This window comes from Triticum aestivum, chromosome 5B (assembly GCF_018294505.1).
Source record: "Triticum aestivum cultivar Chinese Spring chromosome 5B, IWGSC CS RefSeq v2.1, whole genome shotgun sequence".
Lineage (NCBI taxonomy): Eukaryota > Viridiplantae > Streptophyta > Magnoliopsida > Poales > Poaceae > Triticum > Triticum aestivum.
The window spans coordinates 697,234,663-697,306,048 of record NC_057807.1 but is presented as its reverse complement, the minus strand read 5'-3'; the positions used below and the strand labels follow the sequence as shown (position 1 = coordinate 697,306,048).

Genomic DNA, 71,386 nt, shown 5'->3' with positions numbered 1-71,386 from the left:
ACCAGCATGTAGTTTTGGTGCATCGCCTGGAGTGTTTTCTATGGTGACGCCGGCGGCCGCCTCATTTGTTGCATCCGACAAGACAAAAGCTTCTACCGGCGAGCTTTTTTGCTACTACAGCGACTGACGGAAGTAGTGACTAGGAGATGGATTTGGAGCAAACGATCTGTTTTCAGCGCAAAACCAAAAAACTGTTGGCGAACGTTGCAGAAAATAAAAAATTTCCTACGGTTTCACCAAGATCCATCTATGAGTTCATCTAGCAACGAGTGATAGTAGTGCATCTACATACCTTTGTTGATCGTGAGCGGAAGCGTTCAAGAGAACGGGGTTGAGGGAGTCGTACTCGTCGTGATCCAAATCACCGATGACCAAGTGTCGAACGGACAGCACCTCCGCGTTCAACACACGTACGGAGCGGATGACGTCTCCTTCTTCTTGATCCAGCAAGGGGGGAGGAGATGTTGATGAAGATCCAGCAGCACGACGGCGTGGTGGTGGAAGCAGCGGGGTTCCGGCAGAGCTTCGCCGAGCTTCTACGAGAGGGAGAGGTACGGTGTAGCAGGGGAGAGGGAGGCGCCAAGACTTCAGGGTCCGGCTGCCCTCCCTCCCCCCTCCCTTTATATAGGCCCCCTGGGGGGGCGCCGGCCCTAGGAGATGGCATCTCCAAGGGGGGCAGCGGACAAGGGGGGTGGAGTGCCCCCCAAGGCAAGTGGAGGCGCCCCCCACCCTAGGGTTTCCAACCCTAGGCGCAGAGGGGCCCAAGGGGGGGCGCACTAGCCCACCAGGGGCTGGTCCCCTCCCCACTTCAGCCCACGGGGCCCTCCGGGATAGGTGGCCCCACCCGGTGGACCCCCGGGACCCTTCCGGTGGTCCCGGTACAATACCGGTGACCCCTGAAACTCTCCCGATGGCCGAAACTGCACTTCTTGTATATAATTCTTTACCTCCAGACTATTTCGGAACTCCTCGTGACGTCCGGGATCTCATCCGGGACTCCAAACAACTTTAGGTTTGCTGCATACTCATATTCATGCAACCTAGCGTCACCGAACCTTAAGTGTGTAGACCCTACGGATTCGGGAGACATGTAGACATGACCGAGACGGTTCTCCGGTCAGTAACCAACAGCGGGATCTGGATACCCATGTTGGCTCCCACATGCTCCTCGATGATCTCATCGGATGAACCACGATGTCGAGGATTTAAGCAACCCCGTATACAATTCCCTTTGTCAATCGGTACATTACTTGCCCGAGATTCGATCGTCGGTATCCCAATACCTTGTTCAATCTCGTTACCGGCAAGTCACTTTACTCGTACCGTAATGCGTGATCCCGTGACCAGACACTTGGTCACCTTGAGCTCATTATGATGATGCATTACCGAGTGGGCCCAGAGATACCTCTCCGTCATACGGAGTGACAAATCCCAGTCTCAATCCGTATCAACACAACAGACACTTTCGGAGATACCTGTAGTGCACCTTTATAGTCACCCAGTTACGTTGTGACGTTTGGTATACCGAAAGCACTCCTACGGTATCCGGGAGTTACACGATCTCATGGTCTAAGGAAAAGACACTTGACATTGGAAAAGCTCTAGCAAAACGAACTACACGATCTTGTGCTATGCTTAGGATTGGGTCTTGTCCATCACATCATTCTCCTAATGATGTGATCCCGTTATCAATGACATCTAATGTCCATAGTCAGGAAACCATGACTATCTGTTGATCAACGAGCTAGTCAACTAGAGGCTCACTAGGGACATATTGTGGTCTATGTATTCACACGTGTATTACGATTTCCGGATAATACAATTATAGCATGAATAAAAGACAATTATCATGAACAAGGAAATATAATAATAATCCTTTTATTATTGCCTCTAGGGCATATTTCCAACAGTCTCCCACTTGCACTAGAGTCAATAATCTAGTTACATTGTGATGAATCGAACACCCATAGAGTTCTGGTGTTGATCATGTTTTGCTCGCGGAAGAGGTTTAGTCAACGGATCTGCGACATTCAGATCCGTATGTACTTTGCAAATATCTATGTCTCCATCTTGAACATTTTCACGGATGGAGTTGAAATGACGCTTGATGTGCCTGGTATTCTTGTGAAACCTGGGCTCCTTGGAAAGGGCAATAGCTCCAGTATTGTCACAGAAGAGAGTGATTGGCCCCGACGCATTGGGTATGACTCCGAGGTCGGTGATGAACTCCTTCATCCATATTGCTTCATGTGCTGCCTTCGAGGCTGCCATGTACTCCACTTCACATGTAGATCCCGCCACGACGCTCTGCTTGCAACTGCACCAGCTTACTGCTCCATGATTCAACATATACATGTATCCGGTTTGTGACTTAGAGTCATCCAGATCTGTGTCGAAGCTAGCGTCGACGTAACCCTTTATGACGAGCTCTTCGTCACCTCCATAAACGAGAAACATGTCCTTTGTCCTTTTCAGGTACTTCAGGATATTCTTGACCGCTGTCCAGTGTTCCTTGCCGGGATTACTTTGGTACCTTCCTACCAAACTTACGGCAAGGTTTACATCAGGTCTGGTACACAGCATGGCATACATAATAGATCCTATGGCTGAGGCATAGGGAATGACACTCATCTCTTCTTTATCTTTTGCCGTGGTCTGGCATTGAGCCGAGCTCAATCTCACACCTTGCAATACAGGCAAGAACCCTTACTTGGACTGATCCATTTTGAACTTCTTCAATATCTTATCAAGGTATGTGCTTTGTGAAAGACCTATGAGGCGTCTCGATCTATCCCTATAGAATCTTGATGCCTAATATGTAAGCAGCTTCTCCAAGGTCCTTCATTGAAAAACACTTATTCAAGTAGGCCTTAATGCTGTCCAAAACTTCTATATCATTTCCCATCAAAAGTATGTCATCTACATATAATATGAGAAATGCTACAGAGCTCCCACTCACTTTCTTGTAAACGCAGGCTTCTCCGTAAGTCTGCATAAACCCAAACGCTTTGATCATCTCATTAAAGCGAATGTTCCAACTCCGAGATGCTTGCACCGGCCCATAAATGGATCCCTGGAGCTTGCACACCTTGTCAGCATTCTTAGGATCGACAAAACCCTCCGGCTGCATCATATACAGTTTTTCCTTAAGATAGCCGTTAAGGAATGCCGCTTTGACATCCATCTGACATATCTCATAATCATAGTATGCGGCAATTGCTAACATGATTCGGACGGACTTCAGCTTCGCTACGGAGAGAAAGTCTCATCGTAGTCAACCCCTTGAACTTGCCAATAATCCTTAGCGACAATTCGAGCTTTATAGATCGTAACATTACCATCCGCGTCCGTCTTCTTCTTAAAGATCCATTTGTTTTCTATCGCTCACCGATCATCGGGCAAGTCTGTCAAAGTCCATACTTTGTTTTCATGCATGGATTCTATCTCGGATTGCATTGCTTCAAGCCATTTGTTGGAATCTGGGCCCGCCATCGCTTCTTCATAGTTCGAAGGTTCACCGTTGTCTAACAACATTATTTTCAGGACAGGGTTGCCATACCACTCTGGTGTGGAACGTGTCCTTGTGGACCTACGAAGTTTAGTAGCAACTTGATCCGAAGTACCTTGATCATCATCATTAATTTCCTCTCTAGTCGGTGTAGGCACCACAGGAACATTTTCCTTAGCTGCACTACTTTCCGGTTCAAGAGGTAGTACTTCATCGAGTTCTACTTTCCTCCCACTTACTTCTTTCGAGAGAAACTCTTTTTTCAGAAAGGATCCGTTCTTGGCAACAAATATCTTGCCCTCGGATCTTAAGTAGAAGGTATACCCGATGGTTTCCTTAGGGTATCCTATGAAGATGCATTTTTCCAACTTGGTTTCGAGCTTTTCAGGTTGAAGTTTCTTGACATAAGCATCGCATCCCCAAACTTTTAGAAACGACAGCTTAGGTTTCTTCCCAAACTATAATTCATACGGTGTCGTCTCAACGGATTTAGACAGAGCCCTATTTAAAGTGAATGTAGCTGTCTCTAGAGTGTATCCCCAAAATGATAGCGGTAAATTGGTAAGAGACATCATAGATCGCACCATATCCAATAGAGTGCGATTACGATGTTCGGACACACCGTTACGCTGAGGTGTTCCAGGCAGCGTGAGTTGTGAAACGATTTCACATTTTCTTAAGTGTGTACCAAATTCGTGACTTAAATATTCTCGTCCACGATCTGATCGTAAGAATTTTATCTTTCGTTCACGTTGATTCTCTACCTCATTCTGAAATTCCTTAAACTTTTCAAAGGTCTCAGACTTGTGTTCAATCAAGTAGACATACCCATATCTACTCAAGTCATCAGTGAGAGTGAGAACATAATGATATCCTCCGCGAGCCTCAACGCTCATTGGACCGCACACATCGGTATGTATGATTTCCAATAAGTTGGTTGCTCGCTCCATTGTTCCGTAGAACGGAGTCTTGGTCATTTTGCCCATGAGGCATGGTTCGCATGTGTCAACTGATTCATAATCGAGAGACTCTAAAAGTCCATCAGCATGGAGCTTCTTAATGCGCTTGACACCAATGTGACCAAGGCGGCAGTGCCACAAGTATATGGGACTATCGTTATCAACTTTACATCTTTTAGTATTCACACTATGAATATGTGTAACATTATGTTCGAGATTCATTAAGAATAAACCATTGACCATCGGGGCATGACCATAAAACATATCTCTCATATAAATAGAACAACCATTATTCTCGGATTTAAATGAGTAGCCATCTCGCATTAAACGAGATCCAGATACAATGTTCATGCTCAAACTTGGCACTAAATAACAATTATTGAGGTTTAAAACTAATCCCGTAGGTAAATGTAGAGGTAGCGTGCCGACGGCGATCACATCGACCTTGGAACCATTCCCGACGCGCATCGTCATCTCGTCCTTCGCCAGTCTCCGCTTATTCCGCAGCTCCTGCTGTGAGTTACAAATATGAGCAACGGCACCGGTATTAAATATCCAGGAGTTACTACGAGTACTAGTAAGGTACACATCAATTATATGTATATCAAATATACCTTTAGTGTTGCCGGCCTTCTTGTCCGCTAAGTATTTGGCGCAGTTTCGCTTCCAGTGACCCTTCCCTTTGCAATAAAAGCACTCAGTCTCAGGCTTGGGTCTATTCCTTGACTTCTTCCCGGCAGCTGGCTTACCGGGCGCGGCAACATCTTTGCCGTCCTTCTTGAAGTTCTTCTTCCCCTTGCCCTTCTTGAACTTGGTGGTTTTGACCATCAACACTTGATGTTCTTTCTTGATTTCTACCTCTGCTGACTTTAGCATTGAAAATACTTCAGGAAGAGTTTTCACCATCCCCTACATATTGTAGTTCATCACAAAGCTCTTGTAGCTCGGTGGGAGCGACTGAAGGATTCTGTCAATGACCGCCTCGTCCGGGAGGTTAATGTCCAGCTGGGACATGCGGTTGTGCAACCCAGACATTTTGAGTATGTGCTCACTGACAGAACTATTTTCCTCCATCTTACAACTATAAAACTTGTCGGAGACTTCATATCTCTCGACCCGGGCATGAGCTTGGAAAACCATTTTAAGCTCCTCGAACATCTCATATGCTCCGTGTTGCTCAAAACGCTTTTGGAGCCCCGGTTCTAAGCTGTAAAGCATGCCACACTGAACGAGGGAGTAATCATCAGCATGTGACTGCCAAGCGTTCATAACGTCTTGGTTCTCTGGGATGGGTGCTTCACCTAGCGGTCCTTCTAGGACATATCCTTTCTTGACAGCTATGAGGATGATCCTCAGGTTCCGGACCCAGTCCGTATAGTTGCTGCCATCGTCTTTCAGCTTGGTTTTCTCTAGGAATGTGTTGAAGTTCATGTTGACATGAGCGTTGGCCATTTGATCTACAAGACATATTTTGCAAAGATTTTAGACTAAGTTCATGATAATTAAGTTCATCTAATCAAATTATTTAATGAACTCCCACTCAGATTAGACATCCCTCTATTCATCTAAGCGTTACATGATCCGAGTCGACTAGGCCGTGTCCGATCATCACGTGAGACGGACTAGTCATCATCAGTGAACATCTCCATGTTGATTGTATCTTCCATACGACTCATGTTCGACCTTTCGGTCTCTGTGTTCCGAGGCCATGTCTGTACATGCTAGGCTCGTCAACTTAACCTAAGTGATTTTGCATGTGTAAAACTGTCTTACACCCGTTGTATGTGAACATAAGAATCTATCACACCCGATCATCACGTGGTGCTTTGAAACGACGAACTTTAGCAACGGCGCACATTTAGGGAGAACACTTTCTTGAAATTGCTATAAGGGATCATCTTATTTACTACCGTCGTTCTAAGTAAACAAGATGCATAAACATAATAAACATCACATGCAATTATATAGTAGTGACATGATATGGTCAATATCATATAGCTCCTTTGATCTCCATCTTCAGGGCTCCATGATCATCTTCGTCACCGGCATGACACCATGATCTCCATCATCATGATCTCCATCATCGTGTCTCCATGAAGTTGCTCGCCAACTATTACTTCTACTACTATGGCTAACGGATTAGCAATAAAGTAAAATAATTACATGGCGTTAAATCATTGACACGCAGGTCATACAATAATTAAGACAACTCCTATGGCTCCTGCCGGTTGTCATACTCATCGACATGCAAGTCGTGATTCCTATTACAAGAACATGATATCATACATCACAATATATCATTCATCATTCATCACAACTTTTAGCCATATCACATCACAAAGCAATTGCTGCAAAAACAAGTTAGACGTCCTCTAATTGTTATTGCATCTTTTACGTGGCTGCAATAGGGTTCTAGCAAGAACGTTTTCTTACCTACGAAAAAGCCACAACGTGATTTGTCAACTTCTATTTACCATTCGTAAGGACCCTTTTCATCGAATCCGCTCCAACTAAAGTGGGAGAGACAGACACCCGCTAGCCACCTTATGCAACTAATGCATGTCAGTCGGTGGAACCTGTCTCACGTAAGCGTACGTGTAAGGTCGGTCCGGGCCGCTTCATCCCACAATACCGCTGAAGCAAAATAAGACTAGTAGCAGCAAGAAAGTTGACAACATCTACGCCCAGAACAAATTGTGTTCTACTCGTGCAATAGAGAACTACGCATAGACCTAGCTCATGATGCCACTGTTGGCGAACGTTGCAGAAAATAATTTTTTTCCTACGGTTTCACCAAGATCCATCTATGAGTTCATCTAGCAACGAGTGATAGTAGTGCATCTACATACCTTTGTAGATCGCGAGCGGAAGCGTTCAAGAGAACGGGGTTGAGGGAGTCGTACTCGTCGTGATCCAAATCACCGATGACCAAGTGCCGAACGGACAAAACCTCCGCGTTCAACACACGTACGGAGCGGATGACGTCTCCTCCTTCTTGATCCAGTAAGGGGGAAGGAGAGGTTGATGAAGATCCAGCAGCACGACGGCGTGGTGGTGGAAGCAGCAGGGTTTCGGCAGAGCTTCGCCGAGCTTCTTTGAGAGGGAGAGGTGTAGCAGGGGAGAGGGAGGCGCCAAGACTTCAGGGTCCGGCTGCCCTCCCTCCCCCCCCTTTATATAGGCCCCCTGGGGGGCGCCGGCCTAGGAGATGGCATCTCCAAGGGGGGGCGGCGGCCAAGGGGGGTGGAGTGCCCCCCAAGGCAAGTGGAGGCGCCCCCCACCCTAGGGTTTCCAACCCTAGGCGCAGGGGGGCCCAAGGGGGGGCGCACCAGCCCACCAGGGGCTGGTACCCTCCCAACTTTAGCCCACGGGGCCCTCCGGGATAGGTGGCCCCACCCGGTGGACCCCCGGGACCCTTCCGGTGGTCCCGGTACAATACCGGTGACCCCCGAAACTCTCCCGGTGGCCGAAACTGCACTTCCTATATATAATTCTTTACCTCCGGACTATTCCGGAACTCCTCGCGACGTCCGGGATCTCATCCGGGACATCGAACAACTTTCGGTTTGCTGCATACTCATATTCATACAACCCTAGCGTCACCGAACCTTAAGTGTGTAGACCCTATGGGTTCGGCAGACATGTAGACATGACCGAGACGGTTCTCCGGTCAATAACCAACAGCGGGATCTGGATACCCATGTTGGCTCCCACATGCTCCTCGATGATCTCATCGGATGAACCACGATGTCGAGGATTTAAGCAACCCCGTATACAATTCCCTTTGTCAATCGGTACGTTACTTGCCCGAGATTCGATCATCGGTATCCCAATACCTTGTTCAATCTCGTTACCGGCAAGTCACTTTACTCGTACCATAATGCATGATCCCGTGACCAGACACTTGGTCACCTTGAGCTCATTATGATGATGCATTACCGAGTGGGCCCAGAGATACCTCTCCGTCATACGGAGTGACAAATCCCAGTCTTGATCCGTGTCAACCCAACAGACACTTTCGGAGATACCTGTAGTGCACCTTTATAGTCACCCAGTTACGTTGTGACGTTTGGTACACCCAAAGCACTCCTACGATATCCGGGAGTTACACGATCTCATGGTCTAAGGAAAAGATACTTGACATTGGAAAAGCTCTAGCAAAACGAACTACACGATCTTGTGCTATGCTTAGGATTGGGTCTTGTCCATCACATCATTCTCCTAATGATGTGATCCCGTTATCAATGACATTTAATGTCCATAGTCAGGAAATCATGACTATCTGTTGATCAACGAGCTAGTCAACTAGAGGCTCACTAGGGACATATTGTGGTCTATGTATTCACACGTGTATTACGATTTCCAGATAATACAATTATAGCATGAATAAAATACAATTATCATGAACAAGGAAATATAATAATAATCCTTTTATTATTGCCTCTAGGGCATATTTCCAACAAAAATGATGGTAGCAAATGTAGGCGCCGGTTCTACCAAAAACCAAAAGCGATGGTAGCATTTCGGTTGCAGCAAAAAAAAAGGCATCGCCGCCGTCGGCCAACACCGCCGTGCATGCATGTAGCGAAAAAAGTCACTGGTGGTAGCAAAAATATGCTACGGTTGTAGCAAAAATGTCGTTGTTCCAGCAGGACGAACTCCGGTGGTAGCATTTTTGGGGGTGGTTCTAGCAAACCTCCCCGTCGGTTCCAGCAAACTTGGTCGCCGGTTGCAACATCCTGTGAGCCCCTGTCGCAGCTCCAGGTTGTTGCTTGCTCCATCGCAGGACGCGGCCACTGCTCTCTGGTGGCACGCCGGTGTCTTCTGGTTGAAGCTTTTGTCGTTGTTGGTTGTAGCTCTTGGGTCGCCGATTGCAGCATCGATGGAGGAGCAAAACTTTTGGGTTTGGTTTGGGAAAGGAGATGCTTGCAACGGCAGATAGGTGGCGCTCGCGAAAGCAGCAGGGGGTCGCGCCGCTGACGCCGGCGAGCTCGTACTGCGGGAGATGGGATGGGATCAGACAGAAGCGGAAGGAAGAAGAAGGAGAGAAAAAGAAAAAAAAAAGAAATAGAGAAATAAAACGTTTGGGTCCACCCAGCGTGCGTGCCAGCTTGTCTCGCGCGTGAAAAAAGGAAGGCAGCGGGACCGACCGGCCGAGTGCTTCGGCCGGCACTCCGGCCCCAAATGTTTACCTTTTTGAAATGTCATAAACATTTTTCTGAATGCTATCAACATTTTTTTAAAATCATGCTAATGAGATCTATCCACTACATTAATAATTTTCAAATTTTCAGTTTTTAATTTTTTAAGAACATATAAGTTTTGAAATTTATGCATTTTGATTTATTCTTTCTAAAATATGAGCAAAAGAAAAATAGGATTAAGAAACAAAGAAGCTAATTTGGCCGGCCAACTGGGCGCTCGTTGTAGGTCGATGCAACATTCGAACTCGTGCGAGGCGATGTATAGACGCGCCACTGTTCTCCTTCCCCAACATGACTCACCCGTTCTTCTTTCCTCCCCACGTACAAACACTAGTAGTACGCCCATGCTCTGCCACGGGCTTTAAAGAAGATTAAGATATTACTATTCAAGGAGCTAAAAAACCGAGAACAATGTCATCTCAGCTAAAACACTTTTTTTAACAATTAACTAACACACATCATTATATTAAACACAATAATATGCTACTAACAACTACTCCCTCCGTCCGGAAATACTTGTCGGAGATATGCATAGAAATGAATGTACCTAGAACTAAAATACATCTAGATACATCCATTTCTTCGACGAGTATTTCCGGACGGAGGGAGTAAAAAAAATATATTTTTTTAGCTGGAATGGGTTGTGTTTTATTCGTTGAACCCGGCACGATCCGAGTCTAACATCTCAAATACAATCTGGCAGATACCTGACCCAAGTTTTACGTAACGTATCTGCACAAACCCACCTTCGCTAGCCGATGAGCAGCTCCAATGTTGGGTGCTGCCGCCTACTTTTCCTACTCTGCTTGAGTTGTCGTCTCCGTCGTGCTATCTCACGGGGCGACACTGTATCTTGGCCCGGTCTCTCTGAGAAAAAAACAACTTACGCGACTCACAAGTCACAAATAGCAAACCCGGAAGAACAATTGTCCCATGCCTTTTATTCATGTATATATGAAGTACAAAATCATCACAGAGGGCCATAAAATAGCAATTATGATCGATGGAGTGGGGAATCAAATAGTACACACCGTACGATAATCAATACGACCACACTGACCGGGCACCTGATATCGATAGTACCGAAGTATGTACGCTCGCCCGTTTATTTGGTTATTATTAGTAAATCAAGCTGCGGTCGTTGTGTCACGTAAAGACGCTGCTCGACGATGGACGACGCGACGACGCTAGGCGGCGGTGACGGCGATCTTCATGCCGGACTGGCAGTGGCCGGGGATGCTGCAGATGAAGTAGTTTGTGCCGCGAGCGAGCGTGACGCGGTCGGAGCCGGACTTGTAGACCTTGGCGCCCTTGGCCGGCTTGGCGCAGGCCTTGTACCCCGCCGCGCTCACCGCCACCACGTCGTGCGCCGTCGCGTCGTACTTGAACACTGCACCCAAACACGCATGCATGAAAACTTGGTATCCGTTTGCACGCAGAATACATAATTTCATCGACCCATGCATGCACGACGGCCGGATGTAACGGACGTACCTAGGACGTCGCCGGCCTTGAAGCGCTTGCCGGTGGGCCAGGAGTTGGTGTTGAAGGACCAGCCGCCGCGGTCGCCGACGTTGAACACCGCCGCCTCCGCCACGAGCGTGCAGAGAAGAAGCACGCCGAGGACCACGGCCACGTTGGCACTGCCTCTTCCCTGCGCCGCCATTGCTAGCTAGGTTAGCAGCTACCGATCAAGCAGGTACGAGGAGAGGCAGGTTGAGAGGAGAAATTCAGAGAGAGAGGTGCGGTGGTGGTTGGCAATGGACTAGCCGGTGCGGTTTTATAGACCCGCCGGAGTGGAGGCGTGAGGGTAAGTAGGCCCCGTCCCACGGCCGAAAGGAGTGTGGAAAACTGGTTTTCTTGGGATGGCTCTAGTATTTTTCTTGCGATGGCATAGAGTAGAGTGGAATGGGGGTTGGCCAACGACCCACAACAATGGAGGCGCGCCATTACTTTCGTCTTTGGACCCGACCGACTGCGATAAGTCATACATGAGTAGACTTGGAAGAGAACTTCTGATGGGAGCGTGACGACGCCAACCCGGCCACTTAGCTGTAGCGTGGACCAAAATTTATTATTAAACTACGATCGAACACAGAAGTTTGGACGGAGAAAAACTAAGCAGGAAGTGGCGTCCAAGTATAATTGGACTGCGCACTACACGTTTAATCAATCGATCCATCTCTCTCGACCAACAACTTCAAATAAGCTTAACTTTTCCGCTTTTGCTTACATCAGGCGCCTGAAAAATTTCGACGCGAGAGTATGTTTTGTACCATTGTTTTTGGTTCTATAATGCGGGCCGAGAGAATGTTTCATGAAAAAAAATTGACGAGTCGGTCGATTTGTGATTTATCCCAACCGCGAGACAGGGAAGCCTTGGCTGAGTGCGAGCCGTGAATGAGCGGGAGCCGGTGAGGCCGCCCGATGACCTAGGCGATGATGGTCCATGCCAGTGCGGGGATGGCGAGATGAGCGCGGTAGTGCGAGGCAGGAGCATGTAGCTAGCCCGGCATCGACTGGCGGGCGCGGGGAGGAAGAAGATGAATCGTGCATAGTCGGTTGTGGCCGTTGGATGAAGATCTAACGCTATAGAAATTCGGCCGACGCAAAAAAAAACATAATTCAAAAATAACTAGTGTTAGTTAGTTAGTTCAGGTGCCCCCACAAAAATAACTAGTGTTGTGATATTTGGTAGAAACTATCTGAAAAGCTACATGGACTTCAAGAAGTGGTTGATAATAAGTCTTTCACCTTGGACAAAATTCCACAAGATAATCTCATAAATCACAACATTTGTATGTAAGAGGAAGAAAAACTATTGGAGCAAGAGCATGCATGAAGAGTCTAGAATAGAGGATGCTAGTAAAAGAGGCAACTACATCACACATTAGACTGGGTGCACATCAGATTTTCTATTCATTCATTGGAAACTTCTAGATAGTAGTTACACATGTCACAATCTAATGAATGAATAGGAAATCAAACGGTCAATAACGTTAGGCTTTGCTACCTCTCTATCATCGGATCTAGTTCATCCAACGATCCCTATTCAAAGTTATTCCTACACTAAATAAGAGTATAGAACGGGAGTATAGAAGTATAGATATAGAAATGGCATGTGAAACCCGCCGTGTGTATGATACCCTGACCGATTGCATGCTCTCGATGGTCTTTGATTGATAATTAATGGCTAACCCTCGCGTGACATCAAAGCAGGATGGTGAGTGGGGCTTGCCGTCCGGTGATGGAAAATGGAATGGAAGAGGACTGGAAGGTCAGGTGAGGCGCCGTCAACTAGAAACATATGCAAGTGCATAGATTTCTGGTATATTTACACTTACATCATGTTGTATGGGGGTTGTTAGCTGCGGGGTCGCTGCCTCCCAGTCTCCAACCAACACCACGCACAACCCGGCGTCTCCAATGGGCGCAGATTCTCTACCTTGCCCATGGCGTAGAGAGCTACAGTACCCTGCCTTTGCCCCACAGCCGTTGGATAGGGGGGTCCAGATTGGGGAAACACTGTAGCATGCGCATTGTTTGACAGACACTGTTTGAACTGTTCACGCTACTACAGCACAGGTACTGTTTCATTAAATCTGGTCGGTCCGTTCGTGATCCAACGGACGAAAGAGGGGAAAAGGCAGGATTACTGTACCTCTCTATCTTGCCCATCTGCAGCCGTCTCCAATAAGCTGCTTGGCCTGTCTTCGGCCGCGGTACCAAAAGGCAGCCGGTCAAAGGCAGAGCTGTTTTTTTTACTGCCTCGTGTCTCTGTCTCCTAGTCAAGGCGTAGAGCGATGGGAACACACCAGTCGAGACCTTCCTGTTCGACACCTGAAAGCCAGTGCCAATGGGCCGGGTAAATACTAGCGAGCTTCACCTGTAGGATTGTTTTAAAAGAAATTACTAGTTGTTGGCTGTTTTCTCATCATTTTTTTTCATTTCGTTTTTTACAAAACATGTTTGGTGTGTTTTTCAAAAAAGTATCATGTGCATTATAAATGTTCAGCATATATTAGAAAAAGTTCCCATAATTTAAAAACGAGTTCAGTTTGTCTATACAAATATTTCACCGCATGTTAAAAAATGTTCACTGTACATTTTTTCACATTACATAGAAAAAATGTTCAACTCACATTAAAAAATAGTTCAAAACCTGCATTAAACAAGTTTGATTTGCATTAATAAAATTTTAATTGTATAGTGAACTTTTTTTAATTGTATATAAAGATGAAAGCTAGAAGAAAAACTAACCCATCTGGGCAAGCCGGCCTCGCTCGCTTTCAGGGAAAAAATCATTTCCCCAAAAAATCATGATTTTTGTTGAAAAGTTTGAGAATTGTTTATGAGACTCATAGTAGATCATGAATTTGAAAAACTTGTCACAGATTTCAAAAATGTTCTCTAAAAAAATAGTCATGCATTTGAAAATTGTTTCCATATTTAAAAAAAATCAATTTTAAAGTTTTTTCACAAATTTTAAAAAGTATTTTCTTTTTTCGAAAAATGTTTGTGAATTTACAAATTGTTCAGCATTCCAAAAAAACAATTTGAAACCTGTTCTCTATTTCAAAAATGTTTGAAATTCAAAATAAATCTAACTTTCTGAAATATTCCAAATTTTTTTAGAAATGTTTGCAAAATGGAAATGAGAAAACATACATAGAAACAAAACAAGAAAAAATGAAAGAAAGGAAACACCGCTGGAAATGATAATGAACACTCTGAAAAGATCACCAATGCTATTTGATGTGGGGAAAAAAAATATGAAACACTTATATCAATGCCATCCACGGGGCTAATAAAAAATTGAGGTATGGTAAAGACATCTTGTACCAGTGTTATGATAGTAATGTGCCTTTGTATACATCTTTTGTCCTAATTTTATGTGCACGTAGCATGGAGATATCATAAGAGAATGAAAGCGTCGGATATATGCTCTCGTTTCCCCGTCGAAAATTCATAGCGGCACGCTGGTGCATGGACACGCACCTGCCAAGCCCTGCCCGGCCGCTCAATTGCCTCGCCGTTCACAAAATAGTTGAATCCCACATGAGAGTACAATAAGTTTTGAATATTGGCCAGCGCAGAGAGAGGCATTGCTCCCCATCAACATTGGCCGACGTGGAGTATATGAGCTCTAGCTGAGAAGGGTACTTTCATTCCGTAGGGCCTATGCAGTTGTTTTATCTTTCTCTCGAAGGGCTTTATGAAAGGTTCATGGCAAGTTTTGATGGACGACTATGGGTATGATATATGAGAGCATCTCCAGCCGTTGAGCCCCCCAGGAGGCATTTTTTTTGGCCGCATGGGGGGCTGCCGGCGATAATTTTAGCCTGGGTGTCAAAACAATTCTACTCGTTGTCCCCCTCCCCCCCCCCCCCCCCCCCCCCCCACCCCATGTCCTTCTCCCTCGCCACCAGGACGACGGCAGCAGCGGCAGCCAGCTGCGCACCTTCTCCGGCGTTGCTGGACGCGCTGCTGCAGCAGCAGGACGCCACCGCGTGGCCCTGCGCCGTCCCGCCCTCGTCGTCCCGCCCGCGGCCGTGCCCGTCCCGCCCGCCCACGACCGCGCCCATCCTGCCCGCCCACGGCCGCGCCCGTGACGCCCACGGCCGCGCTCGTGACGCCCACGACTGCGCCCGTCTCGCCCATGGCGGCGTCGCGCCGCGCCCGCCCACCCACGCGGTGGCAGCCTCCCGGTCGATGCGCACCTGGAGCACGTCCAGGAGCGCGCGCGCGGCCGCGGATGCATGCCGGTGTGCTGCACCCGGCCAAGCCCACGCCGTGCCTCGCTCCGTCCGCGCCCAGCGTCGTCCTCCTCGCGTGGGCGCCGCTCCCCCCTGCTCGCTCGCGGGGGCCTGAGGAGCTCGGGCTGCCGCTGCTGCTCACGTCCCGGTCGCCAGACCCGCACACGCTCTCAGCCGGGAGGAGCTCATGGACGGTGGCGACCCAGCCGCGCTCGACGCCGTCGCCGTAGACCATCCAAACGCCTGGGACACGACCCTCGTGGTGCCGGTGCCGGTGCCGTCCGGGAGGAGGAGGGTCGGCGCCATGCTCCGCCCACCCGGCTGCCGCGCTCTGCCCAGCTGCGGCGCTGAGAGGATGCGGGCAGGCGCGGGCGGAGGCGCGGCGAGGCGTGCCGGAGTGCAGCGGCAGCTTGGGCGGCCGGGTCGGGGCCTCGTCGGTGCGAAAGAGAGAGGCATGGGAGAGCAGAGTGCCGGCTGAGGATGGGCCAGTAGCATGCAAAAGCTAGCGCCGGTGTTCCCAGCTCGCCCCCAGCGCGCCGGGTTCCGGTTGAGAGTGCCGGCACTAACTTTGCCCAAATCCGGCGCAAATCAAGGCTATGGAAGTGTGGCTGGGAGATTTTTTTACCGCCGGCATGCAAAAAGTGGCTTGGGGGCGTCTTGGGGGCGTCTTGGGGGCTCTAGTGAAGATGCTCTGATCATCTATGAACCTGCAGTTATGTGCCGGCGAATAGATAGAGACAATGGCCACACTGGTCCACGCCTCCAGCCTCAGCTCACCCTCATCGACGACGCTGCATCTCGGCCTTGGGGCACACTCAGGCAAAATCGTGACACATTTTATAATTCAAGCAACTGACAAATAGCAAAACCAGATGTGGGACGGCGACGAGTCCTACACGAGTAGACTTGGAAGAGAACGCCACTATTAACGTGCGTGCTGGGACTTGGAAGAGAACGCCACTACGAAAAGATGTGGAAATAAAACAGCACGCGCGCCAAAGTGGCGTTCAAGTATACTTGGACACGGCACCATGTACGTATGATAATATAATCAATCTCCCAAGTCTCTCTCAACAACTTGGCATTGGAGCAGTGTAAATATATTTCAATGTTTGCCATGTGCATATGATACTCGATCCGGCGAACTACTGACCCTGGCTGGCGTGACATCAAAACAGGGTGGTGAGTAGTGCTTGCTTGCCGATGGATGAGAGTGCAAGACGACCGGCGGAAGGTCGGGTCGCAGGTGAGGTCGCAGTCGACTAGAAACACAAGTACACAGGTTTCTGGTACTTCTGCACTTCCAACGTGTTGTACGGGTTGGGACCGTTAGCTGCGGGGTCGCTGCCTCCATATCTCCAACCAACACCGAGCACTAAGGGCATGTGTGGTAGGTCGCACAGAGGCCAACCAAGGCCGCGCGGAAAGAAAATGAGCTGTTTGATTGCCTACGTTTACTATTGGATCTGCATCGCAAGAAACTTAAAGCAGCTCCTAGTTAGGCCTGCTAGGAACTATCTGCTAAGAACTGTCGAATCGGCAGTTTTCAATAGTCAGGCTAAGTTGAGCCACATCGAGCACACATGGTGGGTCTCCCTTGCATGAGAGAGTATGCCAGTGCAAAGTTAGCTCCTCTCTAATCTCCTTTCTTCCTCGTCCCTTCTAATCTATATAACGGTGATTTAATTTAAGATAAGCTCTACACGAAAAAGATGCACATCGATGTCAGTTCGTAGTTCCATCTATCCAAATGCTCAATTTTTGGTTCATGTATGGAGCTATTTTGGATGAGTTTTATCAAAACTCGTCGCGCACGGTCAACCGTTTAAATTTCCTTTGACAGTAGCTTTATCTCGCGGTTTCACATGACTTTTGGGTTGCATAATTTCTGTTTCGACGATCGTAGATGAATAGATCTACATCTTCCTCATGAACTGTATATATGCATATGTGTGATATATGTTTTAATGACACTCCTTAGGGCATCTCCAACGACCACCCTCATTTCATCCAACTATATGTCTATCTATGTACAGAAAAAATGTTGACCATGCATCAATCGAGTGACACATTTAATAATTAATGTTGTTAAATTTCAGTCGACTAAGAGTTGCTTATGTCTCGGTCAATGCTATATTCATAAGACCTTGCTTCTTGTAATTTTTTTATTTTCCTTTTTCCTTTTTTATAAGGTATATGTCACATGATTGAGACTTGGTTAACTCTCAGTCGACTGAGACCTAGCCGCATCCTTTTATAATTCAGTCAAGTGACAAATAGTTGACTCCCTTGGCGACCACCGTGGTGATCCATGGCTCCTCCTCCTCTTGATCATCTACGATGGCGTCTCCCACCTTGGATCCCTCCCCGGGGTCTGGGTTTGCAGCTCAGGTCAGAGCCCGATTCTCCACCCCTGTTGATTGCTCGGATCCTCGCCATGGTTTTCATTTAGTTATCTCTTTTAGCCACTCCACGTTCCCTCTCACGATTGTTAATGTTGGTCATGCACTTCATGCATGCCTTGGTGGATCTCCCACTGGTCTCCATGTTTCTCATCTTCCGTGGTCATGTTTTCAAATTATCGGTTATATCTAAGGCTGTAGGATTTATGATCTACAAGCTACGTTCGTTCACATGCCCTCAATTCTGATGTTTTTTCCACCTTTGGGGCTTTGGCGGCCCTGCATGGTCCCGTGAATTTTATTCTTGGCTTCATGAACTTGACGACGAATGGACCACCGTCTCTCGTACACCCTCACGGCATATCCTCTCCGGTGCTAACCTCACTCCGATCGGTCGCCGTCCAACTCCGGCAGCCCTCCATGCTAACGGCCGCCCGTCTTCCTCGGATCGGGCGCCGAACCCTCGCCAACCTCCACCTGCCATCGATAATTCAAACACGCCCATCCCCAGCCCAGCCCGTCCTGCCTCTCCTTCAGCCCACCCTGCTTCTACCTCAGCCCAGCCCATTAATCAGCTAGTTACCACCGAGCCCATTGCCCCACCTAGCCCATGTTGCGCCCCTAACACACCCCAACCCATTTCCATTGTGGCACCACCCCAGGTTGCGGCCCACCCCCTTTTTGCAGCAAATGCTTATCTATTGGACACCCCCGATCATCTTGCAAAAATCAAATCCGCTGCCGAAGTTGTTTTCGTTATGGTCATTTATCTCGTAATTTCCTCTATCTCCGGAACGAACTCCAAGTGTATCGGATTAAATCCCAACCACCTACCAAACCGCCTACAGACACCAATAGCCAGGCCGACGACTCGTCTCCCCAAAACCCCTCTGCCACCTTTCCGCCTGTCAACTCACCCTGCCATACCATCTGCTCGCCCTCATTGCCCTGTTCTGCTCCTTCCACCTTCTCGCTTGCGCCGCCCACCACCTCCACCGCCATGGCAACGTATCCGTGTGACCCGCTTCCTCTTCTCCCTCCCGGCACCGCTGTGATGGAAGCTAACAGGAATCGCCGCCGTCGTACCTACCAGTACCTTGGTGGCGATCCCCTGGTTCAATCTGGGGACTGGGCCATCATCTCCCTGGTCCCGCCACCGGACCCTGCCCAGTTCGAGATGGATGCCATGCTCATCCGCCACTTCCTCGACCACGAGCGCGGCTTCCGCATTGCGGAAATCTCTCGTTGTGGCATGGGAGCGGCCTTTGTTCGCTTCGCCCACGCCTGCGACATCGACACAGCCATCGCCAACAACCCATATTTCGTCGGCGACTCCGTTCTCCGTGTGCTTTGCCATGACAGAGGTATCAATCACCGTGACTGCACCTTTACACATGATGCCTGGATTATGATGGTTAACTTCCCCCTGGAGGCATGGCGCCCGGATAAAGTTAGAGAGTCTGTTTCGGGTTTTGGTAAATTTCTAGTATGGAACAGAGATTTGTCAAACCACGCCCGTATTCTGATCAAAGTCCGTGTGATAGACCTTCTTGAGATTCCTGTGAGCCACGTTATATGTGAGAGTATGGATGATTTTGGACACGACCAATCTTGAACATGTGCTGTTTACATCATTCAGGCTGATCTGCTTGGGGCCATGGGTGGCGATGAGGATCCCATCCCACCCGATGGTGTTCTTCATCCCATGCCTCATGCACCTTTCGGAGGTATTTGGCATGATGCTGATTTTATGGATGATCATCACCATGATGCACATGTTGCACCTGGTCCTCATCTTGCTCCTGAAGTTATGGATGAACCTATGGTTCACCCCCCCCCCCCCCCGTCGCTTAGTCCTAAGCACCATGAACCCCCCTTGCAACCGGCGATTGAGGCCTCTGATTGTTTTGTTGTACTTCATGACATGATGTCAAAAATCATGGCCTCCGCGCCGGCCATTATGGAGCAACTTGCGGACTCTTCAGTCCTAAGTACTCGATGTCAGATCATCAGTGTGGAAGAGGAACATGGCTCTGTCAAGAAGTGCTTGCTGACGGTCACAACTGAAGCTGTTCCAATTCCTGCTACTTCCACCGTTGTCATTACTGAATTTACTGATGAAGTTCTGCATGTCGTTCATGACCACATGGAGATGCCCACTATGCTGCAGCCACATGAGTATGCTCTGTCAGATACTGCTGATCCTGTCCAAGAGATCTCTGCTCCTATGCAGCACCCACAGATGGTCCCTAGAACTGATGTTCCATGCTCTGCTCTGATGGTCTCACCTGCTGTAAACAATCGTAAGAAGAAGGTTAATGCACCGCTGGACGTCCATGATCTTCGTCGCAGCCGACGACTTGCTGGTCTCAGTGCTGGTTTCAAGGATCAGGCGGCTGCAATCAAGGCCAAGAAGATGGGCAACTGCAAGAAGAACCTGTCAGCTGATTTTGAGTTTGAGCTCAGGGATCCACAGGCAGCGCCCCCACCTGAACTCCCACTTGCTACCATTCAGGCCATTGCTACTATGCAGTGCAGGATACCTCCTGAGGAGGTCTCTGGAAGCCACCTGACCTCTGCTGCAGATCATGAATAATTTAGATCTTATATGCAGATGGGCTTGTTATTTCAAGTCCAAATATGGCCCTAGGCCCCTAGCTATCCATGGCAGTTTATTTTGCTTCTGTTACTATTATGTTGAACTTTTATTTCTGGATTGTAAGGAGCTATGCTCCACAGTGTGGCACTTTGGTTTGAGGAACTTTATTTGCTTATCTGCTTTATTTATGAGGTGTCTGAATGGTTATGTTATGAATGATATCCTATCATGCATGCTGAAATGGATACATGTTGATGGAATTTGCTTAGAAAACCAGCTTCATGATCTGTCAATTTTCTCAGAGATGAGTAATTCACTCTCTGCCCATGAAATCTATTATCATCAGTTATCCCATGAATAGGCAGTGGAACATACTTAATTGGAATGTAAGAGGAATAAATTCACAAACCAGATGGGATGATCTGCGTGCAAGAATTGATGAAAGTAATTGTGGCATTATCTGTATCCAGGAAACAAAAAGAGACAATTTTGACCTGCATTATTTGAGAAATTTCTCACCAAGGAGATTTAACCAATTTGCCTACAGCCCATCTGTTGGTTCTTCTGGTGGCATCATAACTATATGGAATGGCAATCTATTCACTGGGACTGTGATTGATCAATCTAGTTTTCAAATCACTACCAACTTAACATGTAACTTGTCAGGTAATGTTTTCTATATTACAAATGTGTATGGCCCATGCAGCAATGAATACAGGGATGATTTTTTCCATTGGTTGGACTCTATTGATGCTTCCAATATGGATAACTGGATGTTAGCTGGGGACTTTAATCTTATCAGAAGCCCACTGGACAGAAACAGACCTGGTGGTGATACAAATAATATGTTAATGTTTAACAGCCTGATTCAACAGCTGGATCTTGTGGAGGTCCACTCAAAGGCAGGAACTTTACATTGTCCAATATGCAAGATACTTCCCCTTCTAGAAAAGATTGACTGGATCTTCACTTCTGCAAACTGGACTATTTCCTTTCCCAATACTTTAGCTCATCCTCTTGCCAGAGTAACATCTGATCATGTTCCTATCCATATACAAATTGGCAGTGACATCCCAAAGCATCCATTTTCAGATTGAAAATTATTGGCTTGAATTTGATGGCTTTTATGAAACTGTGGTGCAATGTTGGAACAGAAATTACCAGCTCAACAACTCTTCCAATGATGTATCTGCCAGATTTAAATGCCTCAGACTTGGTCTGAAAAAATGGAGTAGAAATCTATCCAGACTTAATTCCACCATTGCTGCATGCAACTATGTCCTTACTCTATTGGATGGTATTGAGGAGCAAAGACAGCTATCTAATATGGAGGCCAACTTTAGGAAAATACTGAGAAAACATACCAACAAATTACTTGAGGCTAAAAGAATATATTGGAAATCCAGGTTCAAGATGAGAAGTGTCAGACTTGATGATGAAAATACTGACTTCTTTCATGCCATGGCCACACAAAGTTTCAGAAAAAACTACATTACCTCCATCCTCAGTGAAGATGGAATTTATTATCAAAACCATGACCACAAGGCTGCAATTATTTGGCAATCATATAAGGACAGACTGGGTAAAACCATCAACCCTACTATGCTTTTCAATCTGGATGAATTAATACAATAACATGACTTGTCTGCACTTGATGCCCCTTTTACTGTGGATGAAATTGAAAAGGTTGCTAAAGAATTCCCCACTGACAGAGCACCTGGCCCTGATGGTTTTAATGGCATGTTCTTAAAAAAGTGCTGGAATATTATAAAACAAGATTTTTACACTATGATTTGGGATTCTTTGAAGGAAATTGTGACATCCAGAGTATCAACACTACCTACATTACCCTCATTCCAAAAGTTGCCAATCCAGAGAGCATGAATGATTTCAGACGAATCTCTCTGGTTAGTCTGCCTCTTAAATTTTTTACTAAGCTTCTGGCAAACAAGGCATAAAATATCATTACTTCTGTCATACATCAGAACCAGTATGGTTTCATCAAAGGCAGAAATATACAAGACTGTTTGGGATATGCATTTGAATACCTTCATCTCTGCCATCAATCTAAAAGGCCCATTATCATCCTCAAACTTGATTTTGAAAAGGCATTTGATAAGATTGAATATAATTCCATTATTGCTATGCTTAAGACCAAAGGCTTTGGACCAAGATGGATCAATTGGGTGTCAAATATCCTTAAATCTGCTTCAACTGTTGTACTTCTCAATGGAGTTGCAGGGAAAAAATTATGTGCAAAAGAGGTGTCAGACAAGGAGACCCATACTCTCCCCTTCTTTTTGTTTTAGCAGCTGACCTATTACATTCAGTAATTAATGCTCCTTGGGCTAATGGGGAATTATCCCTTCCTATTAATCATGCATATGGACAAGACTACCCAATCATTCAGTATGTTGATGACACTCTTATGATAATGCCTGTTGATGCTGACCAAATTATACACCTCAAATATCTGTTAAACCTCTTCAGCCTCTCAACTGGTCTTTTTGTGAACTTCAGCAAATCCTCCATGATCCCCATTAATATTGACCAGCAAACTGTATCTGAATTGGCTGACTCTTTTGGATGTAAGGTTGAAAGCTTACCATTCACATACCTTGGACTTCCCCTTGGCACCACCAAACCTTCTGTTCATGATCTTCTACCTGTTATCTCAAAAATTGACAAAAGGCTGTCTGGAGTTGCTAGATTTATGAACCACTCTGGTAGGCTCACATATGTTAACTCAGTTGTTGCATCCATGCCCATATTTGCCATGTGCTCCCTTAAAGTGCACTACACCATTCTGGATCATGTGGATAAATCTAGCCGAAATTTCCTATGGTATGGCAATGACATTAACAAAAAAGGAAAGTGCCTTGCTAGCTGGGAAATGATATGTAAACCCAAAGACCAAGGAGGATTGGGAGTACTCAATCTCAGAATCCAGAATCAGGCTCTTCTCATTAAGCACCTGCATAAGTTCTTCAATAGGGTTGATATTTCCTGGGTTAACTTGATCTGGAATGCCTACTATGATCCTAATACAGTTCCAGTCCCTGGTAACATGAAAGGATCCTTCTGGTGGAAGGACTGCCTGAAACTTCTGGATTTGTTTAAATCTATGACCACCTGTCAAGTTAAGTCTGGCAATACTGCTATGCTTTGGAATGATAACTGGGATGGCAATGTCATCAAAATTAAATTCCCTGAATTATACGCATTTACACTCCAGGAACATATTTCCATTATGGTAACCAAAGATATGGAAAACATATATGAACTATTTCAGCTTCCCCTGTCAATTATTGCACACCAACGGCTTCACAGCTTGTCAGATCAACTTATCAATATTAGGGATCACAATGGCAATGATAAGTGGATTTCCCAATGGAGCAACAATATTCATATGACCAAGAAGATTTACAACTTCCTTATGGGACATCATGACACTGCTGACCCCATCAAATGGATCTGGAAAACCTGCTGCCTCCCCAGACATAAATTTTTCTGCTGGCTGGTGCTTAATGACAGAATTAACACATGTGAGTTGCTTACCAGAAAATCATTTCATTTGGACTCCACTTCTTGTGTTCTATGTTATGATGAAGACATGGAGGACAGAACCCATCTTCTTTTCTCATGCACTTTTAGTCAAAACTTCTGGTGGAATATAGCCATTGAATGGAATACTGATCTACACATTCATGAAATGATTTCTGATGGCAAGCTAAGATACAACTTTTCATTCTTCATGGAGATTCTGACTATAGGATGCTGGAGCATATGGAATCAGAGAAATGGACTGGTATTTAAGAATATACCATGCTCCATTGCATCATGCAAGTTTAACTTCACCAGCACCTTCAAGCTCACCATGATGAGAGCCAAGCCTAGCCTTAAGGATGGCATGTCATCCTGGATAGACAATATTTGAATAATTTTGTAGCTTAATTTCTGCTTTCTTTGTAACCTTTTCCACTCTGGTTGCTCTCCCAGCAACCATTGTACTATGCATTCTTTTTCCTTTATATAATGAAAATGACACACAGTAGGGTTTTACCCTACTGTATTTTGGTCAAAAAAAAGTGACAAATAGTTAAATCAGAAGAATAATTGTCAACGCCTTTTATTCTCTCGTATATATGAGTACAAAATCAGCACACAGGGCACCATACAACAGCAAGTACGATCGGTTGAGTGCAAATCAAACGGTGCACATTGATCTAGGACTTGAAAGAACGAAGCACGTCCGGCCTTTTATTTTGGTTATTATCAGGAATTAATTTTCGCTCGTTGTGTCACGTAACATCGCGCGTACGATGGATGAGGCTAGACGGCGGTGACGGCGATCTTCATGCCGGACTGGCAGTGTCCGGGAATGCTGCAGATGAAGTAGTTTGTGCCGCGGGCGAGCGTGACGCGGTCGGAGCCGGACTTGTAGACCTTGGCGCCCTTGGCCGGCTTGGCGCAGGCCTTGTACCCCGCCGCGCTCACCGCCACCACGTCGTGCGCCGTCGCGTCGTACTTGAACACTGCAAGCAGCCAGAAAACTTCTTATTCATTTGCATGCACAACACTATCGATCCATGATTCCATGTATGCACGTATATAGGTACGTACCTAGGACGTCGCCGGCCTTGAAGCGCTTGCCGGTGGGCCAGGAGTTGGTGTTGAAGGACCAGCCGCCGCGGTCGCCGACGTTGAACACCGCCGCCTCCGCCACGAGCGTGCAGAGAAGAAGCACCCCTAGGACCAGGGCCACGTTGGCACTGCCTCTTCCCTGCGGTGCCATTGCTAGCTAGGTTAGCAGCTACCGATCAAGCCAGCAGGTACGAGGAGAGGCAGGTTGAGAGAGGAGAGATGCTGAGAGGAAGGTGCGGTGGTGGTTGGCAATGGACTAGCCGGTGCGGTTTTATAGACCCGCCGGAGTGGAGGCGTGAGGGCAAGTAGGCCCGGCCGCACGGCCGAAAGGAGAGTGGGATACTGGTTTTCTTGGGATGGCTCTAGTATTTTTCTTGCGATGGCGTAGAGTAGAGTGGAATGGGGGTTGGCCAACGACCCACAATAATGGAGGCGCGCCATTACTTTCGTCTTTGGACCCAGCCGACTGCGACAAGTCATACATGAGTAGACTTGGAAGAGAACTTCTGATGGGAGCGTGACGACGCCAACCCGGCCACTTAGCTGCAGCGTGGACCAAAATTTATTATTAAACTACGATCGAACACAGAAGTTTGGACGGAGAAAAACTAAGCAGGAAGTGGCGTCCAAGTATAATTGGACTGCGCACTACACGTTTAATCAATCGATCCATCTCTCTCGACCAACAACTTCAAATAAGAATGAAAAAAAACTTCAAATAAGCTTACAAACCAATCTGTGATTGAAGGGTTAGTGGAGAGTGGTATCACCGGCCCACCAGGGTTCAATTCCTAAACTTGATACTGTTGTTTGGATTTTTCTGAATTTATTTCAGGCCTTCTGGCGACGCATTTAGTGGAAACAGACGTTCCTGTCGACTACAAAGATGTCTGTGATGACTTCATCAATCTTAAAATAATATGTCAGCTCAGTCTCTCGAAGGTGCTCATAGAGGTAGGGAGTGTGCAGTGGCGGAGCCGGGGCAAAGTCTATACACGGTGACATTGTTCAACATTTGCCCCTCTAATTAGCAATACTAATCATGGTTTCTTTAGTACTATTTAGTGAAGAATGGTAGGAGCAGCCCGGGGTCGGGGGGGGGGGGGGGGGGGTAGCTCAGCCCTTGGGAGTGTGTGTGTGTGCGCGCGTGTTTATATGGTGAGTGTATGTGTATACGTATGATCGTTCAAAAAAACTTCAAATAAGCTTAACTTTTCCGCTTTTGCTAAACATCATGCGCCTGAAAACTTTCGACGCGAGAGCATGTTCCTTAGCATCATTTTTGACTCTATAATGTGAGGCAAGAGCCTGTTTCATCAAAAAAATTGATGCGTTGGTCCATTTCGGATTTGCCCCAAGTGTGAGACGCAGAGTCCTTGGCTGAGCGCTAGCCGATGAGGCCCACCCTATGCCGGGGGGACGGCGGTCCAGGGCAGGGCGGGGATGGCGACTTGGCGAGACGAGCAAGGTAGTGCTATGCAGAAGTAGGTGGCTAACCTGGCGCCGATTGGCGGCACCGTTGGATGAAGATCCAATGCTCTAGAAAATCAGCTGACGCGAAAAAAAAACATAATTCGGGCACGTGATTTGTAGGCGGTCCCTAACTTCCGACTGAAGTACCGAGTATACTGTATGTATATATACATAAATGGCGCGTGAAACTCATACCTAGGGTTTTGCATCCTCTCGTGGTCTTTGCTTGATAAGTAATGGCTAGCCCTGGCTTGACATCAAAGCAGGGTGGTGAGTGGGTGGGACTTGCCGGTGATGGAAAATGGAATGGAAGAGGATTGGAAGGTCAGGTGAGGTCGGTCGCCGTCGACTAGAAACACATACTTTTTGCTGGTGTATCTGCAGTTACAGCGTGTTGTACGGGGGCCGTTAGCTGCCTCCCAGTCTCCAACCAACACCACGCACCACAACCCGGCGTCTCCGATAAGCTGCTTGGCCTGGCTTCGGCCGGTCAAACCGTCAATGGCAGCCTCCGGCGCTGGATCGTCGACGCAGAGCAGTTTTTTACTGGGTTTCTGGCGAGGCCTCCTGGTTCCTTTTTTTTTTGGAGTAACGGCCTCCTGGCTCCTAGTCAAGGCGTAGAGCAGTCGGAGCACACCAGTCTCTCTCCTTTTTTTTTTTTGAGGGATCGGAGCACACCAGTCGAGTTCCTGTTCGACACCTGAAAGCCAGTGCCAATGGGCCGGCAAATACTGGCGAGCTTCACCTGTGAAATTCTTTACAAAAAACTACTAGTTGTTAGCTGTTTTCTCATCGGGTTTGTTTTCATTCTGTTTTCTACAGAACATGTTTGGTGTGTGTTTCAAAAAAGTATCAAGTGCATTATAAAATGTTCAGCATATTTAAAAAAAAAGTTCACCATAATTTTAAAAACGAGTTCAGTTTGTCTGTACAAACATTCACTGCATGTCAAAAAATGTTCACTGTGCATTTTTTCACAGTATATAGAAAAAATGTTTAGCGTACATTAAAAAAATAGTTCAACATGCATGAAAAAAGTTTGATTTGTATTAATAAAATTTTAATTGTACAGTGAACTTTTTTTAATTGTATATAAAGATGAAAGCTAGAAGAAAAACTAACCCAACTGGGCAAGCCGGCCTCGCTCGCTTTCAGGATAAAAAACATTTCCCAATAAAACCATGATTTTTTTGAAAGGTTTGAATTTTTTTAAGAGACTCATAGAAGATCATGAATTTGAAAAACTTGTCATAGATTTACAAAATTTTCTCTAAGATAAAAAAATAGTCATGCATTTGAAAATTTTAAAAATTATTTTTGTTTTTTTCATGAATTTTAAAAATGATTTGCGGTTTTCAAAAAATGTTTGTGAATTAAAAATTCTTCTGCATTCACAAAAAAAATCAATTTGAATAATGTTTATGAATTTGAGAACTGTTCTCTATTTCATAAAAATGTTTGAAATTCAAAATAAATCTAACATTCTGAAATATTCCAATTTTTTTAGAAATGTTTGCAAAATGGAAATGAGAAAACATAGATAGAAATAAAACAAGAAAAAAAAGAAAGAGAACACCGCTGGAAATGATAATGAACACTCTGAAAAAAAAATCAACAATGCTATGTGATGTCCGGAAAAAAGATACGAAACACTTATGTCAATGCCATCCACGGGGCTAATAAATACTTGAGGTATGGTAAAGAGAATGAAACGCCGGATATGCTCTTGTTTCTCCGTCGAAAGTTCGTGGTGGCACGCAACTGCGTGGACACGCGCCTGCCAAGCCCTGCCCGGCCGCTCAATTGCCCCGCGATTCACAAAAATAGTTGAATCCCACACAAGGGCACAATAAGTTTCGAATATTGGCCGGCGCGGAGAGAGGCATTGTTACCCATCAACATTGGCCGACGCTGATGGCCGTTGCTGATGGCCGTTGCTGGGGAGGATTCATGCGTGTTCGGGTGGAGATCACTGTTGATGAACCGATTGTTCGCTATGTTACGGTGACGTCTACCAAGCTCCAATCTACTAATGCTTTTGCTGTGATGTATGAGCGCCTGCCATTCCACTGCTTCTCGTGTGGGCGGCTTGGGCATTCGTCGGTCCTCTGTCCTTCCCCAGGGACTTGAGATGAGCTGGGTGACCTCCCATATGCCGCTAAGAAACTGTGTGTTCCTGATGATAGCTTCAAGAGAGCTGGGGGTCACGCTCTAGCCACACATCATCTTCATTGGGTGGTGAGGGTTCTGGTGGTAGTCCGGGTTCATCTGCTGCTAGCCGTCCCAAACCTCGGGCCAAGGCAGGTGTCTCTGATCTGGAGGGAGAAGTTTCCTCTCCCCCTAAGCAAGGGGGTGGTCGAGGCCATGGCCGGGCTTCCTCCCGTGGCAGAGGGCGGGGGAGATCAACTGTGGCTGGCAAGGAACTCTTTCCGGATGATCAGGTGAGAAGTGGCCCTACGGGACAGACACGGAAGTCAGACAAATCAGTCCTGCCAGGTTCTTCTTCTGCTACTGCGGCTTCAGATGACAATGCACTAGCTCTCGTTTTGGTTGATGATTCCGTGACACCTGTTGATCCTGACTCCGAATCCAACAAGAAACAAAGGCTCTCCAACATTCGATCGGCGGGTCCGGCAGCGGCTGCGATGCAGCCCCGCCAGACGCAATGAGTCTCATCTGTTGGAACTGTCGGGGCCTGGTGTCGGACTCGACAGTTGGCGAGCTTCGCTGGCTTGTGAAGCTTTACCGACCCTCCCTTCTCTTTCTGTCGGGGACAAAGATGAGGGATGTGAAAGTGAAGAATTTTATGTGGTCTTTGGGTTTCTCTGGATGTTTTGCTGTCAGTTGTGATGGCCGTAGTGGGGGCCTGGCTCTTTTCTGGACTTCTTCTGCGGATGTGTCTATTAAGGCCACCAACAAGCGTTGTATTGACGCCCATGTCAAACTTGATGATGGGGTGCCGTGGAGAGCGACTTTCGTTTACGGGGAGCCTCGTCGGGAGGATAGACACCTCTTTTGGGAGCTACTCCGTCGTATGCAGTCGGCCTTGAGGGGTCCATGGATTTGCTGTGGTGACTTCAACGAGGTTCTGGCCCAAGATGAACATTGCGGCCCTAGGGACCGGTCGGATGCTCAGATTGCTGCTTTCCATGACTGTATGATGGACTGTAATCTCCTGGATTTGGGATTTTCTGGCCCAAAATTCACCTGGTGCAATCGACATGACCCAAACAGCCATGTGCATTGCCGGCTTGACCGAGACATGGCCAATAATGAGTTCTTCAACCTGTTCGCTGCATGTGATGTTGAGAATGTCATCGCCACTTCTTCTGACCACTACCCTGTTTATGTCTGTCCGGACCGTGGCTCAAGGCAGCGTTGTGTGTCTCTGGTTCAACAAGGTTTCAAATTTGAGGCTATGTGGCTGCGGGCCACGGACTACAAGGATACTTTGGAGCATGCTTGGTCGGCGGGGAGAGATGGGTTCTTGTCTCTTCAGTCAACCTGAGCCAATTTGAAGAATGTGGCTTCCTCATTGAGGACTTGGAGCAAAGAGACATTTGGGTCTGTGTGTAAGAAGACCGGGCAGTTGGAGCGCCGTTTGGCCACCATCAGGGCCTCCCCGCCCACCCCGCCTGCCCTGGCGGAGGAACGACAGATTGAGAGCTCGTTGTGTGAGTTGTTCGAGCGGGAGGAAATCATGGAGAGGCAGCGCTCTCGGGTGGATTGGCTCAAAGAGGGGGACCGGAACACCGGGTTTTTCCAAGCTCGGGCGGCTGTAAGAAGGAGAACCAACCGAATCCACACACTCACTCGGGATGATGGGTCGGTTTGTTCTTCTCAAGGTGAGATCAAAGGTATGGTGTAGTCTTTCTATGACAAATTGTTCACCTCGGATCCTTGCCCAGACGCCGAGGGGGTCTTGCAGGCAATCCCTGTTGGGAAACGTAGTAATTTCAAAAAAATTCCTACGCACACGCAAGATCATGGTGATGCATAGCAACGAGAGGGGAGAGTGTTGTCCACGTACCCTCGTAGACCAAAAGCGGAAGCGTTATGACAACGCGGTTGATGTAGCCGTACGTCTTCACGATCCGACTGATCCAAGTACCAAACGTACGGCACCTCCGAGTTCAGCACACATTCAGCTCGATGATGATCCCCGGACTCCGATCCAGCAGGGTGTTGGGGATGAGTTCCATCAGCATGACCGCGTGGTGATGATGATGATGTTCTACCGACGGGGCTTCGCCTAAGCACCGCTACGATATGACCGAGGTGGAATATGGTGGAGGAGGGCACCACACACGGCTAAGGAACGATCACGAAGATCAACTTGTGTGTCTAGAGGTGCCCCCTACCCCGTATATAAAGGAGCAAGGGGGGAGGCCGGCCGGCCCTAGGGGGCGCGCCAAGGAGGGGGGAGTCCTCCTCCTAGTGGGAGTAGGGCTCCCCTTTCCTAGTCCAACTAAGAAGGAGGAAGGGGGAAGGAAAGAGAGGGAGAGGGAGAGGGAAAGAGGGGCCGCGCCCCCTCCCCTAGTCCAATTCGGACTCCCCATGGGAGGGGGCGCGCCACCTCCTGGGCTGCTGCCCTCTCTCTCCCCTCAGGCCCACTAAGGCCCAATACTTCCCCGGGGGGTTCCGGTAACCCCTCCGGCACTCCGGTTTTCTCCGAAATCACCCGAAACACTTCCTGTGTCTGAATATAGTCGTCCAATATATCAATCTTTATGTCTCGGCCATTTAGAGACTCCTCGTCATGTCCGTGATCACATCCGGGACTCTGAACAACCTTCGGTACATCAAAACTTATAAACTCATAATAAAATTGTCATCATAACGTTAAGCGTGCGGACCCTACGGGTTCGAGAACTATGTAGACATGACCTAGAAGTATTTCCGGTCAATAACCAATAGCGGAACCTGGATGCTCATATTGGCTCCTACATATTCTACAAAGATCTTTTATTGGTCAAACCGCATAACAACATACGTTGTTCCCTTTGTCATCGGTATGTTACTTGCCCGAGATTCGATCGTCGGTATCCAATACCTAGTTCAATCTCATTACCGGCAAGTCTCTTTACTCGTTACGTAATGCATCATTCCGTAACTAACTCATTAACTACATTGCTTGCAAGGCTTATAGTGATGTGCATTACCGAGAGGGCCCAGAGATACCTCTCCGACAATCGGAGTGACAAACCCTAATCTCGAAATACGCCAACTCAACATGTACCTTCGGAGACACTTGTAGAGCTCCTTTATAATCACCCAGTTACGTTGTGACGTTTGGTAGCACACAAAGTGTTCCTCTGGTACGGGAGTTGCATAATCTCATAGTTGTAGGAACTTTGTATAGGTCATGAAGAAAGCAATAGCAACATACTAAACGATCAAGTGCTAGGCTAACGGAGTGGGTCAAGTCAACCACATCATTCTCCTAATGATGTGATCCCGTTAATCAAATGACAACACATGTCTATGGTTGGGAAACATAACCATCATTGATTAATGAGCTAGTCAAGTAGAGGCATACTAGTGACATTAAGTTTGTCTATGTATTCACAAATGTATTATGTTTCCGGTTAATACAATTTCTGCATGAATAATAAACATTTATCATGATATGAGGAAATAAATAATAACTTTATTATTGCCTCTAGGGCATATTTCCTTCAGTCTCCCACTTGCACTAGAGTCAGTAATCTAGATTACACAGTAATGATTCTAACACACATGGAGTCTTGGTGCTGATCATGTCTTGCTCGCGGAAGAGGCTTAGTCAACGGGTCTGCAACATTCAGATCCATATATATCTTGCAAATCTCTATGTCTCCCACCTGGACTTGGTCCCAGATGGAATTGAAGCGTCTCTTGATGTGCTTGGTCCTCTTGTGAAATCTGGATTCCTTTGCCAAGGCAATTGCACCAGTATTGTCACAGAAGATCTTTATTGGTCCTGATGCACTAGGTATGACACCTAGATCGGAAATGAACTCCTTCATCCAGACTCCTTCATTTGCTACTTCTGAAGCAGCTATGTACTCCGCTTCGCATGTAGATCCTGCCACGACGCTTTGTTTAGAACTGCACCAACTTACAGCTCCACCGTTTAATAAAAACACGTATCCGGTTTGCGATTTAGAATCGTCCGGATCAGTGTCAAAGCTTGCATCGACGTAACCATTTACGACTAGCTCTTTGTCACCTCCATAAATGAGAAACATATCCTTTGTCCTTTTCAGGTATTTCAGGATGTTCTTGACCGCTGTCTAGTGATCCACTCCTGGATTACTTTGGTACCTACCTGCCAAGCTTATTGCTAAGCATACGTCAGGTGTGGTACACAGCATTGCATACATGATAGAGCCTATGGCTGAAGCATAGGTAACATGTTTCATTTTCTCTCTATCTTCTGCGGTGGTCGGGCATTGAGTTTGACTCAACTTCACACCTTGTAATACAGGCAAGAACCCTTTCTTTGCCTGATCCATTTTGAACTTTTTCAAAACTTTATCAAGGTATGTGATTTGTGGAAGTCCAATTAAGCGTCTTGATCTATCTCTATAGATCTTGATTCCCAATATGTAAGCAGCTTCACCGAGGTCTTTCATTGAAAAACTTTTATTCAAGTATCCCTTTATGCTATCCAGAAATTCTATATCATTTCCAATTAACAATATGCCATCTACATATAATATCAGAAATGTTATAGAGCTCCCACTCACTTTCTTGTAAATACAGGCTTCTCCAAAAGTCTGTATAAAACCATATGCTTTGATCACACTGTGAAAGCGTTTATTCCAACTCCAAGATGCTTGCACCAGTCCATAAATGGATCGCTGGAGCTTGCACACTTTTTTAGCACCTTTTGGATCGACAAAACCTTCCGGTTGCATCATATACAACTCTTCTTCCAGAAATCCATTCAGGAATGCAGTTTTGACATCCATTTGCCAAATTTCATAATCATAAAATGCGGCAATTGCTAACATTAATCGGACAGACTTAAGCATCGCTACGGGTGAGAAAGTCTCATCGTAGTCAACCCCTTGAACTTGTCGAAAACCTTTTGCAACAAGTCGATCTTTGTAGACAGTTACATTACCATCAGCGTCAGTCTTCTTCTTGAAGATCCATTTATTTTCAATGGCTTGCCGATCATCGGGCAAGTCAACCAAAGTCCATACTTTGTTCTCATACATGGATCCTATCTCAGATTTCATAGCTTCAAGCCATTTTGCGGAATCTGGGCTCATCATTGCTTCCTCATAGTTCGTAGGTTCGCCATGGTCAAGTAACATGACTTCCAGAATAGGATTACCGTACCACTCTGGTGCGGATCTTACTCTGGTAGACCTACGAGGTTCAGAAGAAACTTGATCTGGAGTTTCATCATCAATATCATTAGCTTCCTCACTAATTGGTGTAGTCGTCACAGGAACCGGTTCTTGTGATGAACTACTTTCCAATAAGGGAGCAGGTACAGTTACCTCATCTAGTTCTACTTTCCTCCCACTCACTTCTTTCGAGAGAAACTCCTTCTCTAGAAAGGATCCAATTTTAGCAACGAAAATCTTACCCTCAGATCTGTGATAGAAGGTGTACCCAATAGTCTCTTTTGGGTATCCTATGAAGACACATTTCTCCGATTTGGGTTCGAGCTTATCTGGTTGAAGTTTCTTCACATAAGCATCGCAGCCCCAAACTTTAAGAAACGACAACTTTGGTTTCTTGCCAAACCACAGTTCATAAGGCGTCGTCTCAACGGATTTTGATGGTGCCCTATTTAATGTGAATGTGGCCGTCTCTAAAGCATAACTCCAAAATGATAACGGTAAATCAGTAAGAGACATCATAGATCGCACCATATCCAGTAAAGTACGATTATGACGTTCGGACACACCATTTCGTTGTGGTGTTCCGAGTGGCTTGAGTTGCAAAACTATTCCGCATTGTTTCAAATGTAAACCAAACTCGTAACTCAAATATTCTCCTCCACGATCAGATCGTAGAAATTTTATTTTCTTGTTACGATGATTTTCCACTTCACTCTAAAATTCTTTGAACTTTTCAAATGTTTCAGACTTGTGTTTCATCAAGTAGATATACCCATATCTGCTCAAATCATCTGTGAAGGTGAGAAAATAACGATACCTGCCGCGAGCCTCAATATTCATTGGACCACATACATCAGTATGTATGATTTCCAACAAATCAGTTGCTCGCTCCATAGTTCCGGAGAACGGCGTTTTAGTCATCTTGCCCATGAGGCACGGTTCGCAAGTACCAAGTGATTCATAATCAGGTGATTCCAAAAGTCCATCAGTATGGAGTTTCTTCATGCACTTTACACCGATATGACCTAAACGACAGTGCCACAAATAAGTTGCACTATCATTATCAACTCTGCATCTTTTGGCTTCAACATTATGAATATGTGTATCACTACTATCGAAATTTAGTAAAAATAGACCACTCTTCAAGGGTGCATGACCATAAAAGATATTACTCATATAAATAGAACAACCATTATTCTCTGATTTAAATGAATAACCGTCTCGCATCAAACAAGATCCAGATATAATGTTCATGCTCAAAGCTGGCACCAAATAACAATTATTTAGGTCTAAAACTAATCCCGATGGTAGATGTAGAGGTAGCGTGCCGACCGCGATCACATCGACTTTGGAACCATTTCCCACGCGCATCGTCACCTCGTCCTTAGCCAATCTTCGCTTAATCCGTAGACCCTGTTTCGAGTTGCAAATATTAGCAACAGAACCAGTATCAAATACCCAGGTGCTACTGCGAGCATTAGTAAGGTACACATCAATAACATGTATATCACATATACCTTTGTTCACTTTGCCATCCTTCTTATCCGCCAAATACTTGGGGCAGTTCCGCTTCCAGTGTCCAGTATGCTTGCAGTAGAAGCACTCAGTCTCAGGCTTAGGTCCAGACTTGGGTTTCTTCTCTTGAGCAGCAACTTGTTTGCTATTCTTTTTGAAGTTCCCCTTCTTCTTCCCTTTGCCCTTTTTCTTGAAACTGGTGGTCTTATTGACCATCAACACTTGATGCTCCTTATTGATTTCTACCTCGATCCGCAGCCTTTAGCATTGCGAAGAGCTCGGGAATAGTCTCGTCCATCCCTTGCATATTATAGTTCATCACGAAGCTCTTGTAGCTTGGTGGCAGTGATTGAAGAATTCTGTCAATGACACTATCATCAGGAAGATTAACTCCCAGTTGAATCAAGTGATTATTATACCCAGACATTTTGAGTATGTGTTCACTGATAGAACTATTCTCCTCCATCTTACAGCTATATAACTTATTGGAGACTTCATATCTCTCAATCCGGGCATTTGCTTGAAATATTAACTTCAACTCCTGGAACATCTCATATGCTCCATGACGTTCAAAATGTCGTTGAAGACCCGGTTCTAAACCGTAAAGCATGGCACACTGAACTATCGAGTAGTCATCAGCTTTGCTCTACCAGACGTTCTTAACGTCGTCAGTTGCATCTGCAGCAGGCCTGGCACCCAGCGGTGCCTCCAGGACGTAATTCTTATGTGCAGCAATGAGGATAATCCTCAGGTTATGGACCCAGTCCGTGTAATTGCTACCATCATCTTTCAACTTAGCTTTCTCAAGGAACGCATTAAAATTCAACGGAACAACAGCACGAGCCATCTATCTACAACAAACATAGACAAGCAAAAATACTATCAGGTACTAAGTTCATGATAAATTTAAGTTCAATTAATCATATTACTTAAGAACTCCCACTTAGACAGACATCTCTCTAGTCATCTAAGTGATTACGTGATCCAAATCAACTAAACCATGTCCGATCATCACGTGAGATGGAGTAGTTTCAATGGTGAACATCACTATGTTGATCATATCTACTATATGATTCACGTTCGACCTTTCGGTCTCCGTGTTCCGAGGCCATATCTGTATATGCTAGGCTCGTCAAGTTTAACCTGAGTATTCCGCGTGTGCAACTGTTTTGCACCCGTTGTATTTGAACGTAGAGCCTATCACACCCGATCATCACGTGGTGTCTCAGCACGAAGAACTTTCGCAGCGGTGCATACTCAGGGAGAACACTTCTTGATAATTTAGTGAGAGATCATCTTAAAATGCTACCGTCAATCAAAGCAAGATAAGATGCATAAAGGATAAACATCACATGCAATCAATATAAGTGATATGATATGGCCATCATCATCTTGTGCTTGTGATCTCCATCTCCAAAGCACCGTCGTGATCACCATCATCACCGGCGCGACACCTTGATCTCCATCGTAGCATCGTTGTCGTTACGCCGTCTATTGCTTCTATGACTATCGCTACCGCTTAGTGATAAAGTAAAGCAATTACAGGGCGTTTGCATTTCATATAATAAAGCGACAACCATATGGCTCCTGCCAGTTGTCGATAACTTCGGTTACAAAACATGATCATCTCATACAATAAAATATAACATCACGTCTTGACCATATCACATCACAACATGCCCTGCAAAAACAAGTTAGAGGTCCTCTATTTTGTTGTTGCAAATTTTACGTGGCTGCTACGGGCTGAGCAAGAACCGTTCTTACCTACGCATCAAAACCACAATGATAGTTCATCAAGTTAGTGATGTTTTAACCTTCGCAAGGACCGGGCGTAGCCACACTCGGTTCAACTAAAGTTGGAGAAACAAACACCCGCTAGTCACCTATGTGCAAAGCATGGTGGTAACCAGTCTCGCGTAAGCGTACGCGTAATGTCGGCCCGGGCCGCTTCATCCAACAATACCGCTGAACCAAAGTATGACATGCTGGTAAGCAGTATGACTTGTATCGCCCATAACTCACTTGTGTTCTACTCGTGCATATAACATCAACGCATAAAACCTAGGCTCGGATGCCACTGTCGGGGAACGTAGTAATTTCAAAACAATTCCTACACACACGCAAGCTCATGGTGATGCATAGCAACGAGAGGGGAGAGTGTTGTCCAGGTACCCTCGTAGACCAGAAGCGGAAGCGTTATGACAACGCGGTTGATGTAGTCGTACGTGTTCACGATCCGACCGATCCAAGTACCGAACGTATGGCACCTCCGAGTTTAGCACATGTTCAGCTTGATGACGATCCCCGGACTCCGGTCCAGCAGGGTGTCGGGGATGAGTTCCGTCAGCACGACAGCGTGGTGATGATGATGATGTTCTACCGACGCAGGGCTTCGCCTAAGCGCCGCTATGATATGACCGAGGTGGAATATGGTGGAGGGGGGCACCGCACACGGCTAAGGAACGATCACGAAGATCAACTTGTGTGTCTAGAGGTGCCCCCTGCCCCCGTATATAAAGGAGCAAGGGGGAGGCCGGCCGGCCCTAGGGGACGCGGCAAGGAGGGGGAGTCCTCCTCCTAGTGGGAGTAGGACTCCCCTTTCCTAGTCCAACTAGGAAGGAGGAAGGGGGAAGGAAAGAGAGGAAGAGGGAGAGGGAAAGAGGGGCCACGCCCCCCTCCCCTAGTCCAATTCGGACTCCCCATGGGAGGGGGCGTGCCACCTCTTGGGCTGCTGCCCTCTCTCTCTCCCCTCAGGCCCACTAAGGCCCAATACTTCCCCGGGGGGTTCCGGTAACCCCTCCGACACTCTGGTTTTCTCTGAAATCACCCGGAACACTTTCGGTGTCTGAATATAGTCTTCCAATATATCAATCTTTATGTCTCGACCATTTCGAGACTCCTCGTCATGTCCGTGATCACATCCGGGACTCTGAACAACCTTCGGTACATCAAAACTTATACACTCATAATAAAACTGTAATCGTAACATTAAGCATGCGGACCCTACGGGTTCGAGAACTATGTAGACATGACCTAGAACTGTTGCCGTTCAATAACCAATAGTGGAACCTGGATGATCATATTGGCTCCTACATATTCTATGAAGATCTTTTATCGGTCAAACCGCATAACAACATACGTTGTTCCCTTTGTCATCGATATGTTACTTGCCCGAGATTCGATCATCGGTATCCAATACCTAGTTCAATCTCGTTACCGGCAAGTCTCTTTACTCATTACGTAATGCATCATTCCGTAACTAACTCATTAGCTACATTGCTTGCAAGGCTTATAGTGATGTGCATTACCGAGAGGGCCCAGAGATACCTCTCCGACAATCGGAGTGACAAACCCTAATCTCGAAATACGCCAACTCAACATGTACCTTCGGAGACACCTGTAGAGCTCCTTTATAATCACCCAGTTACGTTGTGACGTTTGGTAGCACACAAAGTGTTCCTCCGGTAAACGGGAGTTGCATAATCTCATAGTTGTAGGAACTTTGTATAAGTCATGAAGAAAGCAATAGCAACATACTAAACGATCAAGTGCTAGGCTAACGGAATGGGTCAAGTCAATCACATCATTCTCCTAATGATGTGATCCCGTTAATCAAATGACAACACATGTCTATGGTTAGGAAACATAACCATCATTGATTAATGAGCTAGTCAAGTAGAGGCATACTAGTGACATTAAGTTTGTCTATGTATTCACACATGTATCATGTTTCTGGTTAATACAATTCTAGCATGAATAATAAACATTTATCATGATATGAGGAAATAAATAATAACTTTATTATTGCCTCTAGGACATATTTCCTTCAATCCAAGCTAAGGTTACTCCTGCGATGAATGAGGAGTTGTGCAAACCCTATTCCATTGAGGAGGTTCGGCTGCTCTCTTCCAAATGGGGCCTACTAAGGCCCCAGGACCGGATGGCTTCCCAGCGTTGTTCTATCAGACCCATTGGGAGTTCTTGGGGAATGACATCTATCATGTAGTTCGGGGCTTTCTGGAAGGCAAGCCGATCCCTGAAGGGTTTTGTGACTCGGTGATTGTGCTTATTCCAAAGTCTACTTGTCCAAAGCAGTTCAAGAACTTCCTCCCAATCAGCCTCTGTAATGTCTTGTATAAGATTGCCTCCAAGGTCTTGGCTAATCGCCTCAAGTCCATTCTGCATGTGGTTGTGTCTGAGAGCCAGAGTGCCTTTTGAAGGAAATATGCCCTAGAGGCAATAATAAAGTTATTATTTATTTCCTCATATCATGATAAATGTTTATTATTCATGCTAGAATTGTATTAACCGGAAACATGATACATGTGTGAATACATAGACAAACTTAATGTCACTAGTATGCCTCTACTTGACTATCTCATTAATCAATGATGGTTATGTTTCCTAACCATAGACATGTGTTGTCATTTGATTAACGGGATCACATCATTAGGAGAATGATGTGATTGACTTGACCCATTCCGTTAGCCTAGCACTTGATCGTTTAGTATGTTGCTATTGCTTTCTTCATGACTTATACAAAGTTCCTACAACTATGAGATTATGCAAATCTCGTTTACCGGAGGAACACTTTGTGTGCTACCAAACGTCACAACGTAACTGGGTGATTATAAAGGAGCTCTACAGGTGTCTCCGAAGGTACATGTTGAGTTGGCGTATTTCGAGATTAGGATTGGTCACTCCGATTGTCGGAGAGGTATCTTTGGGCCCTCTCGGTAATGCACATCACTATAAGCCTTGCAAGCAATGCAGCTAATGAGTTAGTTACGGAATGATGCATTACGTAACGAGTAAAGAGACTTGCCGGTAACGAGATTGAACTAGGAATTGGATACCGATGATCGAATCTCGTGCAAGTAACATACCGATGACAAAGGGAACAACGTATGTTGTTATGCGGTTTGACCGATAAAAGATCTTCGTAGAATATGTAGGAGCCAATATGAGCATCCAGGTTCCGCTATTGGTTATTGACCAGAAACAGTTCTAGGTCATGTCTACATAGTTCTCGAACCCGTAGTGTCCGCACGCTTAACGTTACGATGACAGTTTTATTATGAGTTTATAAGTTTTGATGTACCGAAGGTTTTTCGGAGTCCCGGTGTGATCACGGACATGACGAGGAGTCTCGAAATGGTCGAGACATAAAGATTAATATATTGGACGACTATATTCGGACACCAGAAGTGTTTCGGGTGATTTCGGAGAAAACCGGAGTGCCGGAGGGGTTACCGGAACCCCCTGGGGAAGTATTGGGCCTTAGTGGGCCTGAGGGGAGAGAGAGGGCAGCAGCCCAGGAGGTGGCGCGCCCCCTCCCATGGGGAGTCCGAATTGGACTAGGGGAGGGGGGCGCGGCCCCTCTTTCCCTCTCCCTCTCCCTCTCTTTCCTTCCCCCTTCCTCCTTCCTAGTTGGACTAGGAAAGGGGAGTCCTACTCCCTCTAGGAGGAGGACTCCCCCCTCCTTGGCGCGCCCCCTAGGGCCGGCCGGCCTTCCCCCTTGATCCTTTATATACGGGGGCAGGGGGCACCTCTAGACACACAAGTTGATCTTCGTGATCGTTCCTTAGCCATGTGCGGTGCCCCCCTCCACCATATTCCACCCCGGTCATATCGTAGCGGTGCTTGGGTGAAGCCCTGCGTCGGTAGAACATCATCATCGTCACCACGCCATCATGCTGACGGAACTCATCCCCGACACCCTGCTGGATCGGAGTCCGGGGATCGTCATCGAGCTGAACGTGTGCTGAACTCGGAGGTGCCGTACGTTCGGTACTTGGATCGGTTGGATCGTGAAGACGTACGACTACATCAACCGCGTTGTCATAACGCTTCCGCTTTCGGTCTACGAGGGTACGTGGACAACACTCTCCCCTCTCGTTGCTATGCATCACCATGATCTTGCGTGTGCGTAGGAAATTTTTGAAATTAGTACGTTCCCCAACACCTTTGTCCCGGGCAGGTTAATTACTAACAATACTCTGATTGCCTATGAGTGTCTGCACACAATCAGAAAGCAACGGGTGAAGAAGCCTTTCTTTGCTCTCAAGATAGACATGATGAAGGCCTACGATCGGGTGGAGTGGAGCTATCTCCATGGCTGTTTGAGTAGGCTTGGTTTCGCACCATCATGGATTATGGCGGTTATGAGATGTGTCACTAATGTTAGATATGCTGTCAGAGTCAATGGGGAGCTTACTACCCCGGTGGTGCCTTCTCGTGGCATTCGTCAAGGGGATCCAATCAGCCCATACCTTTTCCTCTTGTGCACTGAAAGTTTGTCTAGTCTACTGCTTCAGAAGGAGAATCGTGGCGAGCTACATGGGATTCGAAATGGGCGTCATGGCCCATCTATCTCACATCTCCTGTTTGCAGACGATAGCATCTTCTTTGCTAAGAGTGATTCTCAGAGTGTGTGCTCTTTGGAGGCTACCCTCAACTCCTATTGTGCCGGTTCGGGCCAAGCTATTAATAAGGATAAGTTCCTGATCATGTCAAGAACAGTGTGAAGAATCAGCTGGGTATATTCAATGAGACGTTCCATGATTCTTATCTTGGTATGCCCACGGATGTTGTTCGTTCTCCCACCTGCACCTTCAAGTTCCTCACTGATCGAGCGTGGCAGAATATCCATGGGTGGTCGTACCGGCCTACTTCTAGGGCTGGGACGGAAACCTTGCTCAAGTCCAAGACTCAAGCCATCCCCACTTTCATTTCGAGCTGCTTCCGGTTACCGGTGGCAATTTGTGAGAGGTTTCGTCAGATGGTGGCGGATCAGTGGTGGGGAAGGGAAGATGGCAAGAAGAAACTTCACTGGCGCTCTTGGGATTGGCTCTCAACGCCTAAGCCTTTGGGTGGCATGGGTTTTCGCGATATGGGCCTTTTCAACCAGGCAATGTTGGCGAAACAGGGCTAGCGTCTACTGACCGATCCTGACTCCCTGTGTGCTCGGGTTTTGAAGGGAAGGTATTTCCAATTCAGCAGCTTTTGGGAAGCACGGGCGCCTCGGTCGGCTTCTGCAACCTGGCGGGCGATATTGCATGGCCGGGAGTTGTTGAAGATGGGTGTCTAGTGGGGTATTGGCGATGGGAAGAGCACGCGCATCCTCTCTGATCACTGGATCCCCTCGACTCCTCCGGCTCTCCTCCGTCCCATCTCTCCAATCCCAGCCTCGGCGGCGGTGCACTGTTTGATCGATGCAGAGCATGCCTGCTGGGACGTGGATTCAGTGAGGGCATTTTTCAGCGAAGCGGTGGCGAATGAGATTCTTCAGATTCCTATTAACATAGCTGGCGGGTCAGACTTTGCTCGCTGGCCTTTCACAAGGTTTGGTGTGTACACAGTCCAGTCGGGCTACAACATGGCCAGATCATCCCGTTTCATGATCAAGCAAAGTGGCAATGGTAGAGGTCAGCATTCTGCTTGGACTTCGGAAGAGATGTGGAAGAAGCTGTGGAATGTTAAAGCCCCGAACAAGATGAAAACTGTTCTGTGGAGGCTTGCACACGATTGTATGCCCTCAGGCGAGCAGCTGCTCCGGCGTCAGGTTCCGACTAGAACAGATTGCTTCTTCTGTGGTAGACCGGAAAGTGTGGGGCATGCGATGCTTTTCTGTCCACATGCTCGAGCTGTTTGGGATGAAATCAAGGAGGCCTTTGGGATCAAGTTATTTCATTCTTCCTATGCTTCTCCGAGGCAGTGGCTCTTCAACTACCTTTCCAGATGTTCTGAGTGGGATATTTCTGTCCTGACGGTGTCTCTGTGGCATATTTGGGAGGCCCGAAACTCGGAGCGGAACGAATCAGAGGCCCCTCCTCCGAAGCGGACTGCGACAAGGGCTCGAGCGTACATTGAGATGGTGTTCCAACATCTGTTCAAGCCCCTCCCCGCTCCAAGGCGTGAGTCCACTGCTTCTAGCTCCATTTGGTCTCCGCCTCCGCAAGGTTCTGTGCAGGTGTCTTCTGATGCGGCGGTGGATCTTGCTCGGGGTTTTTCTGCGGCTGGTGTGGTGATTCTTGATCACTCTGGGCAGTTTGTGGCTACTGCTACCGAGCCATTTACTGGCATCTCTTCGCCGGAGGTAGCCGAAGCCCTTGCTCTTCGATGCGTTGTCAGGCTGGCCCGGGAGAAGCACCTTCCCAGGGTGGTGTTTCAATCTGACTGCTTATCATTGATTCATCGTATGAATTCCTCCGCCTGTGACAGATCGGTTGTGGGCACTATTGTCGCTGACATCAAGGCGGAGTGTGTTGCCCTGGCTTCGGTTTCCTTCAAGCATGTCTGTCGGCACTGTAATGTAGTTGCTCATGTTTTAGCTCAGTCTAATTTGAACTCTGTGAGTCCATGTATTTTCCTTTCTGCTCCGGATTGTATCTGGGAGAACTTATGTAATTTGGTTGCTTAATTAATAAAGGCCAACGTTTCCCAAAAAAAAACATTGGCCGACGCGGAGTGAGCTCGAGCTCAGAAGGGTACTTCCGTTCTGCAGGGCCTATGTAGTTGTTTTACCTTTCTCGCGAAAGGCTTTCTGAAATGTTCCTAGCAAGTTTTGATGGAAGACTATGGGTATGAGATATGATCATTTATAAAAGACTTATCGGCTGTCATAGACAAGGTCAAGCCCGCTCCCGTATGGGAGCGGCGACAGCGGCGCGTCGGCGGCTCGTTCTGGCGATGGCAATGGTTGTTCGGTTATCCATGGGCCTCGATGTAATTTTTATTATTTTTGGGGTGCTTTGTACTTCCGGTGAATCTTTATAATTGATCTGATATTTTCGTTAAAGAAAAACACTGCAGATATGTGCTCGCGATTAGATAGATAGAGACAATGGCCACACTTGTCCCCGCCTCCCGCCTCAGCTCACCCTTATCGACGACGTTGCATCTCGGCCTAGGGGAAGCAAAATCGACGCATTTTATAATTCAGGCAACTGACAAATAGCAAAAGCAGAAGAGTAATTGTTCGATGCCCTTTATTCTCGTATACATGAGTACAAAATCAGCACACGTGACACCATACAAGTGCACATTGATCTAGGACTTGAAAGAACGAAGCACGTACGGCCTTTTATTTTGGTTATTAGGAATTAATTTTCGCTCGTTGTGTCACGTAGCATCGCGCGTACGTTGGATGAGGCTAGGCGGCGGTGACGGCGATCTTCATGCCGGACTGGCAGTGTCCGGGAATGCTGCAGATGAAGTAGTTTGTGCCGCGGGCGAGGGTGACACGGTCGGCGCCGGACTTGTAGACCTTGGCGCCCTTGGCCGGCTTGGCGCAGGCCTTGTACCCCGCCGCACTCACCGCCACCACGTCGTGCGCCGTCGCGTCGTACTTGAACACTGCACGCATCAAAGGTCTATTAGTTTGCATGCAGGATAGTACATCTATGCACTTGCAGGGACGGGTGTAATACCTAGGACGTCACCGGCCTTGAAGCGCTTGCCGGCGGGCCAGGAGTTGGTGTTGAAGGACCAGCCGCCGCGGTCCCCGACGTTGAACACCGCCGCCTCCGCCACGAGCGTGCAGAGAAGAAGCACGCCGAGGAGCACGGCCACGTTGGCATTGCCTCTTCCCCGTGCGGCCATTGCTAGCTAGCTTTGGAGCGCCTACCGATCAATTACCAACTCAAGAACTAGCACGTACGGGGAGAGGCAGGCAGAGGAGATATGTTGAGAGTGAAGTGCGGTGGTGGTTAGCGATGGTGTTGCCGGTGCGATTTTATAGGCCCGCCGGAGTGGAGGCGTGAGGGTAAGTGCAGGAGTATTTTTCTGACGGAAGCGTAGAGTCCCTCCCAATGCATTATATCTTAATCTATATCATATCTGTTACATATGTGTAGTGGAGTGGAACGGGGGTAGGCCAACGACCCACAACATTGGAGGCGCCATTACTTTCCGATGTTGGACGGCGACGAGACCTAGACGAGTAGACTTGGAGAGAATGCCACTATTAATTAACGTGCGTGCTGGGAAAACGATTAACTACGAAAAGATGTGGAAATACAACACCACGCGCGCCAAAGTGGCGTTCATGTATACTTGGACAGCGCACCATGTACGTATGATAATATAATCAATCTCTCAGTTCTCTCTCAACAACTTTTTGTGTGTGGGGAAATTAGGATTTCATTAACTCATCACAGGATTACAATCATATTGGATAGCCTCCCTAACTTCCAGGGGAACATTTCCCAGCCAACAGGCTGTAAGCTGTTGACCTCTACCTGTTGCTGCCATACCATGGTTAGCATAATTTTGAGTACGGCTAATCTTAACAAGGTTCACCGGTCGTTCTTGCATGAGGGCCTTGACATCAAAACAGGGTGGTGAGTAGTGCTTGCTTGCCCATGGATGAAAGTGGAAGACGGCCGACGGAAGGTCGGGTCGCAGGTGAGGTCGCCGTCGACTAGAAACACAAGTACACAGGTTTCTAGTACGTCTGCACTTCCAACGTGTTGTATGGGTTGGGACCGTTAGCTGCGGGTCGCTGCCTCCGTATCTCCAACCAACACTGAGCACTAAGGGCGTGTTTGGTAGGTTGCATAGAGGCCAATCAGGGCCGCAGGGAAAGAAAATAAGCTGTTTGGTTGCATGCGTTTATCGTTTGGATCTGCATCGCAAGAAACTTAAAGCAGCTCTCAGACAGGCCCGCTAGGAATTGCCTAATCGACAGTTTCTAGCAGTCAGGCTGAGTTGAGACACATCGAGCACACATGATGGGCCTCCCTTGCATGAGAGTATGAGTATGCTAGTGCAAAGTAACCTCCTCTCTAATCTCCTTTCTTCCTCGTCCCTTCTAATCTACATAACGGTGATTCGATTCGAGATAAGCTCTACACGAAAAAGATGCACATCGATGTCAGTTCGTAGTTTTTTCTATTATAAATGCTCAATCTTGTGTTCACGTATGAAGCTATTTTTGATGAATTTTGTCAAATTCGTCGCGCATGGTCAACCGTTTAAAATTTCCTTCAACAGTATCTTCATCTCGTGGTTTCACATGACTTTTGGGTTGCATATTTTCTGTTTCGACGATCGTAGACAAATAGATCTACATCTTCCTCATGAACTTGCAGAAGTGCATGCTCTAGCCAATGCAACCAAAAGACCGATCTTATGGAAGAGACTAGGCAGCACATTATACGTCAACACTCCCCCTCACGTGTGGCTCCCTCAGGCCTAAACGTGGACCGAAAGTGGGCTGCAATTTAATTGCGCCAGCCGGGTCTTGAACTCAAGACCTCTTGGCTCCGATACCATGTAGAAGTGCATGCTCTAGCCAATGCAACCAAAAGACCGATCTTATGGAAGAGACTAGGCAGCACATTATACGTCAACAGAACTGTATATATGCATATGTGTGATATATGTTTTAATGACACTCATTAGGGCATCTCCAACGACCACCCTCATTTCACCCAACTATATGTCTATCTATGTACAGAAAAAATGTTGACCATGCATCAATCGAGTGACACATTTAATAATTAATGTTGTTAAATTTCAGTCGACTAAGAGTTGCTTATGTCTCGGTCAATGCTATATTCATAAGACCTTGCCTCGTGTAATTTTTTTTAGATTTTCCTTTTTCCTTTTTCCTTTTTTATAAGGTATATGTCACATGATTGAGAGTTGGTTAACTCTCAGTCGACTGAGACCTAGCCGCATCCTTTTATAATTCAGTCAAGTGACAAATAGTTAAATCAGAGGAATAATTGTCGACGCCTTTTATTCTCTCGTATATATGAGTACAAAATCAGCACACAGGGCACCATACAACAGCAAGTACGATCGGTTGAGTGCAAATCAAACAGTGCACATTGATCTAGGACTTGAAAGAACGAAGCACGTACGCTCGGCCTTTTATTTTGGTCAGGAATTAAGTTTCGCTCGTCGTGTCATAACATCGCGCGTACGATACGCGACGCTAGGCGGCGGTGACGGCGATCTTCATGCCGGACTGGCAGTGGCCGGGGATGCTGCAGATGAAGTAGTTTGTGCCGCGGGCGAGCGTGACGCGGTCGGCGCCGGACTTGTAGACCTTGGCGCCCTTGGCCGGCTTGGCGCAGGCCTTGTACCCCGCCGCGCTCACCGCCACCACGTCATGCGCCGTCGCGTCGTACTTGAACACTGCAGGCAGCCAGATTCACATGCATCAAAAGTTCTTCTCATATGTCTGCATGCAGAACACTATCGATCCATGCATGCAGGTATATAGGTAGTACTCCTACCTAGGACATCGCCGGCCTTGAAGCGCTTGCCGGTGGGCCAGGAGTTGGTGTTGAAGGACCAGCCGCCGCGGTCGCCGACGTTGAACACCGCCGCCTCCACCACCGCCGCCGCGCTCAGGAGCACGCAGACGAGCAGCACGCCCACGACCACGGCCGCACCGCCTCTTCCCTGGGCCGCCATTGCTAGCTAGCTTAGGCGCGCCTACCAATCAAACAGTCACCCGAGAGTAGGAGGAGAAGCAGAGGAGTGCGGTGGTGGTTGGCAATGGACTGGCCGGTGCCGTTATATATAGGCCCGCCGGAGTGGAGGCGTGAGGGTAATAGTCCCGGTCGCACGGCCGAAAGGAGTGCGGAAATACTGGTAGTTTTCTCCGGAGTTCTCTGTTGCGGTGTTCTTCCTCCGAGAAGGCGTGGAGTAGAGTGGAACGGGGTTGGCCAACGACCCACACCAATGGACGCGCCATTAAATTGCTTAACTTTGGACCCCTCGACATGTTCTGCCCGACGGCGACGAGTCCTAGCTACATGAGTTGAATTTCAAGTGAATGTTGGACAAATGGATGTGTCATGTGAGACGTGATGAACGCCAACCCGGCCACTACTTAGGCCAACTCCACCGCGCGACCCTATCCTGTCCGCCCCCGTCCGTTTGGGGTAAAAGGGACAAAAGAGGCGGCCCAGCGCGCGGTCTCAAACGGACAAATGTCCGGATTCGGTCCGTTTTCGACCCATCCTCGGCCCAAAGTTGCTCTCGGTTTGGGGTGAAACGGACAGCGCGCGGACGGGCGGGACGCGCGCGCTTGTCCTCCCCTGGCCCGCCCGTCGGTGGGAGAAACCAACCCCCCCCCCCCACGCCCATTTGGCGCCATTTGCCCCAAACCCTCCCACGTCCCTCCGCCGCCCCCTCTCTCCCCCGTCCATGGTCGACGCCCCGCTGGGTTCCGGCGGCCTGGCCGTCGACCCGCCCGCAAAGGTGAAGAAGAAGGCGGCAAGGAAGCCGCGGTCGGAGTGCACGCCGGAGGAGATCACCAAGTTGGACGCGGAATCGGCGAAGAGGAGGGAACGGAGAGCGGTCGTCAAGGTCAATGCCGCCGCGGCCAAGTTCGCCGCCCAGCGCGAGGAGCTAGAGGCCGCGCGGCGCAAGGCCGCTGCCAACGAGAAGGAGGACCTCGTCAACAAAGCGCACGCCATCCTCATGCTTGGCATGGGCCGTCCTGTCGGGTTCCCTGCAGCGACCGTCGGCCCGACAAGCACAAGCTCGTCGGTCGCCCGACCTACGCACTACCAGTCGCCGACGTCGCGCACCGCGCCCATGTCGCCCTACTTCCCTCCGCCAAGGCACGACGGCCAGACCTGTTTCTCGAGGTTGTTGGATGTGGGCGCGTTCGCGCCGTCCACACCGCGCCCCGCGGCCGTCATCGACCTCAACGTCACGCCTGGGTCCAGTAGCGGCGGGCGGCCGCCCGTCGAGATGCTAAGAAAGCAGGCACGGGCATCGTTCACGGGCACCATGCCGGCCCCCCGCGTCTTGTTTGATGAAATGCCAACCCCAACGCCAGCGGTCGACGACCCCTTCTACAACCGCTACATGGAGGACGTGATCTTCGACGGTGGGCATGGTCGTGCCTACGACCCCGATGAGACCCAAAGTCAGGATGGCCGCACCGAGTACGTCCCCGATGAAGGTGGGCACGACCGTGCTGACTACGACCATGGTGACTCGTGGCATGAGGACGATGACATCTATGTCGAAGGTGATGATGAAGAAGAAGAAAGCAATGACGTTGATATTAGTGGTGCGCCATTGTTCATCGACGAGCTCACCCAAAGAGCGGAGGCACAAAAGAAGAGGAAGAGCATTCACACGGGTTCATATACACAAGATGAGGACAAGTTGATTTGCCAAGCTTGGATGGAGATTATCCAAGATCCGAGGACCGGGGCGCAACAAAAGGGCATTGTTTTTTGGACGAGAGTCCACAAAACATTCCATGAAAGGAAGATGTTTGAGCCCTTTCAAATTACAAGCAACCGTGGCATCGGTTCGATTCAAAAAAGATGGTTGTTCATCCAACAAGAGTGCAACAAGTATTGCGCCGCATTTGAGAGCGTTGAAGCACGGCCCGTGAGTGGTCTCGGTGTTGGGGACATGGTATGATCTCCTCTTTCTAGCCCTTTCCTTGCTACCGCCATGAGACTTTGGCCGTGTATATGTTTGCATGTTCACTTATTGTTGATCATGTGGTGTAGGCTTTCCAATCTTTGGAGGCATTCAAGGCCCGGCACAATGACAAGCCATTCACTCTTACGCATTGTTGGACGCTCATCAACATGTGCCCTAAGTTCAAGGACCAATACCGTGAACTACAAAGGAAGAGAGGACTGAAGACGGCCAAGTTCGCCGGAGGTGGAGATGGCGAGGCGTTGAAGAGGCCGAGGGGCAAGACCAACTCCAAGGTGGACGACATACGTGACGCCTTATCCATGGCCTTGCATGAGACTTTGCATGGCATGATGTCTCAAAAGGATGTGAGGGACGAGAAGAAGCGGCAAAGCAAAGACGAGCAAATGAAGCAATACCTAGACCTTCAAAGACAGAAGCTTGAGATGGAGGAGGCGGCCAAGAGGAGGAAGATCGACATGGGGGAGGCGGCCCGGCAAAGGCAGCTCGACATGGAGGAGGCGGCCCGGCAAAGGCAGCTCGACATCGAGGCCGACAACGTCAAGGCCAGGCAGAGGCAGCTCGACATCAAGGCCACCAATACCGCCACCAAAGCGAAGGAGGTGGCCCTTGCGATCATGAGCGTGGACTTGTCGAAGATGAGCGACAAGACGAGGGCCTGGTTCGAGGCCAGGCAGAAGGAGATGCTCGACGCCGAAGTCCTGAACTAGGTCGTCCGATCGGCGTGGCCATTCTTTTTGAGGCTGACATGGGTGCCGCCCGCCCGCCTGTCGGGCCGCTGGTAGTGTGCCGGCGAGAAATCATTCATTTTGGAGGTCGGCTGTATTGCCGGCGAGGCGAACTATTCATTCTGGAGGCTGACTGTGTTGCCGGCCGCTGGCTGATGCCGGCGATGGACGTGTAGGCCGCCGGCTCTGTTGCCGGCGTGATGAACCGGGGCCGCTGGCCTGAACTAGGGCTTGGCATTTGAAAACTAGACGCGGACAGGATGGCGCAAAATGGATGCGGCCGCGCGCTGGACGCACGGCCACCGCATCCCAGGTCAGGTCTAGACACGACCCTAAATCACTACCCAAACGGACAGAATCCAGACAAAACGAACGTCCGTTTGGGATCGCGCGATGGAGTTGGCCTTAGCGTACGTGGAGACACCATACGTAAAGGTGGCAAAGGTGTGGAAAACAACACACCACGCGCGCAAAGGTACGGTGGCGTCCAAGTACAATTGGACCGTGCACCATACGTATAATCAAATCTCCCAAGTCCCTCTCAACACCTTCAGATTAATCTTAAGAACAACTTTGCAATGGGGTACTACTAGTGTATACACTCATATTTGGCGCGTGAAGCTCGACGTGTACATGATACTCGATCCGTAACTCATACGTAGAGTCGTGATGACAATGGCTGGACGCTAGCGTGACATCAAAGGAGGGTAGCGAGTGGGGCTTGCCGATGGATGCACCGGGCAGAGGAAGACGACCGGAAGGTCGTCGGGTCGCAGGTGAGGTCGCCGTCGACTAGAAACACATGCAAGAACATAGGTTCTGGTGCATCTGCACTTCCGTCCAACGTGTTGTACGGGAGCCGGTAGCTGCGGGGTCTCCAACCTACAGCAAGCACCATAATCCCGAAATCACTAATTAAGGAGTACTTCTTACGGAGATCACTTCAACTTCTTCAGGTTGTGACAAGTGGCGCGCTGCATGTGCGCCACTTGTCGCAACCTGTCAGTTTTTCCTTTCTTCTAGATCGGTTTATTCAAAATGTTTTATCTCTTAAATCGTGCATCCAAATCTCGAACCGTTTTTGCCATTGGATTCCTCGCGTCGAGATCTTCAAAACTAGATCCCATGTTGATAGGTTTTGACGAACTTTTTTTTCACGAAAAAAACCGGCGAAAAAAACGAACCGGAAACACGTATTTTTTTCCCTTTCCGAAAGAGGCACGCCCGTGGCTGTGACGAAAGCACAACCGTGCCTCTGGCGGAAGCAAAACCGTGCCTCTCGCGAAAGAAAAAAAAACAGAAAACGCGTTTTTTTTCCTTTTCCGAAAGAGGCACGTCCGTGCCTCTTGTGAAAGCACAACCGTGCCTCTGGCGGAAGCAAAACCGTGCCTCTCGTGAAAGAAAAAAAATAGAAAACGCATTTTTTTTCTTTTTCCGAAAGAGGCATGCCCGTGCCTCTCGCGAAAGCACAACCGTGCCTCTGGCGGAAGCAAAACCGTGCCTCTCGCCAAAGAAAAAAAACAGAAAATGCGTTTTTCCCTTTCCAAAGAGGCACGTCCGTGCCTCTCGCGAAAGCACAACCGTGCCTCTGATGGAAGCAAAAGCGTGCCTCTCGCGAAACAAAAAAAACAGAAAACGCGTTTTTTTTCCTTTTCAAAAGAGGCACGCCCGTGCCTCTCGTGAAAGCACAACCGTGCCTCTCGCGAAAAAAAATGAATTTTTTGCGCAAAAAAAATATTTTTTGGTCGAAAAGCTAGGGAAGACCGGCAGAAAACCAAAACGTCAAAAAAAAAACAAAAAAAAAACTTTTAAAAAGCCAAAAACGCGTGCGTAAAAATAAAAAAAATAAAATCCGGAGGAAGCGCCCAGAGCGCGACACGTGGCGAATGGTTGTGAGCGCGCCAAGTGGCGCTGATCATTACGAGGCTTCCGAAGGAGCGCTCGTTAATTAGTTTTTTTTTAGACAAGCTCGTTAATTAGTTGCTCCCCCATAATCCATAACCCGGTGTCTCGAATCAGTTTCTTTTAGTGGGCTTCAATGAAAGCGCCCACAGTTGAGCTGGCCCAAGTAGGCTTCGCTGTATTTTTTTCTGTTTCCTTTTTCGTTTCTTATTTCTTCCTTTTTTTTCTTTTTTGTATTATACAAAAGTTTTGTATTACAAAAATGCTCATTATATATTAATTTTTTTCACAATATAATGAAAAAAGTTCACCCTGCATTTATAAAAATGTTCATCGTATACCAAGAAATTATCCAGTTGTTTATACAAAAATGTTCAATGTGTATTTTCAAAATGTTCAACATATATTAACAAAACATTCACTGTATTGAAAAAGTTCAACGTATATAAAAAAATGTTCTCTATGTATTTTCAAGAATTGTCACCATATATTACAAAAATGTTCACCATATATTAAAAAAGCACAATCTATATTTGGAAAATGTTCACCGTATATTAAAACAATATTCACCATATACTCCCTCCGTCCGAAAATACTTGTCATCAAAATGGATAAAAGAGGATGTATCTAGATGTATTTTAGTTCGAGATACATCTCTTTTTATCCATTTTGATGACAAGTATTTTCGGACGGAGGGAGTATTAAAAAAATGGTCTATATTTGGAAAAATTGCACCATATATTAAAACAATATTCACCATATATTTTAAAAAGCATGGTCTATATTTAAAAAAAATCATGGTATATTAGAAAAATGTCACATATACTAAAAGATACTTGAAAACTTCAAAAAAACGTTCAGAACTTTCATTAAATGATTGAAAATTTCAAAAGTTGTTCGAAATGCTCTTATTTTCCAAAAGAAGTCCGCATTTTAATATATAAAAACGACTAAAAATGCTAAAAAATATTAGCTACAGTAGCTCTATTATATAAATAGGATCTTATTGTTGGGCCGACCCACCTGGTGAGAACCCTTTGCGAAAGATCGACTATCGGCGCACATGAGCATCCAATTGAAAGCACTCAAGCTGATGGTCACACGCGCATCAGTATCAACCCTAAAAATGTTAATGTCGGGGCAGTCTTGTACTGGGCCTCCACGAGGTCATGGGCCAATGTTTGCCTTAGTGTATGTGCACTTGTAGAATGAATCATATTCCCTCCGATCCATATTAATCATCGCTGATTTAGTACAACTTTAATACAACTGTTATCAAACACATTCTTGTAAGTGTTATCTGAAAATATGAGGCACGACAAAGACACCTTGTATCAATGTTTTCAAAAACATTTGATTTTTTTATTACTTTATAGTTATTTTTCCAGTCAGATCTAAAGCGTGTCCCTTCACCGTCTATATATAGTGTTACTATTCATCACCCCTGGGTGCAGAATAAATTATTCTTCACTAGAGGTAATTTTACGATCATTTCATAAATATATTACATTTGAAAAAAAAAATAGTTACATTCATCTTGATTCACTACGTAAAATTCGGCATAAGAAAACAAAAATATAGGTCATAAGATCAGAAAAAATGTATTTTATGTATATTTTACACTATGTTTTTACGTTTGTAATTTTACGTAACATAAAATATTTTTTACGGCGACTATATATTTTCTTATGATGTATTTTTACGTATAAAATAAAAAAAAATTACCGAGCGTAAAATTACGGTGCATCGCTATTAAAATAGAGGGGGGAGAAGAATAACTATTCCACACCCAGGGTAATGAATAGTCAATCCCTATATGCTTCAGAATTTCAAATATTTTGTGCTCTCCTTTAGTTTGGCCCGCCCAACTTTTTCTTTCAAGCCCCGCCACTGATCCTAGCCCCCTAGAATCTATTTGGAGGAGGCGTGGAACCATTTCTCTTTTGTCCATACCTCGTGGCCAGTTCAGCTCCACGCAACCGATGTCTCCCTTGCACTCTAGGTAGTCTGGAAATCTAGAACTCAAAAATGGTCTTTGATGAGCTATATATCGCCGCCCTTGACACTGAGTTCTTAGAAGTTAGAACACCATCACACGTAGGTTGTCATCCTATCCTTTCTTGGCATCAGCTTCTTTTATTGTGGACCCCTAGTATGCGGATTGTTTATTCGATGCACCATGCACATGCTCCCTCGGAGAAACTTTTTGTGTATTCATGGGGCAATCTCCGTCCGGTGTTTGCCTCAAAAACATTGTTATAGTTATAGGTGTAGATAGGATGGAAGCACCATAGGGGAAGGACACACCGAACATGCGCCCTCGTTTCTCCATACACCGTTGCATGGTTGTTGCTATTGACCATTGTAGGCTTCCTGCTCCGAGCTCATCACCATCTTTCCTTTAACTCGGCCTTCTCTTCCATGATGACACTGTTGTAAAAGGGCCAATAAGCATCATCAACTGACTTGTGGTTGAGTTTTGGATTTTGGCTTCACCGAGAGAAAACGCTGATATGGCTAACATGCAAAAGATTAACCACTATAGCCACTGAAACAATGCCGATATCGCCGACCAACCCGCTGTGAATTTCATCTTCGTCACCATACCTCATGTGAGGTGAACCAACACGCTCAAGACCGAGAAAATGTTGTCGGCAATAAAAAAAAAGCATTTGGAGAAAGGAAGACACAATTCTCAACGCGGGTGGGCGACCGCTGCTTTACTCCCAAGCGAACGACCTCCCCATAGCCCCTCCCAAAGTAAAATGACACTAATACCCTTTGAGCTATCCAGAAATCAATGCACTGGCTAGCACTCGTTCAGATTTGACACTACTCGTTCAGACTTCAGAATCCCGGCGAGCGGTGGCCGGAGCTCTCGACAAAAAAGATGCCGCCTTTCCCTCTCCCCCTCCTGGCCGTCGTCCTCCTCCTCTGCCACGGGGCCCCGCGCGCCGCCGGCGACCAGCCGCCGGCCCCGACCCCGTGGCCGCACCAGTTCCACGCGAAGCTGCTGATGGACTACAAGGGCAACCTGTCGCTGGCGGACCTGTGGTACGACTGGCCGGGGGGCCGGAACCTGCACGTGATCCGCTACCAGCTGGCCGCCGACGCGCCCTACTACGACGCGGAGTGGAACAACGGCACCTCCTTCTTCTACACGCCGGCGCGCCGCGCCTGCCGCTCCGCCGCCGTCGGCGTCGGCATCCTGCGCCCCGACTGGCTCGCCCCCGGCGCCACATACCTCGGCCGCGCCCCCGCCGACGGCTTCGACTGCCACGTCTGGGCCAAGGCCGACTTCATCACCTACTACGAGGATGCCCAGACCAGGCGCCCCGTCAAATGGGTCTTCTACACAGGTAATTAGTTAAATCGATTGATTAACCCTCCTCTCGTGCTGAAGGCCACAGATTGTGATACTAGCTACTGATTTATTATGGTTTCGTTCAGGATCTAGGGCATGCCGCAGTATTAGGGGAACACCTGGTCTTTTGTTAATTAACCTCCTAGCTATGTGGTTAGGGTCTTAGAAGATTCAGTAATTCACCCATTGCCCACATGGGAAGTCATAATTTAATTGATGATGAGAGAACATAGTCAAGTTACAGGCACAACACACTGAGTACAAGTCAAATAGAAAGGGTCGCGATAATGTACTAACTATAAAGGGGAATTAATTCGTATAGAACCACACAAAAAATCTGGCAGATTGTGGTGAAGGGGAGAGAAAAAATGCAGTAAGTCTCACTCTCACCAAAGCACACAAATACACTATTGCTCTGCTGTAACTTGTGTTGTCCAGAATCTGACTCGCTTGGGTTAAATTTATCTTCCAGTAGCAGGGGAAGGTTTAGAATTTGCTAAACTGACTCATCTTGCAGAGAGCAGTCTGATGCTGTAAATCTTGCATTGGGTTTTCTGTTTCAGAACCATGGGGGTTATTTTTCTTACACTAACCACTCGATTTGCTCCAACCCTACTCCCAATTAAGAAATATCATGTTTGCAACTAAGACTTACAAAAATTCTCCCCTAGTGGTCCTCCCGATCCATTATATGTCTGTTTGCCGTCAGCCCGTGAAGACAGCCACTAAGATTGAACCATGACTTGTTCCTCCATTTATATCAGTTAACGGCTGATCGAATGAGCACTGGCACTCTGGCACTAGGTCGGGGAAGAAGATGGGTGGTGAGGTCGGGGAAGAAAGCTCCACATCTGGGGGCGCAAGGTTGCCTTGCTCTCCGCTGTTTATCTCACCCCGCTCTCCTTTATCTAACCCTAGGTGTCCGAGCGCTTTTTTCAATGCTTACCCCAGAAACGAAGCAGTAGGCCTCTGCTCAGCACTTAAGCGCGCCTAGGCGTATGCTCAATTTTTCACTGCTCTTATGGCACAATTGACGCCATCTATTGTGTCCAGAATCATACATTTCCTTTCCTGACTGGTGACTAGTGAAGAGCACACAAAAATGTAGCGAAGTCTCACTCTCTATTGAGACAAATAATTTTCTACAGCGACCAGATTTATTTGCTCCAGTGACACTGCCCATCCATTAAATGTCAGTTCGGTGCCAACCCGTAAAGAGAACCACTAAAATCATACTGCATTCATCCAATAGGCAACCTTTTTCCTCTATCATAGTTTCAGCGTTGGGATAGAGGATTGTGGGTGTGAGAATGCGACACCCATCTGCCATAACTTTAGGCGTCAGTCTTGAATCTGCAGCTATGTGCCTATTAACACAAACGGGCAAAGCCAAGTGTCTAGCTGGAAGATGTTTCCGTTGCAGCCAAACATGCAACTGGCGGCTATATCCAGTGGTCTATTAGGCTTGCTGATTTGCTGTATTCAACCTATGGGCTTTATTACCTAGCTTGTATTGAAACCTTTCAAGTTTATTGTACCGAGCCCTCTTATCATTTTTATACTTCTGTATACATCCTTCCATGCAAGTATGGAAACAGGGCATTGTCATACATCTACATTTGTCGCACCTGTCAATGATAAAGAAATTCCGTAGGGCTCATTGGATATAGATGGAGGACTATCAGTATGAGATGCACCTCCCTTTGTTAGAGCATTGGATATATATGTATGTGTCAGATCATTAGTGACCATTTATGAACCTGTAGCTTTGAGCATATGAACAGATTGAGACAAGGCCAAATATGTGAGTCGCGTGACTACAAAATGTTCCAGTTTGCAGCCAAATATGTGACTCTTACCTATTGCTTGCTCAAGATCTGTTATAGGTAGTGTGCTGGATTTATGTATGTCAGCTAGCGATATTGTCTTGGCTTACCTTAGACTAGAAGGTGTCTTTTTATGTATTGCTTAAAGCCTCCATATGCAACATAATCGGTACAAGTCAAACATAGCCGGCTTGTGCAATTCACGATGAGGCTAAGGTTTTCTGCAGTGCTGGTGCCCTATGGTGCCATCTGTTCTATCCAGAACCGCACATTTCCTTTCCTGACTGGTGACTAGTGAAGGGGAGACAAAAACTGGAGTGAATTCTTACTCTCTACTTCAGAAGCAGGGAAAGGAAGATCTCAAATCGAAACATACACTAATTTAGGAAGCTAGGGATTAATTTTCTACAGCCACCAGTTTTATTTGCTCCAGTGATACTGCCTGTCCATGAAATGCTGGTTTGGTGTCAACCCGTAAAGACAACCGCTAATATCATTATCAGTACCGCATTTATCCAAACAGTACTCCCAATAGGCAACCTGTTTCCTCTATCACAGTTTGAGCGTTGGGCTTTAGCACACCCGTCTGCCATAATTTTAGCCGTCAGTCATGATCTGCAGCTATGAGGCTATTAACGGAAGCAGGAAAGCCAAAGGCCTGACTGGGTCGTTTTTCTAGGCCTTTCTTAGTTTTTCTTGCCTCGGCGTTTTCTTTCTTGCTGTGATCTCTTAGTTGTCTGGATTGTAAATTGTTGCAAACTGTTGTTTCTCTATCTATTTTACCACATGCAGCCCTCCTGTGATTTCTTAGTTGTCTGGATTGTAAACTGTTGTTTGCTTGGTGATCGATCATAGGTAAGCAGCCAGATAGCGTTGCAGTTCCGACTAGCAGCGGCAACTTTCCTCCTTGTTCAGCCATAACACGGATGTCGTGTCGGATAGTTCATACTGTACGAGATACAACCTGAACTTTGGGCACGCTGACGTTTGCCGACGCACATGCAGGGCGGACGGCGCACGTGATGAGCTTCGAGCCGGGGGCGGTGCTAGAGGACGCCGCGGAATGGCAGGCGCCCGACTACTGCTTCGCCGCCGGAAATGACCTCGCCGATGGGGGCGACGATGCGGGCTTCGTCCCCGGGATCAGAATGCCGTTGGAAGGCTAGTCTAGTCCATCTAGCGGAATCGTGCGACCGTCCCCGGTGCACGTCTCCGGCAAGTGCTATCAGATCGATCGATGTATGTGAGATGGCCATACTTTGCTGGTGGAGTGCTTGTGTATGTGCGGCCTTGTGTGCTGCGGCATCAGCGTCAGTTACACTTTGCCGGCAAACCGGCAGTTCCCTGAGCAAAGCAAAGAGAGGCTGTGCTGCAAATAAATCTATCTGTCCGTACCTCTGCATCCGGTGATTGATGGTGGTTGCATTGCACGACCGATCCATGAGCACGAGGGAACCGGGGAGCGGTCCAACCGTCGCGGTCTCGCGGCTGCTGGCTCATAACTCGCTCGTTGGAGTCAGACACCGGGGGTCCTAGCAAAGAGCATCTACAGCCGGAGGTTACAAATTTGGGCCCTCAAACGCCCGCCGACAGTGACCGGGGAGTGACCCAACCGTCGCGAGACGTCTCGCGGCTGTTGGCTCGTAACTCGCTCGTCAGACACCAAGCAGCAATTTACTTAACACTCTGCCATGCTCGTGTCGAACGTGAGGTCCAATGGACGCCGAGTTTCGTTCTTTCTCTCGAGCGTGATGATGCCCAATGGCATGTTTGGATTAGCGAATCCTACGTGAATTAATTTAGATGGATTTCGCATCAAATTTTCATTCGTAGAAGATCATAAGCAAAAAAGTAGAATTGTTAATCGAGTACATTCATTTGAAACTATAGAGAAGATCTATTTTATCATAGAAATACCCACACATAACAAGCATTTCAATAATCATGCATTACTCTTTATAGCATGGCACTTATTGCAAAAATGAATCCAAGCAAATAGTAACATTTGTGGTAAATACACCAATTGATGAAGATCACATCACATATCTCAGATAATCCTTGTTTTTTTTAAGATGCCTACTATCACTAACACTCATATGCGAATGCAGTTTCGCTCATGACTAATGTTACTAAAAACAAGAGAGATGCTACACTTACGTAAGGATTTCTACGTACCTTACGTACGATCAGACGTGGTGGAACTATATATTGGGCCTTACCTCACCACACGTGCCCACCCTGAAAATCAGGAGGGGGGGGGGGGGGAGTTTAGTTAGCGTGGGATGGATTTACCTAACCTTTCATAAACCATCACGTAGGTGTAGCATTATTGCTAAAAACAAGCAAGTATAAATTATGCGTTTAAGAAAAAAATTGACTTCTCGCTTTTAGATTTTTGAAAACAAATTCAAATTATAGATCAAATATTGTAAGAGCATTACCCATTGTTTAACAAGATTATACATCATTAACAAAGTGTTCAAACATGTTGATGTAAGATACAACCCAAATACTTAACTCTTTCCATTTTTATTTTTTGTATCAATGTAAGTTGCAATCCATTAGCAAACAGAACTTCCAAACAACATTTCAAGGGTTAGATGTCTTTTTTTTAGTTTATATTTGTTCACTTTTTGACTAAAATAACCTTTTTACCATCCACATGGCCTTATGAATGCTAATCTTGCATGCACAAACAATCTGGTATGAATATGTTGTAGCCCTAACCTGTCACTCTGTAATATGACTGAGATTCACAGGTGTTTGTCTCCTTATGACTCCGCCAAGGTTTTCGAGTCGATGAGTGACGGGTCGCTCGGGTGGGTGGGTGGGGGGGGGGGGGGACTCTAGACAGGTCGTGACTAGTCTAGACTCATAGTCGACGAGTTGATATGAGTTAAACAGTAGGTAGTATGTAGAATAAAATTTATCATACAATGTAATACAAACCTGGGCATTTCAATACAATGTCTAGGGCCTTCCTCTTCTCCATGAACCAGCAGTCTACAAGACAATAAAACCAATCAGATTTGCATAAGAATGAAGTTCAACACTCCAATAGTCCAGCCCAATGAATAAATATCAAACATGAAACATAACACAAATAGGGTAGCAAATAAAGAGGTTCAACGATGAAATTTAAACACAATAGGTCCAACAATAAGTTACATGCAACCAGATTGAAATGCAAGTAAATAAGTACAACACTTCAACACCAAAACATGAATGGCAGATAGAAACAAGAACACATCTTCAAGCAATCAAGCCGAGTTCCATGTCTTCAAGGTGAAAATAGGTGTCTTCATCATCTGGTGAATCATCGCCATCGTCTTCATCATTGCTCTCCATGTCTTTGTCATATTCTGCCGCTTCTAATTCAGCCCTCAACTCTTCATCGTGCACAACCAGCCTTGTTCTTGCGTGGTTCCGAGTGTAGGTGATATAAGGGCCTATGGGTCGTGCAATAGACTCGCCAGGATCACCACGAGCTCTCCTAGGATAGTTGCGACCTGCTAGAGAAGTCGACGCACCCATGGCTTCATCAACTTGAGACCAAAGTAGAGGTGTTTCACCATCCATGACTTGAGCTTGATCTTCATGGACCACTTCAGCATTGATATCAACCCATTCATTATCCTACTGAAATTCTTCTAGGACAAGTGGATTAGATTTCTTTGCTTTAGAGCCTTGCTCGCGCAGATTTTGAAACCTAGCTTCCATTTCCCGGTTGTACGAGACATATGATAGCTTGTTCAATCTCTTGTACTCTAGACGGTTTCTCCCTTTGCTGTGGATCTGCAAGCACACAAATAATTGAGACGGTGCTGAAATTAGCCTATCAAACCAGCCAACTAATGGCTACTTACATGAGCAAATACACTCCAATTGCGCTCACAGCTGGACGCTGAACAACATAGACTAATGATTCACTTTGCAAGAGTTTGGAGGTCAAAAGCAAGGCCACCATAAGCATTCCACCAAAGAACTACAAAACCGGCAAGTCCAACATTAAAGAGAAGGCCAAAACAACCAACAATTAGTGGAGTAATTGAGTTGAACAAGAATACACAAGTTGCCATAGAATTTATTCTGACGGGGGCTTTTTTTTGTCACGGTCTTTAATTGACAATGGTTTCGACAAACATTCACCTTCCGCCAGCTCATAGTCGTCAGTTTCCCTACTTATAGTTGTTTGTTGCTCATCATCGGACACCATCTTCCATAGCACACCACTGAACATTGAACGGAGACGGGAAGCTTGTCTTTTGTTGGGCACCTTAATGACAAAGAATTTATTTGGGTTCAAGAAGAAAGTAGCCCCATGTAGCTTTTGTTCCATCTGATTATCCCACCTCTTTCCAACAATAGCTACCACTTGACCTAGGAGGTTTGTCTTATGTGTCAAAGCTTCCTTTATGTGTCTTTGCAACATCCATGGCTGCCAACATTTCTGCCATAGCCGGAGTCTCATCACCATCAGCGATCATCAAAGCTCTAAGAAGTGGCTGTGAAGATCTCATGCAACACTCCACCGATTGCCAAAATGACACGGAGATCACAGTTGCTGCAGCCGCCTTCCGTCCTTCGTTGTCCTTTAATTTGTTTGCATACCATTGTGTGCTAACAAAGAGAGCTTTCAATGTTTGGCTTTGCTTCCACATGTTGGCCAAAGTAAGGAATGATGTAGCAGAACGAGTTGCTCCAGGCCTCACAATTTCTTGCTTACCATTCAAGCTTCTCATTAAATCAAGAACCTTTCCATGGGAATAAATAAACTAGTTGTTCTCTTTGCTTTAGCAATGCAACAGTTGAACTCTTTGATCTTCCTGATGTCTTCTAGCATAAGATCCAAATAGTGGGCAACACAAGGTGTCCAATACTTAGTAGGATACTTTTCCATTAGAAGTCTACCGACTGCCTTGTAGTTAGATCCATTATTGCTAACTACTAGGACTATCAATTCAAGGCCAATTGGATCAATTTGTTCACTCAACAGCTTTGCATCAACTCTTTTAGAAGAAACATTGGCTGTCCCTAAGAAGAAGGTGCCTTCTGGAGTATTGACGAGGAAGTTGATCAAGTGCCGCCCTGTCATGACTGTCCAGCCATCTGACATGAGTGAGAAACCGTATTCTTTCCATGCAACTTCATGCTTCCCTTTGAAGTTGTCGTTCTTGATCTTTGCCTTCTCAAGCAATGGTTCCCTCACTTGAAGATAAAGATATGTAATCAGAACCATACTGCCCTATAGATTCCAATAGAATCTCCCAACTCCTTGAATTGACAATATTGAGTGAGGCAATTCTCATACAAAAAGTCAGCTACATGATCATCTACATAATATTTTTGCTCCTTTGTCTTCTTGTTGTAATCCTTCATGGTCTTTTGAGTGCCCTTTGACATATTTCTCTCGGCAACCACCTCTTCCGGTGTCTTCTGAATCTGATTTGCAATGGAATCTCCTTGCTTCTTTGCCACCGTCGATGCCAAATGAGTAGTCCCCTTTGATTTCCTTTTCCTGGAGGCATTGGAGTTGGAGCTGGAAGCTTTTGAACTTGCTTCACATTTCTCTTGTTCAGCACCTTCTTCACCATCTCTTTTGACCACCTTCATCTCCATCAAGATTTTTGAAAGTGTATGAGTTTGTCCTCAAGTAGTCGTGCATTTACTTTTGAATTTTAGGGATTGATTTGGTGCACATACTCAAAATTGTAAACCCCCCAGCAAGGTGTTTCTTCGTCCTACAAGGTCCAGAGGTAATTTGCTTGCCACACAAATTACATTGCAGCAACAACCTCTCGCTAAGATCTGGCCAGAATGCATATTTCCATGTTGTATCCGTGCTCTTTGTTGGCCTCCTCTTAGGATCTTTGAATGGATCATAGTGCTCGTGAGCTTCTTCTGCAGCTTGAGCTGATCGAACAACTGGGGATATCTCTGGTTGGAGGACATGGTGCTTGATGTGAATCTGTGATAGAAGGAAAGATAAATCCACTTAGTTGTTTTTTCACCAAAATGAGCCCTAAGCTACCTAGCAGAAGCACTGGAGGTTTAGATCTAGATCAAAGTAGAAGGAAAAGAGAGGAAAGAGGATACATGCTACTACTTACCAGGGGAGGACCACACCACCACCAGCAGCAACCAGGGGAGGAGTGGAGGAGGACAACAACAGCATCAACAACCAGGGGAGGAGGGGAGGAGCACACCACCAACGGCAACCAAGGGAGGAGGGAGGAGCAACCAGCAGCAGGAACTAGGGGCAGCGACAACTGCGACTCGTCGATGACTAGTCACGACTGGTCGAGCGATTCAAAAACAGAGGATTCTGCAACGAACCACAACACAATTCGGTTCTAATGACGTTGACCCACTTACTGACTCGCCGTATTGGCCCCCACTTCTTCCAACATCTTTTTTATCAATTCACATAGGACAGAATCACGAGTTTAAGTCACAATAAATTGATTATTTATACTAAAATTTTATATTCATAAAAATAACTAATAAATCTAACTCATAGTTAATGCATTTATTATAATTTTATTTATGATAAATAATTAAATTACAATTCTATTAAATATTTAATATTTTTATTTGTGATACAATTGTAATGTCTAGCTTCAAAAAATGTGCATACACATGCTAGGTTTAAAACCTGGTTTGTGTAAGAATTACAATTGTAATTAATTTATGATGCATTGCGCCTTAAAAGGATTCAAACCAATCCCAATAGATAAATAAATAAATTATCAGGCCTTCATGGATTAATTTGTCATACCCACATGAGCATAGTGTATACACCTATGTGTGTATCCTTAAATATGTTGACATAGAATCCTAGGGTACATGGTCCCAGAAATATCTGGATAGGGCTTTCTTGTTTATGATTACATATACAGAAATAAAAAAAATCAGAACAAACCTAAAACATTGACATTTTTTATGAACAAGGTCAAAAATATCTGTTTTTTATTTCCATGTTTATTGAACCAATCATCCATCTATTTTTTCTTCTGTACATCCTTCCATGCCTGTATGGAAAGAGGCATTGTTACCCATTAACATTGGAAATAGGCTTTCACTTATAGATAAAGCAATGGTCCATACAACCAACATCCAAACTTGTGATCAAGAGCGGCGACCGGGGCAACAACACAATCATGCCTAAAGAAACAAAAGAGAAATGACACCACAGTGGGTACAAGCTAAAGAGAAAGGATTACAATAATGTAGTGCTAAGAAGGGAGAATCAATTTGGGTAAAACTACACAAAAATCTGGCAGATTATGGTAAAGGGGAGGGAAAAAATGCAGACAAGTCTCACTGACTCATTCTCACCAAAGCACACAAATACACTATTGCTCTGCTGCAACTTGTGATGTCCATGATCCGACTAGTGCGGATTGAACTTATCTTTCAGCAGCAGGCAAGGGAAGGCTTAGAATTTGCTGAAGTGACTCTTCTTTTAGAGAGCAGTTGGATGTAGTAAATCTAGTGTCCAGTTTTCTCTTTCAAAATCATGTGTCATTGGGGCAGGTTACCTATTATATGTTTGCAATTGTTGTGGTGTGGACCACTCCCAATAAAGAAATATCATGTTTGCAAGTAAGACTTACAAAATTTCTACCCTAGTGCTCCTCCCGATCCAATATATGTCTGTTTTCCGTTAGCTAGTGAAGACATCCAATAAGCTTGAACTATGCCTTGTTCCTCCATTTATACCAGTGATTGGCTGGTGGAATGAGACCAACCATTCAGTAGCATGTTCCTCTGCTTTATCCAACAAAAATCTGGCAGGTTGTGGTGAAGGGGAAAAATGTAGTCAAATCCCTCTCTCACCAAAGCACACAACTACACTATCACAGTGCTGCAACTTGTGTTGTCCAGAATCCAACTGGTGCGGGTTAAACTTATCTTTCAGCAGCAGAAAGGAAAGGTTTTGAATTTGCTAAAGCGACTCTGTCTTTCAGAGAGCAGTTAGATGTAGTAAATATTGCGTCGATTTATCTGTTTCAGAACCATGTGGATTATTCGATTTGCTCCAACACTACTCCCGATTAAGAAATATTATGTTTGCAAATAAGACTTACACAAATTCTCCCCAAGTTTTTTTAGAAGAAAAGGGCCGCGCCCCTGTTCCATTCCATATCAGAAACAAAACAAAAGATCTAGTTAATATTACAGAGAAAAGCTCATGGCGGCCAGCAGGCACGCCGCCGCAGTAAATCAGAGGCATCACAAAAGCTACGGCGACGCAAAGACAAGAAGTAAAACCTGTAAGAAAATAGCAAACATAGCTACTAAGATAGACAAGTATTACTACAAGGCTCTCTGCTAAAAGAACAAATCTAAAAGGTGTCTCCACGCCTCAGCCAGGATCTGGCCACAACAACAGAGGAGGGCTTCTCGCTTTCGTCTCCAGCTCTTTCACAGCCCACACTAGCTTGTCCCTGGCACACCCTGAGGAAATGCATTCCCACGTGGATAGATTTGACGTTGTTTTCCTACAGATAGCCTGCAAACCAGGCCAACAAACATTATTGAAAACCATGTCATTGCGAGTTTTCCAGATCGAGCACATCCCAGCCGCATGAACAGTATTGATCGCAGCAAACTTGTCTCCTCTGAGCCAGTATGAGGAGACATCATATTAATGTCTTCACTCACTCAAGTAAGGACACATATGGCTTTCCAGAACTCAATGGCAACAACACAAGCACTGAATAAATGGAAACATGATTCTTGTTCAGAGCAAAACACACAAGTAGGATCACCCACTTCTTGTCTTTTGCTCAAGTTGTCTCTGGTCAGCAGTTTATTGTTGACCAAAAGCGAAAGAAAGATCTGAATCCTAGGGGGGATTTTGAGATTCCAAACAGCAGGAGAACTGGTAGGTAGAACTCCTCTGAAATTGATAAATTTATAGAAGGATTTAACTGTATAAACCCCTTTAGAATTCAAATTCCAAACTGGGGAGTCATCCTCATCTATAAATTGTATGGAGATAGCAATTCCTACAAGTTCAAACCAAAGAGCCATCTGTTCCTGGTTGAAACATCTCCTAAAAGTAAGCTTAAGGGTATAGCCATCCCAGATTTTATCAATGGTGCCATTATGCTCCCAATACTGGGTAGCCAGAGTAGGATTGCCAAACCAATGGTCCTCCCAGAATCTAACCCTCTTGCCATTGCCAATTTTCCAAGAGAAGCCAACTCTGGAAGCTTGTGCTGCCTAGAGCACCCCTTTCTAGAAAGGGGATGCTCCAGCAGCAAAACAAGCAAAAATGTTGCTATTCTGAGGGTTATATTTCGTGTCAATAATATTCTTCCATATTTTGCCATCAGAGTTGTAGTACCTACTAATCGAAGAAGCTAACAGGGCCAAATTCATGTCCCCAATGTTAGTAATGCCAAAACCTCCAAACTCCTTCCTCATATTTATGGAGTTCCAGGCAGTCAAATGATATTTGTGATGGCCCTCATAATCATCCCAAAAGAAATGAGCTATTGGGAGTTAATGAGTTTAATAGTCCACTTTGAAAATTTAATGAAACTCATAAGATAGGTAGGGATACTAGCTAAGCAGGCTTGGACTAAAACAAGCCTCTTGCCAAAAGAAAGAAGTCTCCCCCTCCACCCAACAGCTTTCTTGATGATCTTATGAACAGTAGGTTGAAGATCCTCTTTTCTAATCTTGCTAAAGTGCAGAGGGGCACCCAAGTACTTAATTGGGAAAGCACTAATTTTACAACCTAAGGTTTGAGCAAACACTAGAGCCTCATCCTGATCTATATTGATAGGAACTAGGTCACACTTGTGAAAATTATTCTCATGCCAGAAATCTGCTCAAAGCAAGACAAAAGCCACTTAAGATTTTTGGCATGGTCCAGGTTATTGCCCAGGAAAAGCAGAGTATCATCAACATATTGCATGCTAATGACTCCAGCAGGATTTGAGGGGGGGGGGCATCAGCAATTAAGTTTTTTTAGCAGCTTTAATCAAAATTCTGGTGAAAAATATCAGCACTAAATTAAACAACAGGGGAGAGACAAGGTCCCCCTGTCTTGCTCCTTTACCAGCTATGAAATATTTTACTATTAATGTCATTAATTCTGACCCTAACAGATCCATTGTAAAGTAAAGATTCAATCTTATACATCCATTTAGGACCAAAGCCTCTCTTCCTCAGCATTTTTAAGAGAAATTTTGTACTGATCATGTCATAGGCTTTTGCATAATCCAGTTTAAAGCAAAATCTAGACATTTTATTAATGGCAACTGCATGAACCACCTCATGAGCAGCCACTATGCTTTCAAGGATAAATCTTCCTTTTAGGAAAGCAGTCTGGTTAGGAGAAATGAGAAAATTACAATCAGGGCCAAACCTATTGGTGGCACATTTAGCAAAAATTTTGAAACTAGAATTAATCATGGCTAGAGGCCTGAACCTATCAAGCTTAACAACATTAGGTTCTTTAGGCACTAAGGTAAGGAGGAAGAAATTGAGTCTGAACAGATCAGGTTCTCCAGCCCCCCAATCTCTGAAGAGAGCAAAAAGATCCTTTTTGATTAAATCCCAGTACTTTTGGTAAAACAGAAAAGGAAAACCATCAGGACCAGGTGCTCCCTCAACATAAGAGCCAAAGACATCAGTCTTTACTTCCTCCTCAGAGAAAGGACTTTCAAGTAAATTAAAATGCTCAGGAGAAAGCATACTATCTTGATTCCAGAAGTCATCTTTGAGATCAATGTCAATAGTGGGAACATAACCAAATAACTTTTTATAGTAATCTACAGCTATTTGTAAAATACCTTTGGTATCTTCCACAGGGCCTGAGGGGGTTTCTAGCATAGCAATCTACTTCCTCCTCCTCTTCTGATTAGCCACTACTTTGAAATACCCAGTTGTAAGGACATTCTTGTCCTTCTGTAGTTTTGGTGATTGATGACAATGCCTTTGCGGACTAATCGTGTGTATTGAGCTTTTCAGATATATCACAACTAAACACAAGACGATTTGATGCCCCTTGGAGATTATAGAAGATGGCCTTTCTCTACGGTTTGGTTCGGTGGAGTTGAGTCATAGGACAGTCGTACTATTAAGAGGGGGTCCGCTTTGGTAAGGTTTGGGTGGAATCTCACGTACACATTCCCTTCTACATCGCCTTTCCTCGAGCTCCTCGGAGTGTTCCTCTGTCTCACCTTGTCTCTGCGAAATGAAGGCCTCAGTCTTGCTCTTCTCAGGCTAGCGGTAGTACTGCTCTCTTGAGCGGTACTACCGCAGGAGCCAGTGGTAGTACCGGGCTCCGGCACGGTAGTACCATAGGCTCCCACGGTAGTACCGCTCATCCGAGCGATAGTACCGTGAGCTCTGGTCTGGCACCGCTCTCAAATGGTGGTAGGTGCGGATGTAATTTTTTACATCCGCGCTCCCCGCGGTAGTACCGTGCTGTGGCACGGTAGTACTGTGGCACCAGGCCAGGTTCCGTAGCAGGAGCGGAGGTAGGGGCGGATGTAATTTTTTACATCCGCACCCTTCACGGTAGTACCGCACCCTCGGTCGCGATAGTTCCGTGTCGGATTTTTGCACGACTTTTTCTCAGCGGAGGTAGTCACGGATGTAATTTGTTACTTCTGTGCCTACCAGGCCTGGCCCGTGTCTGCCTTGCGGAAGTACCGCACGGGGCCACGGTAGTACCGCTCCTGCGGATCTATCGCGCCCTGTCGGTGCTCCCTTTTGCCTGGTCTGGTCTCTGCCGTGCTCGCGGTAGTACCGCGGTCCACCGCGGTAGTACCACATGCCTGTGCGGTAGTACCGCGCCTGTGGAGCGGTAGTTCCATGGGCCGTGGGCTGAGTGGTGGGTAACGGTTGGAATTGTCCCCCCACTATAAAAGGGGGTCTTCTTCTCCAAGAAGACTCACCTCTTCCAACCCTAAACTCCATTGTTGCTCCAAGCTTCATTTTCGGTCGATCTCTCTCCCTAGCCAATCAAACTTGTTGATTTGCTCGGGATTGAGTGACAAGGCCCCGATCTACACTTCCACCAAGAGATATTCGATTCCCCCACTAATCCCTAGCGGATCTTGTTACTCTTGAGTGTTTGAGCACCGTAGACGGTTGAGGTCACCTCGGAGCCATAGTCCATTGTGGTGAAGCTTCGTGGTGTCGTAGGGAGCCTCCAATTAAGTTATGGAGATTGCCCCAACCTTGTTTTAAAGGTTCGGTTGCTGTCGGTGTCAAAACCGGCGGATCTCGGGTAGGGGGTCCCGAACTGTGCGTCTAGGCGGATGGTAACAGGAGACAAGGACACGATGTTTTTACCCAGGTTCGGGCCCTCTCGGTGGAGGTAAAACCCTACTCCTGCTAGATTAATATTGATGGTATGGGTATTACAAGAGTTGATCTACCACGATATCAGAGAGGCTAAACCCTAGAAGCTAGCCTATGGTATGATTGTTGTTCGTCCTACGGACTAAAACTCTCCGATTTATATAGACACTGGAGAGGGCTAGGGTTACACAGAGTCGGTTACAATGGGAGGAGATCTTCATATCGTATCGCCAAGCTTGCCTTCCACGCCAAGGAAAGTCCCTATTCGGATACGGGACGGAGTCTTCAATCTTGTATCTTCATAGTCCGGGGGTCCGGCCAAAGGTCATAGTCCGGCCATCCGGACACCCCCTAATCCAGGACTCCCTCAGTAGACCCTGAACCAGGCTTCAATGACGACGAGTCCGGCGCGGAAATTGTCTTCGGCATTGCAAGGCGGGTTCCTCCTCCGAATACTTCATAGATGATGTTGAACACCAGGATAGTGTCCGGCTCTGCAAAATAAGTTCCACATGCCACCGTAGAGAGAATAATATCTGCACAAATCTAATCCGCTGACGTATTCCGTAGCGTGACGTCACGGCCAGGCCTTTATTCGAATCGTTTTACCGTTCCACCTCAGTGCGTTTAGCGAGGCGGTTTCCTTGGCACGTCTTGTCAAAGCAGAGATCGTGCCCCCTTATTCCGGGATTCTCATCAACACGGGCGTGGGTAACCCAACCGTGCCCTTTGGTACGACTCTCTAATTGAAAGCGAGTCCCAAATGGTTATGGGGAAGGCTCTTGGTATTCAAATCCTTTATAAAGAGACCAAGGCTCGATTCCCTTTTCTTTCAATCCAATCGAATCCGCCCCTCGCCTTGAGTTCCAACACCCAAGGCTTCTAGTTTTAGGCGCTTCAGACCTCCGACGATGTCCGGCTCCAACCTACAAGGCCGGTGGGTGCCTTCCTCCGTTACGGAAGAAGACATGCGAAAGCTGAGAGATGCCAGGTATCTAACCGGTGAAATCTCGCATAGGCTGCCTGCTCAAGGGCAAGCCATTCCTTCTCCTCAACCCGGTGAGAGCGTGGTGTTCACATCTCACTTCCTTCGGGGGTTAGGTTTCCCGATTGATCCCTTTGTGAGGGGGCCGAAGTTCTATTACGGCTGGAATTTCTCAACCTAGCTCTGGAGTCCATCCTCCAAATTTCATCGTTCATCGTAGTGTGTGAAGCCTTCCTCCATATCACCCCTCACATCGGATTATGGCTTAAAACCTTCAAAGTAGAGCCGAAGATGATCGAGGGGCAGCACGCCGAGTGCGGAGGAGCTATCATAAGCAAGATAGCCGGCGCTCCATGGCCCGAGGGCACTTTCCAAGAAGAGTTCGGCTTATGGCAATGGGACTGGTTTTATATCACAGCCC

At 46.5% G+C, this 71,386-nt stretch overlaps 5 protein-coding genes across 5 annotated transcripts; 1 reads left to right on the top strand and 4 right to left on the bottom strand.

Moving 5' to 3' along the window:
- Positions 1-10,585: 10,585 nt before the first annotated feature.
- On the bottom strand, positions 10,586-11,430 carry LOC123114332 (chemocyanin). Its single transcript, XM_044535769.1, has 2 exons — positions 11,163-11,430; positions 10,586-11,058 (listed from the first exon to the last, which is right to left on the bottom strand). Exons 1-2 carry the CDS (start codon positions 11,332-11,334, stop codon positions 10,856-10,858), a joined length of 375 nt encoding a protein of 124 aa, XP_044391704.1. The 5' UTR covers positions 11,335-11,430; the 3' UTR covers positions 10,586-10,855.
- A 13,094-nt stretch (positions 11,431-24,524) lies between these two features.
- LOC123114333 (chemocyanin) lies at positions 24,525-25,321 on the bottom strand. Its single transcript, XM_044535770.1, has 2 exons — positions 25,049-25,321; positions 24,525-24,960 (listed from the first exon to the last, which is right to left on the bottom strand). Exons 1-2 carry the CDS (start codon positions 25,218-25,220, stop codon positions 24,758-24,760), a joined length of 375 nt encoding a protein of 124 aa, XP_044391705.1. The 5' UTR covers positions 25,221-25,321; the 3' UTR covers positions 24,525-24,757.
- Positions 25,322-44,360: 19,039 nt separating this feature from the next.
- LOC123114331 (chemocyanin) lies at positions 44,361-45,133 on the bottom strand. The gene is made up of 2 exons (XM_044535768.1): positions 44,832-45,133; positions 44,361-44,757 (listed from the first exon to the last, which is right to left on the bottom strand). The coding sequence occupies exons 1-2, from the start codon at positions 45,001-45,003 to the stop codon at positions 44,555-44,557; spliced, it is 375 nt and encodes a 124-aa protein (XP_044391703.1). The 5' UTR covers positions 45,004-45,133; the 3' UTR covers positions 44,361-44,554.
- A 1,982-nt stretch (positions 45,134-47,115) lies between these two features.
- LOC123114330 (basic blue protein) lies at positions 47,116-47,914 on the bottom strand. The gene is made up of 2 exons (XM_044535767.1): positions 47,649-47,914; positions 47,116-47,547 (listed from the first exon to the last, which is right to left on the bottom strand). The coding sequence occupies exons 1-2, from the start codon at positions 47,827-47,829 to the stop codon at positions 47,345-47,347; spliced, it is 384 nt and encodes a 127-aa protein (XP_044391702.1). The 5' UTR covers positions 47,830-47,914; the 3' UTR covers positions 47,116-47,344.
- A 7,342-nt stretch (positions 47,915-55,256) lies between these two features.
- Positions 55,257-59,044, top strand: LOC123114328 (uncharacterized protein At4g14100). Its single transcript, XM_044535766.1, has 2 exons — positions 55,257-55,819; positions 58,656-59,044. Exons 1-2 carry the CDS (start codon positions 55,351-55,353, stop codon positions 58,814-58,816), a joined length of 630 nt encoding a protein of 209 aa, XP_044391701.1. The 5' UTR covers positions 55,257-55,350; the 3' UTR covers positions 58,817-59,044.
- The last annotated feature ends 12,342 nt before the right edge of the window (positions 59,045-71,386 follow it).

Bases quoted from the DNA above. Each gene is read 5' to 3' on its own strand.
- LOC123114332 (XM_044535769.1), bottom strand. From the start codon at position 11,334: ATGGCGGCGCAGGGAAGAGGCAGTGCCAACGTGGCCGTGGTCCTCGGC. The intron at 11,059-11,162 runs GTACGTCCGTTA...GTTTGGGTGCAG, and splicing joins CAAGGCCGGCGACGTCCTAG to TGTTCAAGTACGACGCGACG.
- LOC123114333 (XM_044535770.1), bottom strand. From the start codon at position 25,220: ATGGCACCGCAGGGAAGAGGCAGTGCCAACGTGGCCCTGGTCCTAGGG. The intron at 24,961-25,048 runs GTACGTACCTAT...GGCTGCTTGCAG, and splicing joins CAAGGCCGGCGACGTCCTAG to TGTTCAAGTACGACGCGACG.
- LOC123114331 (XM_044535768.1), bottom strand. From the start codon at position 45,003: ATGGCCGCACGGGGAAGAGGCAATGCCAACGTGGCCGTGCTCCTCGGC. The intron at 44,758-44,831 runs GTATTACACCCG...TGATGCGTGCAG, and splicing joins CAAGGCCGGTGACGTCCTAG to TGTTCAAGTACGACGCGACG.
- LOC123114330 (XM_044535767.1), bottom strand. From the start codon at position 47,829: ATGGCGGCCCAGGGAAGAGGCGGTGCGGCCGTGGTCGTGGGCGTGCTG. The intron at 47,548-47,648 runs GTAGGAGTACTA...GGCTGCCTGCAG, and splicing joins CAAGGCCGGCGATGTCCTAG to TGTTCAAGTACGACGCGACG.
- LOC123114328 (XM_044535766.1), top strand. From the start codon at position 55,351: ATGCCGCCTTTCCCTCTCCCCCTCCTGGCCGTCGTCCTCCTCCTCTGC. The intron at 55,820-58,655 runs GTAATTAGTTAA...ACGCACATGCAG, and splicing joins CAAATGGGTCTTCTACACAG to GGCGGACGGCGCACGTGATG.